This window comes from Peromyscus maniculatus, chromosome 10, assembly GCF_049852395.1.
Source record: "Peromyscus maniculatus bairdii isolate BWxNUB_F1_BW_parent chromosome 10, HU_Pman_BW_mat_3.1, whole genome shotgun sequence".
Lineage (NCBI taxonomy): Eukaryota > Metazoa > Chordata > Mammalia > Rodentia > Cricetidae > Peromyscus > Peromyscus maniculatus.
In genome coordinates, this window is record NC_134861.1 from 35,598,140 (window position 1) to 35,669,102 (window position 70,963).

At 43.5% G+C, this 70,963-nt stretch overlaps 2 pseudogenes; one reads left to right on the forward strand and one right to left on the reverse strand.

The window, feature by feature from the left end:
- Window positions 1-41,383: 41,383 nt before the first annotated feature.
- Window positions 41,384-42,188, reverse strand: LOC143267583 (serine/arginine repetitive matrix protein 2 pseudogene; annotated as a pseudogene).
- LOC102921319 (pre-mRNA-splicing factor CWC22 homolog pseudogene) lies at window positions 42,146-58,381 on the forward strand (annotated as a pseudogene).
- Window positions 58,382-70,963: the final 12,582 nt, after the last annotated feature.

The window sequence follows — 70,963 nt, forward strand, 5'->3', positions numbered from 1 at the left end:
GCCATGACCATCTTTCCCTGTGTAGTATGCAGTGGCATGACTTCTTGCCGTGGTCACAGCTGCATTGTCACTGGTGTGGATGGGAAGGGATGTGACTAAGGCTTATGAGTGTGGAGTGTTTGGAATCCCCAGGTGACCATTCTATTCTGCATGGTTTGGAGTGAAAGGTATCCTAGTTGAATGGGGTCTACCACAAACTTAAAGGAGGACACTCCCCCAACTGGCATGACTAGAGAATATTAAAGTCTCCCAAAGTATCACAGATGCACTCATAGACTGGCTTTGGGTATCAGCTGTGTGATGGATGGGCAATAAGACAGCAAAGACTGAATGTCACTCAAACAACCTCTTCACATGACATATTGTCAGAAAGGCTTTAGCAGGAAATCTTCTGCACTGGCCTCTGAATTGGTAGGAAAAATGGGGGGAGGGAGAAGATAAAAGTGTCGGCATACAATTTTTATGGCTGTGTCTGTAAGGAATGAGTACAGACTAGAGCTGTTCTAATATCGCTCCTTCCAGTATCCCATGCCATGGAATCCATGGGCAGTATTGCATAGTGAGATGGGAACCTAGAAGTGTCAACACTTCTACCTTCAATACAGAGGTGGGGAGGGATCCATGATACAGCATGCAGATGAGTCCTCAAAGAAAGTGTAGTAACCATGGAACATTCTGCCCTTGAACTGCTTGCATTTGAAAAGACCTTTAAATATGATTGAGTCTCTACATTGTGGCTGGTGAGTGGAAGGGGAGCAGTGTGATGGAGGCAGATACCCTGAATCTGAATGCTGTGCAAACAGGAAAAGTTATAGCAAAGTCCATTTGAGAAAGTCTGCAGGATCTAAGGCAATACAGGAGAGACAGCACCTGATGAACAACTCCCATGAACCATTGGAGAATGGAGGGACAATGTCCTTAATAAGGCAAGGGTCACTCAGAACTTAGTATGAGCAGACCGTATTTGATGCCAAGTTCTCCAGGTACATGCCTGTGACTGCGTTCCCAGGAGAGTTAAGGACCTTGATGGTGGTGGAGGGATTTAGTGGTCTTGCTTGATCCCATGGTAGGAAGGAATTTTTAGTGAGGCAGGAGACGCTTTGGCAGAGCTGCAGATTTTAGAATGGCATGGAAATTGATCTTGTAGGAAACCAAAGCAATGGTGAGGGAAAGAGAAGAATGAGATGAAGGGACCTATCTGGGTTAATTTAAAAGATATATGCAGAGATTTGCATGAAGCCAGAGCTTCTAAGGAAAAGACAGTAAAATTAGGTCCTTTCACCATTAGAAGGCTTGACACCTGAGCAAGAGTTCACTGAGAGTATATGTCATAGAGCCAAGCAGGGCAAAGTCTGTTTGTCCTACAGTAGGCAGTCATCCTTAGAATAGGCTGCATGTTTCTTTCCTACAAGAAAGCATCTTGGGGCGGGAAATTGTTCACCCAGTCTAGAGCCCTGTTAGCAGCCAGGACATGACTGATGGAGAGGTAGAAGTTAGCCACCCCTCAGCCTAAAGAGACTGGCTGACTCAGGAAGCCTCTCCAGGCACAGCTGGTGAGAAAACTCAGCCATACTACCCTCTTCCTTAGAGCTGGACTAGTCAGTTCAGAGCAAGGTGAGCAGCCCTGATCCTGAGTCTGGAGGTTGGGGAGAAACATGACAGCCCTGTGGCAGCACTCCAAGGATAAGGAGATGAGAGAATGACTGGATTGTGTAGGGCCAATCAAGGTGGTGTCTTCCACCCACACATCAGTGCATACATTGATTTTTTTTTTTAAGGAAAAAACAGACAAACAATAGAATATATTTCATTCTGTGTTAGACTTTGATAATTTTCTTTCAGTATCCCATTAGGGGCTAATTCCTCAAAAGATCTGGCACTTGCTTAGCATAGTGTAAGGCCTTTCGAGATCCTGCCCATCATTTGCAATAAGGATTTGTTTTATTGTTTTATTGATCTAATGCTCACCTGAGTGTTTTAAAGACATAGAAGAGCATGTAGATGGCATACATGCAAGACCACCTAAGGGAGGATGGGATTAGAAAGGATCTTAACATAGGGTACAGGACTAGGCACAGTTGTATGACATGATAAACTAGGGAGTGAGAAAATCCTTCAGCAACCTGTGATTATTGAAAAAAAAAATGATTACAAACCTGAGCAAAGGTGTATTCTGTATGGGTAGACAATGATCCCAGATTCATAGGTTATTATTAAATGAAAATCACAGGGTGAGTAGGGGAGGCCTGAAGTCCAGTAAACACAAGGCCTATAGACACTGCCGTTGGCTGCTGACATGAACTAGGTGTTAAGACTCTCATGATGAAGACATAAACTTTAGTTCGAAGACGTGGCAAAAAGAATCATTCCCATGTTAGGGACTTGCATATATATATTTGAGACAAGGTCTCTCTATGTATTGTTAGTCTTGCAACTCTGGTAGACCAGGCTGACCCTGAACCAGGTCTGCCACCTCTGGCTTTCCTATCTGCTGATATTAAAGTGGTGAGCCACCACCACCTGGCTTACAACTTGCCTGCTTAAAAGCTGATCAGTCATTCTAGTGAATAAAGTACTTAAATATTAATATTTGACATAGTAAATAAGACCTGTGTGCCTTTATTTCTTGAACTCAAACAAACAAAAACAACAACAACTCCCCCCCCCCCCCCCGCCCCCAAAACCCAGAGACGTGTTTGCAGAGATGGTTTTCTGAAGATCAAGTCCAGGAACCTTAGAGGAGGAAAGAGGCTGTTGAAGGATAGGGTGAGAGGATAGTCTGGGCTTTGAGGTGGTCAGCTAAGCCTGTATATAGAGTGGCCTCATTGGATCCTCAGAGTACAGAAGATGTCTCAGGATGTGTCTCACAGGAAACAGTGTCATTAATTGCCAATACTCCAGCCCACTCCCACTGATGATGATATGCTTTCTGTAGGTTGGAGGTGCCCTTGTGCCTGAGGCTAGCTGCCTTTGAACACTTTGTAGAATCTCTAAGATAGTGGATTTGATATCAGAGGGAGGTATCTGGAGGAGATGGTCAGTGGATATTTGCTGTCTTCCACAACTGTGCCTATAGCAAGGGAGTCCAGGAGATGGCATGGAATCTCTCACCTTCCCCAATACCCTCCCTTTCCAGAAGATGCCATGCTCTGAGATTTCCTTCTACCCAGAAAGGGAAAGGATATGTCTCACTACAATAGTGTTGTTTGGTTTCCATAGCAGAAAACTGTAGGCATCATCTGGGGTGGTCATGACCTTCTCCTTTGAGGAGCAGATACTGTCTTTGCTCACAATAAATTGAGGAAGGTAGCTGCTTGAAAGTAGACATGCATTAATCCCCAAGTAGACCGACCTCTGGGTTCAGTGTGCTTCAGTTCCTGCCCTTACAGCTTCCTCTAGATGCCTGTTCCTCAGAGTTTGTTGCCAATTTTCTACCAGTGTATCATGTTTGTCAGTGGTACTACCTGAAAAGAAAATTTAAGGCAGGAAAGCTTTTTTGAGAGGCATCACGATGAGGAAGGCATGGTGGGATGGCTGAGTCTCTAGTATTGGGAACACATGGCACAGACTCTATTGACATGGTAGCAGACAGAAGGCAGAGTCCAAGTCAGTACCAGGGAAAAGGAAAGAGATATGGGAAAGGGAAAGGGAAAGGGATAGCCCTAAAAGAGGGCCCTCTAATCTGGTAGCAGTCCCTACCGTCTTTAAAGGCTCCAATTGCCTTCTAAATAGCATTATTAGCTGTGGTCCAAGCACTCAAAGCATGAGCCTGAGGAGGACATTAAACCACTGATCCAGTCTCTGCCCAGCCAACCTATGTCCTACACAAGTATGCACGAGTAAGTGTCTTTATCTTGAACCTCTTCTGCCTTCACATGAATGTGTTGACTGAACTTCTGCCCTCTTGGAATTTTCATGACTGGTTTTAAGGATCTCTCCAAAGACCATGATAGTGTAATCCTTTTCAGTGTAATCCTTTTCAGTGTAATTTTGTGTTGAGCCAGTTCATGTATGAGACAGGACGAGTGTTTGCTCCTTCTCAGGTTTCTGTTAGGGTTCCTATTGCTGTAATGAGACCTCATGGCCCAAGCAACTTGCGGAGGAAAGGGTTTGTTTGGCTCACACTTTAGCATTGCTGTGCATCTCTGAAGGAATTCAGGACAGTTGCTGAATATTGGACAGGATACTTTAGGCAGTGTGGTGGTATTGTGTTCCCCAAAATATTGTGCAACCTTATAAACTTGGGTCAGAGACAGAACAGCCACTAGATACAAAGGCTAGAAAGTGGTGGCACTCACACCTTTAATCCTAGCGTTCTTGAGGCAGAAATCCATCTGTTTAAGTATATAGCCAAGCATGGTGACTCATGCCTTTAATCCCAGGGAGTGATGGTAGAAAGCAGAAAGGTATATAAGGTGTGAGGACCAGAAATTAGAAGCATTTGGCTGGTTAAGCATTCAGGCTTTCAAGTAGCCATTCAGCTGAGACCCATTCTGGATGAAGACTCAGAGGCCTCCAGTCTGAGGAAACAAGACCAGCTGAGGATCTGGTGAGGTAGCTGTGGCTTGAAATTCTATTTCTTCAGCAGAACAGGGGTTACAATTTAGGATACTGTTATAGTGGAAACACCAAGGTTCCTCATGTACTTGGGCTGAACCATGCTTATGGCAACCACTAGGAGGGTGGTTAGTGCTGCTAGATTCCTGTGGGGTCAGCATCCCAACCTTCTCTCCATCTACAAGAACACCAGAGTTCACTTTTTCTAAAAAGGAATGTGAATTTCTGAATGTCGGTTCCTTTCTCTAGTCAAGGATTTGAGTCTCTACCATGTGATTCGTAGACACTTGTGGCATTTCAGGTAGGGTATGGGTTTTTCTCCTGTCTCATGCTTTAAAGAGAACCTTGAAAATGGTCCCTTGAGTTCTTTCTTTGCCTTTGGAGTGGCCTCCTGCCAAGTCTAGTTTTGCCCTCCTGGGATAGACTCTTTGCCATCTTTTCTGTATTTACCTTTCTGCTCTCTGGTGGTCCACACAAGCTCTGGCCCAACCTTTTGCAAGTCTAATTACTGAAGAACCATGAATAAACCTATTTTAGAGGAGACTGAATGTGATCATCTTGGCCAGAGAAGATGCAGGGCTTCACTGTTTTAAAAAGTGTACATTGGGAAATGTAGTCATCTGAGGAGACATGTGGAGCTAGCATCTAAGGAGATTCCATAGATGGTTCTTGGGAAAGGCTGGATATCTGGAACATTCCTAAGAAGGTGGGACTGCCCTGACTATCAAGGCTTCATGGGAAAAGGGCATAAGTGTCAGTTAGGGACAGTTTGCTGAATCCATGGTGATGACTGAGATTGTCCACAACCATCAGCAAAGCACAAGTTGTCTGCAAAACTCAAAGATTAAGTAGAAATGGGGTATCCCAAGTAGGCAGTATGCTTGTTTTCATGCTGTGCTTTTCTTGGTCTGCATTTCTGACATGTGATCAGAGAAACTAGATGGTATTAGCAGTGCACCTGGGCATCTTGCTCAAGTTTCAAGGCATTTGAGGACTCTGTGCGAAACTGCCAGCTTGATCAGGGCCAATGAGCCTCATTACCACTGTTGGGATACTCAGAATTATGGAGATCTGTCCTGTGTATTGTGAGACAAAACCAGCATCTCCCTCTCCAGATTCCTGTCTGTTGCTTTTGTCAGTGTTTGTCACAGCAACGTAGGGAAAGGAAAGTTTATTCCATTTACACTTCTAGGTGACAGTCCAGTCCATCACTGGAGTGGGGGCAGAAACTCAAGAAGGAGCTTGAAGCAGAAATCATGGGGGAATACTTGGTCAGCTCCCTCCTTTATTCTCAGAGGCCCTACCTCATGATGGTGCTACCCACAGTGGGCTGGGTACTCCTACATCAATTTAAAAAGACAATCCCCAAGGACACACCCATAGGCTATTCTGATGTGAACTGGCCAACACTCCCTGCTCAGGTGATTGCAGGTTGTCATCTGACAGTGACATCCAACCAGGGACATGTGACCACTCCTCAGTTGTGACCAATGAAAAAGCCTGTCCATTGCTATCAGTTCTGTTGGGTGCCAGTTCTCTGGCAGGAAAAGCAAACTAGTTCCTCCATAGATGGCATGCTGGATTTTTCCACATTTCATTTTGGAGAAAATGTAACTCTCTCTCAAATGTTAACTGTTTCCTTAGAGAAGCCACATCTCAGTTTAGTTACTAGGCATGGAGTTCCTGGCTAGTCCCTCCTTACCTTGACTCCCTCATAGCTGGAGAGTAGTCACTTTTAAAACCCTAAGCCCAAGTGCTCACTGAGAAATCATCACATGCAGACTCTTCCACTTAGAGGTCTGAATCTGTGAGGGAGACATAGGGTCTGCCTCTTTACCCTGTAAGTAATTTCCCCTTTCCTAGGTGCTGTCCTTTGTGAATAATTTCCTAGTGGAGGGACTTTGTGCTTCCTTCCCCTCTGCTGGGATCTTTGTCAGGCTTGAACTTGTGCAGAGGTTTGTGCATGCTCATCAGTCACTGAATGTGTATGAGCATCAGTCCTGTCAGTGTCTGGAGGATGCCGTTTCCTTGGAATCATCCATCTGTGGAACTTAGAATCTTTCTGCACCCTCTGCAACATAGGTCTCTGAACACAGGAGGGGTGTGGGTAGCGGGGCTGATGATAAAGACATCCTGAGTCCTCTGAAGTCTCTGTCTCTGCACATTGTCCACTTGTGGGTCCTCATTAATAAGCCTCTGAGGGTAGAAGGACCTACTACTCCATGGCTCTGGCAATATGTTATTAGAAGACATATTTCTATGTTCATTTTAGCAGAATAGTTTTCCTCCCAGGCCCATGACCTATATAATCTCAGGTTCTTGGCCTCAATTATCCCGGGTAAGGGTTCCGTCTCATGAGTGGCAACTGGAATATCGCTTGCAGTAGAGTGCACTGTGAAGGAGATGTACAAAGATTGCTCCATAGTAACACAATGGGGTCACTGCTACAGATGTTCTCCATAGTAGCACAGTGCAGTTTAACATACTTGAATAAAAAAACAACTCTGTCTTCTTGTGGCACACTCTTACATACCCTCTAATCTCCTCCTTCTCCAGAATTCTGAGTTGACAGTCTTCTGAATTGGTGGTTGAGGCAGGTAATGAGTAGAGTCCATGGTTATCGATGATTCTTATGCTTCTGCCACTTCAAAGTCACTGAATAGGATGTCTGGTCTGACCTTACATGGGATGATGCATTTGGGGTTTGAATGTTCCAAGGGCTTAGGGAGAAGAGAGTGGAAGCTTATGAACGTAGGATATTTACTAAAGATATGTGTGTCCTCTTACAATTTCATCCTGGCACTCCTTTGGTTGCAAGGAACTGAGGCAGCCAATTTGTGCACAAATGGCCAATACAGCCATGTTAGAGGAAGAGAGAACTCTTCTTTGAGCTTGGCACTGACTGTGCTGGAGTTAAATCATCTGAAGTGATAGTAAAAGTGCTCATGGCATATAGTTCCTTAATATGTGAAATTGGCCAGGATAGTTTCTCTCTCCCTCATTTTTAATGTAAAATCCCCTCTGCTAGCCTGTACTTCACCACCATGATGCCACTTTTGAAATGATATCCCCATCCTTGTGTCCTGTCTCTGCACTAGCCAATGTGTTCGTTTTGGCCATGGACACAGAATAAGCATCAGTAAACAGGCCACCTGTTTACTGTGGGCCCATGCAAGACATAGCCACTGCCCACTTCTGCATGTTCTCTTATGCAGAGAACATTGATGCATAAAGACATCTTTGGGGATGGCTGTCTCCCAACTTGTGCTTCTCCTATCTGAGTTAATTATTTGCAGTGCTTGAGTCTTGTTTGAGTCTGATCAAGTTTGGCAGTATTTTGTCCTTTGAATGAAAAAGGAACATTGTCCCAAGATTCTACCTCCTGAGATTCCCACCCTCATTTCATTCCAGGCCTTTCAACTAGCTGTAACTCAGTGACTTTCTATGGATTCGTGCTGCTAAAATGAGGAAATCTGCATCCCAACTCTGGTGGCATGTCCCTTGGGTTCACCAGAAGCACTAATATTTGCTGTTGTGGGTTCTAGAATGCTTAGAGAATCAGGAAGTGAATGTCATGGAGTTTTGAAACATTTCCTGCAATGCTGCTTTTTTGAGACTTCAGGGTTAACTGTGATGCTTGTCTAACCTTTAGAAAAGGTAAAAAAAAAAGTCTCATAAATTGAGTTTGTATTTGAATCATCAAGTGTTCCATCTTGTGGGGTGCCGTAGACAGCTCAGTTCCTCCTGTGACTCAGTAGTAATCCAGAACCAGGAAATCTTTCTTTTGGACAATAGGGAATGGAATTTCTCTGGTGCCCTGGGTGTCTAGAGTATGGTTTTCTTACTGTGACTGCATAAGTTTCCATGTAAATTAGGTTTATTAATAACAATCCTGGGAAATGAGCTCTTCTGTTGCATAAGGCCAAGTGGCAGGGCAGCTTGCACCAGCTGTCAAGTCCACTCTGGCTTGTTCTGCATCCCACTTTGACTTACATTTTATGGATCACTTAGTAAATGTGTCTGAGCACTCAAATACGAGTTCGTTACTGCTGGAAAAAGAGTTTGACATGGGCTACCTTTCTGTGCTATACAAGGAATAGTAACTCGCCACCCACTGCAGAGTGTGTGTTTTCTCATAGGCCAAGGCCACTGATACAGCAGGACTTGACTCTTAGGATATGGACATTTTCTAACTTGTCCTCAGGCCTCATTCAACCACCTAACATGTGTGCTGTTTATTGGTCAGTAGTCTAATGAAATCCCTCAGTGATGGAGCAGTGGCTGTGGAGTTATGGTAACACATAGAACATATGGAGGGTAGCGTCATCAACTTCATGAAAGTGTGTTGTTTTTACTGTTCTGGGAAGGAAGCTCCCAACTAGTTCTCCATCAACTGCTAATTCAGTGACATACACTGTCTTTTTCTTCATATCTTACCAGGTTTAATACACTATGATGGCAGGATTTTGTATCAGGTTTCAGAATATTTTGATTCTGCCCCACTCCAATATTCTTGCATTCTGTCTCCTAAAGTGTGGCTGCCTGAATATATCTTTGATAAGTGTCCTTTCTAGTGGACAAAGATGGCTATAATGATGTTTAGGCATAAATTGGTTACACGATTTGTATGGAAATCTACACTGTATTGGATCAAATAAGTATCTCCTAAATTTGGAAAAAACTGTAAGATATGAGTTCTCATACTAAATGTTGAAGTGCACAATTCAGTGTTAATTATGTAAATGTCCATATTCCTTGGGCTTACCTAGTGTGTGTATTGTACACAGGACTCCAACAACTTTGTATTGCTTCTTTGCACCTCATGGTAAAAAGTGACCTAAAATTAGCAACACCATTGTCTGTTACAGACTTGAATCTCATTGTCAAGTTCAGAATTGGTTGGGGTAGGGGAACCAGGAACCTCCACATTAAGATTAGGTTTATTACTGAAAGTAGATCACTCAGCATGGAGCCTATGTTCTAACTAAGATCCCGGTAAGCTGGGAAGCAGGGATGCTGATGGGAGCAATTGAGTCAGTGTCAAGGTTGAGAGCCCAGGGAATCTGGAATCATAACCCAATGAGGATGAAAATCTGAGTGCTAGAGGATCTGGGATGTAGCTCCCACTGTGAGGAAGAAGACCAGATAGTCAAAGGATCAGGGAATGTAATAGCCATTATGAAAGCCTCATAGTAGTGGATCAACTTGACATGTAACTATCACATGAAGATACAGCCTAACAGCCCATGTATTCTGTGACTCTAATTCCCCCATAAAGATAAAGCCCAAGAGCTAGAAGATCTAGCGCTGTAACTTTCCCATGAGGATAAAGCCTGTGAGCTCTGAGAGCCAGGCCATTCATACTTTCTTTCTGGTACTCTCAGTTAACATGTTTCTAAGCTTGGAGTTCCTGAGGAAGATATAATTCAATAATTCTATCTGCATCCATGCCCATGTGGGTAGACAGTTCTTCCACACTATGGCTGGATGCTCTCAAAAGCTGTGATGCCTCCGAGTGCTCTCCCTGAAACATTTTCTAAGAAAACTCGGTCTCAGGAGTTCTCATTAGTTTTCCTACCTTTGGTGGCATTCGAATGATTGTGCCAAACAGGTGGTATAATGGCCACCATCACTGATAATACCTTATCTGCTATGGGCAATCAGGTGGCATGATGAATTTTGGGCTCTTGTGGAACTATGGTAGGAGCATAAGAGACTGATCCTGACACAGTCTGTAAGAATAGTTTGTCTGGTCTGACCTTAGGGATGAGTCTGTCTTGTTTGGTGATTCTGGGGAAATGGTTCAGAGGTTCTTACCAGGCTGTAAGCAGTGAAATGCAAGTGCTCATGATTCAGATGTATCCAATCTTGTTACTGAAACAAGATGCTTTCTTCTAGCTGTTTGACTGTATAGCCTAAGACCAGGGTCTCAGGCCCAGCTCTGACTCTTGAGGGATTCCTGCAGTCATACGGAAGTAAACCAGGCAGGAGGAGCAAGTGTAAGGCTGTGGAGTGCTCAGTCCTCTCCTGAGCTGCTTTCTGCTTTCCTTGTAAAGTTCCTCTCACCTCACATGGATTGTCCACTTTCTCTCCCAATAGATACTGTCCTATGTTCACTTTAAAACTCACCAAAGGATGTATTTACTGCTTTTTTTAAATTTATTATTCCTTGACACTTCTGAGGGGGCGGCTGCCACCTGTCTCCCACATAAATACATGGAGGTTTATTCAATCTTATGGAAGCCCAGCTTAGCTTCACTAGATTCCTGCCACCTTTTAAGTTATGCTCTCTACCTTTTGCCTCCTGGCTTTTATCTTCTCTGTTCTATATTCCTTTCGTTACTTCTTCTGTGGCTTGCTGTGTATCTGGGTGCCTGGCCCCTGATGTCCATTTCAGTGACAATATTTTCACATTCTACCTCAGTGCCTGAAAGTGTCAGAGGACTGTTGCAATTCTGTTGGTTAATCCATTGAAAACTTCCAAGGGTCATGTGGGAAAGGGAGAGACTGGCCATCTGGAATTTGGTCCCCAGAAGACTGTGGTATATTAAACTGAACTCTATGCTGCCCTCTAGTAGAAGAAGCTTCATAGGGCTTTGCTGACTTGGAGTCCAAGAAGCTGAGTACTGTGTCCATCACAGTCAATATATTGACTCATGCACTTAGAATGTGCATCTGATATGTCTCTGCATGGGGCCCAAACACTAGTCACCATTATAGCTGTCACACAGAGGCTTAAACCATAATCTGGAGGTATGGATTTTAAAAAAAAATTAGAAAAATATTGAAATGCTGGGAATGAGAGGGCTGTGTGCTCTGAAGGAGACACACCAACAACCCAGAAACATAGCACTTTGAATATATACAGTGGACAGCAAGTTGCCTCTACTGATGGTAGGGGGTCTCAGTGGGGGACAGTCTCAAACTGCAATAATCCCAGGGAGGATTTTTCTCATCCTCTACAGTAAGCTTCCATATCTCCTTACCAAGCACAGCAACTTTCCACAATTTGTTGTTTGCAAGGAAATGTCTACTCTCCTTGTCATTAATACAGGAGTGAAAGAATTTATGGCAGATGATTGTAACAAAAGAGATTGTCTTGGGTTTTCTTTTTGACCTTATTATGTCCAAGAGTTTGGGACAGATTTGCAAGGTTTGTGAAATCTCTCTACAGTGCTTTGCCATAGTGTAGTTTAGCAGTTGTTTCAGGACAGGCAGAGAGCATGTTTCCATAGAAATTAAGCTGGAGGAGGAGCTTGGAGCATGGGCTGAGGGCAGTCATGAAGCACTGAACTCCGAATCCTCCAGCTACCACTGTTCCAGATCCAGGGTTGGCAAAGTAGCTGGCACTCAGGAATTCCAAGTGGCTTAAGACACGGGACACTTCAGTGTGCTTATGAGAATCCAGGGACAGCCTGGGGGAGCTGAGGCAGTCAGATGGAGTTCAAATGGAGAGTGACAGGCAGCGGGTCCTCCTGTCCTCTTCCATGGATGAGCTTTCTCAGTGTGGGCCTTTTTGGATCGTGGGGCAAACACTAGCAACCTCTGTTGGAAATGACTTACCCCCATCAGCAACCCTTTTTAAGGGCACATCTTACTGCCAGGCTGCATTGATATTTTTTCTCTCCTGTTTAATAGAACCACATGGGGCAGGGGAAGCAATCTGGAACTTTAGACATATTGAACACTTGAAAATGTGCTGGAGTCTGGGACAGGATGGCCTAAGATTCTGCTTTCAAGAATCTCAAACAGCACAACAGCATGCTTCATCACATCCACCTGTAGATATATAACATATACACATGTGTACTTAAAGGGCTTTAGTGGTGTCTCTTGATGCTGAGTTCCAGATTTAGTGAAACCTAAGAATATCCCAATATGTCCAAAAAGTGCATGTTGCAGAAGCTGTCTTAGCAATGGAAAGCTAGGGTGTCTGCAGTCCCTCCAAAGGTGACTCATGAGAAGAGGATGAATTAAGGTTTCCTGGATTCTGACAGGAGGGAGCAGTTGTGTATAACTTTGGTCAGAGGTCAGAGGAATTGCACAATTGATCAGACTCTAGAGTACCCTAGACTGACTGAACTTCTAAGTGTTCAGGTAATGGACTGGCCTGGCTGTGCTTGCCTGTCACTTTGGGAAATCCTCTGAACCTGTTGAACTGTGCCCACGATTGTGAAGAGTGGAGGTGGCAGGCTGCTTAAATGGCAACGAGAGCTCACACCTCAAAACTGCAGAAAGGAAAGAGTCTAGACTCAAAATGGTAGGAGACTTTGAGTTTAAAGACCACCTTGAGCAAGGCTGCATCCTGTAAATATACTGCAATTGTGTCAGTAACTGGACACATGCTTGTATTCAGATGCCCAAGATTATGGGAGCATTTCATTCAAACCATCACAAGAAGTTCAAGTCTCAGAGCCAGATCTGTCCATGGGAAGGTCTTCAGGAAGGAGTGTCCCTGCTCTACAGTTGAGGCTCCTCAACTGTGCACTGGCCCACAACCAATACTAGGAAAATTGATCAAAGTCAGTTGATGGCTGGGGCAATCTACAGGTTCAGCAGGTGTCTCTTAGATTTGTGTTTCCTGGAGTTTGAAAACTATCCTTGAGTAGACACTGCAATGGCTTTATCTCATTTTGGAAGCATTAGGGAAATTGGGGTCCTATTAGTTTTCTTATAGGGCAGCATCCTGAAGCCCTCAGTACCTTGAAGGTATCTTTTGATGTCCAGCACATGAGTTGGAAGTCATCCCAAAGGGAGAATTGTTTCTGTGTGCATAGAAATGGCTGATGTCTTTGCTTCCACTTTGGCCATGGAGTATCTAAAACAGGTTGGCTTCACTTGGGAAGAAGTGATTCTAGGAACAGCACCTTGTTCTTAAAAGCTGATCTAAGATTTAATTGGGTATGATGGTTTAAGCTAGCGATTTGGATTCCTTTGAGTGTGCTAAGTAGCCTTTTCTTAGTCATTGGGATGTAAGAATAAAATGCCTAAGGCTCATGTAACCAAGCAGCCATTTTTGTGGATAGATGACTTCAGACTGTCAGTCCAATTATTCTCTGGGTTTGTTTTTGGTGCCGATGGACTGTTATTTTCATTCTGTCTGGAAGTGTCCGTGTTTACACTGGTCAGAAGTGGTTTCTGGTTGGAGAAGTTGAGGGGAGGTACATGGGCTTTGTTGTCTGTGGATGTCAGAGGATGGTTAGGCCATTTGGTGTAAACCTGAGAAGGGATCCTGCAGCTAATGCCAATGGGGCACAATGCTGCTGAGGGTGTCTCAAAGGCCTAGTTCTTTGATTTTTATATTTCTCTTAGTCAACAAATATGTAGCATCTGTGTCCTGCTCAAAAGGTTCTTGAAAGATTTTCTCATAAAGGATTGAATCACATGACTCTGTGTCTACTTGTGATGGACAGTTCATCTCATTTGCTGTTGCTGGTCGGTAAAGGACCATAGCACTTTCATGGTTTTAGTGTAATCTGTTGCTGTAACAAAAACAGTACAGTCAAAAGAACCTTAAGCAAGGAAGTCTGGGTTATTTCACTTGTACTTAGATGTCACAATCCATCACTGAAGGAAGTCAGCGAAGGAGGCTGGGTCAGGAACACTGGGAAAAAACTGCTAGTAGCTTGATGCCTGGTCTGTATTCAGCTGGCTTTCTGATCTAGTTGAGGCTCATCTACTTAGGGATGCTGCCATCCATAGTGGGCTGGTCCCTCCACATCAGTCAAGACAATCTATAGATGTGTCCACTAGCTAATCTGATCTGAGAAATTCTTCAGGTGCCCATCTTCCCATGTGACTAGTTTGTATGACAATGACAAGAATAATCAGTACATTGGTTTCAATGGTGGAATAAGCAAGAATTTCATTCCTAAGAAGACAGAGATCCTTAACAACCTTGGGTCCTCATCAGTCTCATGGATTCTGTGAATTCTTACCAGCCTTTAACACCAATTATAGAGAAGATACACCCTTGGAAAGTCATGGGTCTTGTATTTCTTGCCTTTTCAGCACTAGGGACAGTGTGTTCAGATGACCTGTCTGTAGCCACAAAAAGAGCAATTAGACTGTCCTGAGTTTGTGCAGATGAAGAGCCCCAATCAACTGAATCATTCACTAAAGATAACAGGAAGAAGCAACTTCTTGCATTTGTCTTTATTTCTCATTGTATGATAAAATACTGAGAACAAAAGCAACTTGGGGAGAGGTAGCCGTTTTATCTCAATTCAGTAGTACAGTCCACCATGACGTGGAAGTGACAGAGGCAGGAGCCTGGTTTATGAAGCCAGTCATATACATGTATATCTATGTTTAAGCAGAGTAATGCCAAGTACCATGTGTACTTGCTTAGTGCTCTGCCATTTTCTATTTTGAAAAGTTCAAGACCCCAAACCTAGACTCTATTCCTAGGGTATGGTGCACCTTGCAGTTGAGATTGTCTTCCTATATTAATTAATCAAGAAAATACCTTAGACATTCTGAGGTCTGCCTTAATCTGTATAGTCTCCCACAAGTTACTAGAACATCCTTCTTGGATGATTTTAGATTGTGAGGTTGATAGTGTCCAGAATGTTTTTCCACCTATAGTTAGAATAGCTAGAATTCTATAATGATGGTTCAATTTGGTGATTCAACTTGAGTGCACTGCTTTTTGAATAAGGATTCTCTAGATGAGCAGAAACAATGGGATGAGTAGATATGCTATTCAAGGCTTAAGTCAGTTAGCACCAAAATAGCAGCAGTGGCTGAATCACATCTGAGAAGCCAGTAGTTGCTGGGTCTTGAAGGTTGTCAAGGACCTCAGCATTTGGAGTATTCTCACAGCAGCTGTCACTCAGATGGGAGTCTGTGAGGCTGGGTACCTCAGCAGTGTTAATCTGTCATAGAGAACCTGAAAGGTTCTTTGAGAGCTCTCCAGTCATGAGTCCACAATAGAAGACATTCAATGCTGGTTCTGACAGAGCAACAAGATAAATGAACTCAGAAGCAAGGGGGTAGGCTAGGCATGTTCTGCCACATCCTTGTTCTGACTTTGACCCTCTTTACTTATTTCATGAATTATAACCCACAGCCTGTCCTGATTGATTTGCATCTGTGTAGAATGTAGAGGCTCTAGGAACTGTTTTCCCCTTTACTATATGAGGGGAAATCCAATTAGTTCTTTTTATAGGCTGAAGTCTCTTTGTTTTGGGATATGAGGTTAATCTCTCCGAAGAACTTAATGCAAGCTCTCTGCCAATGTTCCTTTTCTGTTCATAATGAGGCAATTTCAGTATTAGCAAAAGGTACTACAATTTCTGCTGTCTGTTCTTGCAATTTGAAGTCTCATTATCCTTTCAGATTCAATTCAGAAAACTTTTCTACACAGGTCTTAAACTTTTTACCATGAGCTAAAAATACCCATTCTAAGATACTTTCTCTCAACCTGCAATGATCCTAGAGAGGATTTCATCCATCCCCAACACTAGGCTTCTATATCCATTGCCAAGGAACAACCGTCCACAATTTGTCAGCAAACACAATGTCTGCTCTCCAAATCATAGAAAGACCTGAAAACCTTTTTAGAAGATGCTTGTAGCCAAGAGACTTTCTTGGATTGCCTTTTGCTTGGGACAATTTTGGTCAAATGTGTCTTACAAGTACCTTGCCACTGATACCATAACATTGTAGTGGGACAGGGTACAGCTCCTGGGCCAGCTTTCTCAGCTTTTCTTGTCTGTGTGTTATAAGAATTGTTTCAGGACAGGCAGAGAGAGTTTATTTCCACAGAAATTGAGCTTGAGGAGGAGCTGGGAGCATTGGCTCAAGGCAGGCATGAAAGCACCGAACTCCGAATACTGCAGCCAACACTGCTCCAGTTGCAGGGTATGCAAGTTGGCTGTACTTTCTCAAGAAGAATTCCAAGTGTCCTATAGCATACCTTGGTTAAAAGTATGCTTATGAGATTCCAAGGTGGTGCCTGGGGAAGCTGAGGCAGTCAGATGAAGTTGAAATTGGAGAGACCAAGGCAGCGGGTGCTGTTGTCCTGTACCAAGGTGAGCTTTCTCACTAGAGGCATTTTGGACCATGGGACAAACCCTAGTAGGCTCTGTTGGAAATGGCTTATCCCCTGCACTCAACCCATTTTAAGGGCACACTTTTACTGACTGCCTAGAGTGGTATTTTCTCTCCCTTGTTTAATAGAACCACATGGGTCAGGGGAAGCACATCTGGAACTTTAGGGGTGTTGGACACTTAAATTTGCTGGAGTCTGGGAAAGGATGGGCCCAGAGTCTGCTTTCAAGAATCTCAAACCTACCATGATAGGATGCTTCATCACATCCAACTTGGGATATAACATATATAAATGTGAATTTAAAGGGTTTTAGTTTTGTCAATTGATGCCGAATTCCAGATTTAGTAAAACCTAAGAATGTTCCCCTAGTTTGGACCTGCCTCAACTGAATGTACCAGGCTCTGCTAATTCCCCAGGGGAGAGCTTGCCTTGGAGGAGGGGATTGGGGATGGATTGGGGGGAAGGCTGAGGGACAGGAGGAGGGAGGACAGGAGAATCCGAGGTTGATATGTAAAATAAATAGAAGATCTCTTAATAAAAAAAATTTTCAAAAAGTATGTCCCCCTATATCCAAAGATGGCATTTTAGAAAATCTAACTGTCCTTGAAGAGGTGAGCTGTGCTAGGGTGTATGCAGTTCCTTCAAAAATGGCTCATTGGAAGAGACTGAATGATTGAAACTAAGGTCTCCAAGATTCTCCCAGGAGAGAGAACTTGGCTATGACTTTGGTCAGAGGCAAGAGGACATGCCCAGTTGATCAGATGCTAAAAGATTACCCTTAAATAAATTCCAAGACTTCAGGTAGTGGGCTGTGCTTGCCTCTCCCTTTGGGAAATCCTCTTAACCTTTTGGACTGTGCTCAATAATATGAAGAGTAGATGGGGCAGGCTGCTTAAACCACAGCTAAGAGCTGGCACCTCAAAAATGCAGGAAACAGTCCACTCTTACAATGGTAGGAGTCTTTAAAGTCAGTGACAACCACCTTTTGAGCAAGGCTGCATCTCCTAAATATACCCAAGTGTCATTACCTGGGACGAACCCAAATAAGGTCACTAATTGGGGACATGAATGTGTTCAGATATCCAAGTCTATGTGGGTATTTCATTCAAACCAGCACAAGAAGATCAAGAGCCAGATCTATCCATGGGCAGTCTTCAGGAAGGAGTGTCCTTGATCTACAGTTGAGGCTCCTCAACTTTATGCAATGGCCCAGCACCAATACTATGATAATTTTTCAAAGTCAGTTGATGGCTGAGGCAATCTACAGTTTTGGCAGATCCTGCTTACATTAGAGTTGTCTGGAGTTTGAAAACTATCCTCGAGTAGACACTGTGATGACTTGCTCTTATTTTGGAAGCAGCAGGAAATTGAGTCCTGTCAGTTTTGTTATATGGCAGCATCCTGAAGCTGTCAGGATCTTTTGATTTCCAGCACGGGAGTAGGATGTCGCCCCAAAGGGAGAATTGTTTCTGTGTGCATAGAAATGGCTGTGGAGTATCTGGAACAGGGTGGCTTCACTTGGGAAGGAATGACCTGTGAAGAGCAGATGGTTTTAGAGAGCTAGTCCTTAAGATTAAAAGTACATGATGGTTTAAACTAGCAACATGGGTTCCCTACAACAGGCTAAGTAGCCTTCACTAAGGCATTGTGATACAGTAATAAAGTGCCTAGGCTCACCTAATCAAGAAGCCATTGGTGTGGACAGATGACTTTGCGGGGATTAACAAGTAACTCCACATAGTTAAAAAGGAGGTTCATTTTGGGGTAGCTTACAGCCAGTAAAGCGGTTGGTTATGAGAACCAGGAGAGGTGAGGTGTAGTATAGCCGGGTTCTCTGGAGAAATCTGCTCGGTCTGCCATCCAGCATCACAAAGAACCAAGAGAGCTTGCACATCCAAATCTTGTGTCTTAAGGGCCCCCAGCTTGGCCCCGCCCCAGGTGCATGTCATAGGAAGGTGTGTCAGGTACCAGAAACCTCACTAGGGTTAGTACTTCTGGTCAAAGCTGGAACATCTACCCATTAAGATGACCTTAGACTGTTGCTCCTACTATGCTCTGGGATAGTTTTTGGTTCTGATGAGTTGATAGTTTCTGTCAGGAAGCGTCTACCTTTGCACTCATTAATGTGGGTTTCTGGTTGGAGAAGTTGAGAGAAGGGCATGGACTTTGTTCTCTCTGAATGTAAAAGGCTAGGTAGGCCATTTGGTGTAAATCTGGGTAGGGGTCCTACAGCAAGTAACAGGAGGACACAATCTTGGTGAGGGTGACTCAGATAAAGACTTGATTCATTGATTCTTATGTCTTAGTCAACACACATGTCACATCTGTGTCCTGCTGACAAGGGTCCTGAAATCCTTCATCACAAAGGATTGAATTTAATGACTCTATGTCCACCTGTGGTGGGCAGTTTGTCTCATCTGTTGCTGCTCTCAGGACATGTTCTAGTTGGAGGAGACTGAATTCCTGACTTTGGAACAGGATTTCCACTACAAATCTCTGTACTTCATTTACTTTCTGTGGTCAAGGACTTGGCTGTTGGCAGTTGCTGGGCTCCTATTTCAGCTTCAGAACATTCAAAATTGTCCTAAGAACTTAGCTATGGGAAAGGTATTGCTGATTGTCTAGCTCATCTGACCTCAGAGTTTAGTGACTTTGGTCCATGTTGTCCCATGGCACATTGCATTGAAGGCTGTTCTGTTGAATGATGCCTTGCTATGGTGTTTTCAGGATAAAAGCTCTGGAGGTTATGAAGATGGCTTACATAAAAGGTCAGAACTAAGCAGCATCTTGACATTACCCCAAATGAAGAAACAAATTGTTTTGTTTGCATATTGTCACTGAAGGTGAAGCTACATCTGTAAGTTAAGTTTCTTTGGTTTGAAAAACTGCTGAGACTTTTGGAAGAAATGCAGGTAGTAAAAGCCAACCTTAAAGCCAGGTGGTGGTGGTGCAAGCCTTCAACTGAAGCACTCGAAAGGCAAACACAGGCAGATCTTTGTGAGTTCGAGGCCAGCCTGGTCTACAGAGCAAGATCCAGGAAAGGCGCAAAGCTATACAGAGAAACCCTTGTCTCCAAAAATCAAATAAACAAAAAAACCAACCTTAGCATAGAAACTGCACCTGGCAGAAGCAGAGATGTTTGTCATGGGAGATGGCTATGGAGCAACTGCGGAGAGAGTGCTGGAGGCTGTTTGCCCCATCATAGCTTGTGGATATCATTAATGTCCACTGTATTCAATGTCTGAAGGGAAATGGAACATCCATACTCAGTCGCTATCATGTCTAGTTTGACCATTGAAAGCAGCAAAGCACAAGGTGGTCAGAAAACTCGGAGATTAAGTAGAGGTGGCTTATCCCAAGCTCTGGGCAGTATGCTTGTTGCCATGCTAGTGCTTTCCTTGTATGCACACCTTGGACCATGGTTTGGAGGTGTGAAACCCAGGGGACAAATGGTTTGTAAAAAACTGCAGGGCTATAGAAGAATTCATACAATTGTGTGAGTGTATCCTACAGATGACATCCTATCTTCAGGGAGCTGGTGACCAGAGTCTTCTGTTTTAATGACAAGGGATGTGTGGATGTTTGGTGGCTGTGGACTTTGGAGTACTTCCTGGAGCATGTGGGGTCTCAGTAGCTGATTTCCCTTGAATGCTTCTTTCTATATTGAAGTCCTGGCAGGATTCATTTGAGGATCTTTTCCTTAATTTTTTACACCACCAGTACCTTGGAGAGTCCACACCATTTTCCACTTCAAAGTTTTATGCCTTGGATTTCATAGCTGTCTTGGTTTTAAAGGCAATCTTGACCACAAAGAATATAACACAAGATTTTCGGTGAAAATAAACAGCCCAGGCAGGGTCTTTAATCATGGCATTTTAATGGAATGTTAGGGGCTATTTTATAGTTAGTCGTCTGCCTCATCCTAATGAACTCAAGAATGCATCCTTGTCCTAAGCCACTGCATTGATCTCTAGGGTATAGATATTCAGGATGGCATTCATATGGCTAAGTTCCCCTGAACTTTGGTGATGAGAGGAGAGAGGACTAAATCTTGCACATGAATGAATTCAAGGGGAGGGAGACCTTTAATAGTTAAGCTTTTATGAAACAATGCCATCATAAATATTTTCCTCCATTCTCTAAACTCCAGCTGCCAAAATAGGCTACTTCTGTGCTTATGTGGCTCATAACTTACTTGAGTGCAGAGCAGCTATACGGCAGAGGATAGCATCTCTTCTGTGCTTAAGTCCCAGATGCATCTAGAGTTATTTTAGATGCATACCTTCTCCACCCACAGGGTCATATTACATATCTTAAGAGCCTAGAAGGAACTTTATTATGTGACAGTGTCTATCTGGACATAATATTCACTTGAAGATGTAGTATCACACTAAAGTCTGCTGGCTCTATAATACCTAATGATCCACCAGGGATTTCACCCGAGATCAGCATCACAATGAGTCACTATTTGATTGGCTGTGGGATGTGTTTTCCCAGGACTTAATTTAACTTTGATCCAAGCCTTGTCTCTTGGGAGGATGGTCTTCCTAAGGAGGATTCCTGTCTTTGTACTTCTGGTCCAAGGGTTTTGAATGACCTAGAGTATCACCCATCTAAGGAAAGTGTCCTAAAATAGGTACAGTGTTCCACAGAGAGGGTCAGTGCTATGGCAGGTAGATTTAGTTCACCATTGTCTTCCACTTCTGAGCTAGAAATGTCACCCAAGGGTTGATCATTATTACATCTCAAGGTTTGATTGTATGCCTCTTTTGTGTGTGTTGAAACTTAAAAAAATCATTTCTACCTGTCCCTCTCCATTCTACAACTGCTTTCAGTCCTCTTAGTATGAATTACTTTTGCTATGATGAAACAGTGTGATAAAAAAAAAAAACAAGCTGGAGAGGAAAGGGTTTATTTTCCTCATGCTTCCACATCCATAGTCCATCACTGAAGCTTGGACGGGAATTCAAACAGGGCATGTACACAGAGGCAGGAGCTGCCAGGGTGGGAGTGATCCTTTTACTGGCTTGCTCCCCTTGGCTTGATCAGCTTGCTTTTTTATAGAGCCTAGGGCCACCACCCCAAGGATGGCCCCACCCACAGTGGTCTGGGACCTTACCCAATTAATTGTTAATTAAATGTCCTAGAGGCTTGCCTATAGCCATGTCTTGTGAAAGCATTTTCAAAATTGAGGTTCCCACTCAGATGACTTTGACTTATGGCAAGTTGATATAAAACTATCCAGGACACCCTCCCTCTCAAAATCATGACCTCTATATTGTTACATACATATGCAATGTCCTGAGTACATTGATCTTCTTTAGCTTTTAACCTAGAGTGTCTCCTTGTGATGTTTCCACCATCCATGTTATCATGCCAACTGGTGTTTTCACTTTTCAGGTTTTGTCTAGGCCACCATACTGTTGAGACTTGGGGCTTTCCATACCTGACAGAGCTGTACCTACTACCTCACAACAGAGGTCATGACGCCTCTCGCTCTTCTATTCTCTTTAGTCCCTTGTTTTGCAATGATCTGTGACCTCAGCTATAGGGGTTGTATTATACAGACAGGATTTTGGTTTGGATTGCCCATGGTCAGTTACACTCTTCGTTTTGACAAATTATAAGTTTCTTGAATAGATTCTGTCCCTAAAAAAAAAAAAAAAAAAAAAACTTCTTTGAGAGCTTACACTTATGGATGATTATAAGGATCCACATCTAGAATATTGTTATAGATTTCAATGGTTTAGCAAAGTGGTAATAATTGGTGTTTGTCTCCCAGGACCATGATCTCTCCAGCCACAGAAAGTCGGCCAGCTTTCCAGTACCAGGCTTAAATTCCTTCTGTTGAGTGGAACTTCATCCAATTTGATAACTGTTGGTTACTTCCTGTATAAAAGTGCCACTACTGCACCATTGGGGATATCTTGTTGGGGTGGTCATTGCTGTGCTTCATGGGCAGCCAGAGTGCATTCTTCTGGAAGCCTTGGTTTGCTTAACCCTGGGCTGCTTTCATTACTAGAATGTGGTCAGATGAGGTCACTAGTTCTCTGCATGAGATGAAGTTACAATCCTGATCTTGTTCAGTTTCATAATACTTTGAAGTGTGGCACCCTTCATGAGCTCAGTTTGCAGAGCATGGGACTCTAGACTGGGTGAAATAATTTAAGAGTCTCTGAACTTGTATCGGGGAACATCTCTACCTGATTTTTGACATGTGTCTTGTCTGCCCTGAAAGGTCTGACTACAGTCCACGTTGATTCGAGAAACTCCATTGGGATATTGTAAGCTGTAAAATGAGACACCATTTAGGATGTAGGTTGCACATATGTCCCACTGTCTGAGCTTAGGACCTGCTATGAATGACTTCATTGCTTACAGTGAAGCAGAAGCTTTCAATATGCCTACATCTCCTGAAGTTAAGCTGATTTCATGAGTGCCTATCCAGACTAGGCAAAGATTTGTGTCCACTATTGTCTACACATATGACAGACATACTCGGAGAATATACTAAGCACTTGGGCATTCAGATTCTAAGCTTTGATAAATCAAGGAGCCCATGAAATGACTCAAACATGTTATGTTCTTGAAAATGGGCATGCATGGTTTACAGGTGACCACCCCCCTCCCCGCCGAAGAAAATGTTCAGGTATGAGAATGAATGTGGCTCAGTTCTCAGGCATGGAACTACAAGCTTCAACCTGGTGGTGGCTTCTTTCTCTGTGTGGTTCCTTATGATGGAAGACTTGATGTATGTTCAAGATACCTGTGCTTCTCTGTACCTGCCCAAGGGTCTAAAGTGTTGGTAACTGATGCCAAAATTACCAGTTTGTTTCAACTCAACCATATGATACTGAAACTCAGATGGGTGATTCTTGTAGTCAGGTATCCTGTGCATTACAAGAGGTTATCAACATTTTTTAACTGTTCATCCTAGTTACTCTTAGCACTTCCAGATGTGACAAGAGGAAAGTTTTTCCTACCTCACTGCTACAGTTTTACTGGGGTGCCATCTCTCCTTAGGTTGGGAAAGCCTGCTCACTGTTGCTTGAGTTCCTCGGAGATGTTTCCAAGTCATCTGTGGGCTTTCTTGGGTGGAATTCTGAACGGTTGTGCATTTTTTGTATTATCTTAGAATTAGGGGAAAGTGTATGTGTGGGAGCTCGTTTTCAGGTTCCTCGTGGCTTTACCCATCAGGTCTGCATAAAGAGGATGATGGGACCACCGGCCTGAGTGCAAGTGTCTGAGATGGTCTGCACTTGGCTGTTCTGGTGTGGGGGGAGGTCTTTTGCTCCACCCCTTGGCGTCTCTATAAATGCCTTAGGGCAGAGACAGTCAGGGCTGGTTGGAATAGGTTCCAGGCTCTCTGGATGCTATTCTTTATTTTCTATCTGTTTATCTCCACAATCTAAATCCTTCTATCTAATATTTCTCAAAACTCTGGGGAACTGGGGGGTTAGTGGATAAATGCCCCCCAAAATGGCACCATGAACAGGGACTAAGGGAAAAAAGGGGGGGACTAAAGACAAATGAACAGGGATTAAGACAAAGGAAAATAATAGTTTTCTTACAGAGTTTTTGGTGAAAGTTTTGAGTCAGTTCCTGCCAGTGGAAAGGGAAATAATCCGGTGTTGTACTGGAATAAAAACCCCTGCCCCTTATTGATATTCATATTCAAGAGAGAAAAGGAAAAAACAGAATGGATGTCCGATGCTGAAGAGCAAAATTCTCTATCAAAATTTTCTATCTTCTATCTCTTAATTTCTATGTGTGAAAATAAGTAAAAGGTATTGTGTAGTAATATAGTGTAGGAAAAACTTAGAAGTGTAAAATTGTGTAGAAAAAAATTAAGGCCACTAGAAAGATAAACTCTTCAGTTTTCTAACTTTGTGTGTTATGAATGCAAATTGGGAAGAAAAAGTTCTTTCTTTGAGCTTTATGGGGTAGTAAAAAAAAGCTCTTTGAGCTTTTTGGGAAGAAAAAAGTTTCCTATGGAAGCTTTTGTCCTAGGAACAGCTGAAATACTAAGTCCAAGCTGCAGGAGAAAGTGATTTCTCCCTGAGGCAAAAATGGTGGGAGGGATAAGAAACCAAAAAGTTTGAAGTTAAGAAGTTTTGGGGAAAATTGGCTTTTCTGTCTTGGGAAAAATCTTTCTCTTAAACTAAAAAGCTTTTCGTGGAAAATTTGGTGGAAACATCTCTCTAAAAAGCCTTTATCTTTCTCTCTCAAACTAAAAGCTCTTAAAGAAAAAAATCTTAAAAACTAAAGCCTTTAGTTTTCTCCCTCCCAGAAGGACAACAATTAGAATCTCCTGAAGATATTAGTACAGGAATCACCTGTGATTAGCTCTAAGGGAAAACAACAAACCTCTTAAGACAGCAAAACCTCTCCAAGTTCTGACTTTCAAGCTTTAAAAATCCTCCCTTGCAACACAGGGGGCAGAGATGGAGTTCCAAAAAAACTCTTCTAAGCTCTGTCTCTTCAAGTTAGTTAAAGACAGTGGGTCAGACTACCCTGAGAGAAACACTTGGGAGAGTGCCTGTGAAGAGCTATACAGAGCCCAACAGGTCAGGAAAATGTTTACCTGGGAAAAGCAAAAGGCCAAGCTTTTCAGTTAGAGCTGAGCTGAGACATCAAGGGTTTTGTTTCTGAGTGAGCTTTTCAGAAAGAAAAGGTGCTCCTAATTGCCCTAAGCCAAAGATCCCCTGAAGCATTGCAAACTCTGTTAATCATTGTATACTAGCTTCTAACCAACAATTGAGAAGCAACTAGCCAGTACCTCTGAGTTGGAGTGCACTGGGGGATACTAGAGTTCCTGCAGTTGTAAACTCTGGAACACAGAGCTGAGGCAGGAAGATACAGGACCCAGGGGGGAAACTGGTAACGGACAAAGCTAAAGCTGATGGGAACCGCACAGTTGTCCAATTCCTACAAGTCTCAGGTTGATAGGTCTACAGCTGCCAGAAGATCTGAGAAAAGCTTTCCTATCAGAGAAAAGACCTTTCTGGGAAAACAGTGTAAAGCCAAACTGCTTCTGTAGTTGGACGGCCAAGTCAGAAGGCTGTCTGGGGAAAGAGCCCAGCCAGGGCAGAGCAGAGAACTATCCAGGAGTAAAGTTCTTTTTCTATCATGGAAAGCATCTTTTTGAGAAAAGCTTTGTTTCAACTGACTCCTGGTGAGATGAGTGTAGCACTAAGGGATGATTGCCTCTGGCATAAGCTCTGTCCTTGACAGACAAATACAACCCACTGGGGAACTGGGCCAGGTGAAGGCCTGATGAGGCAAAATACCTGTTGTAATGTGAGCTTAGAGATGGCAAAACTCCCTTGTTAGAAAAGCAGAGACTCGATTTTCAATCTGTATGCAAACCATGCAAACCCTGCAAATAGAGATGGACTAAAGCCCCTACCTTCAGTAGCAGGAAAAGCTACCACTGTAGTGTCAAATTGTTTCTGAGGCAGAGGAGATAAACTGAGACTGAAGTGGGAACTGTCAGGGAGAAAGACACTCTGAAGAAATGGAGAAGGGACAGATTCCTTCCCCAGAAAATGCAAGATCTAAGAAAAGCTACTAGAATTTGAGGCAGATTTTTGGGGGGCGGGGAGCCCCTATCTCCACAGGCAGCTAGCAGAGGAACAGAGCAGCCTGAGATATATCTAAAGCCTTGCATCTGGGGGGAAAGGAACCAGCCACATGAGAATAAGATCAGAGGGAGAAAATCTCTTTGAAGGAGTTATGGAAAAGTTTTGTTGTAAATGCCTTTGTTTTTTACTGACTGGCTAAAGCAAACACAAGCCCTGAGGAAAGCTGGTAAATGGAAGGCCTGCCTCAATGCCCATTAAGGAGGCAGGTGCAGTTCTGATTCGGGGATTGGGGGAGGCAGTGTCTGGTAAAGCAGAGACATCTGTTGAAGCCAGCTGAGAGAACAGAAATCTCCCAATGTCCCATAATTGAAAACTTAAAACGCTTAGTTCAAATCTCCTGTTGCAAAAGCAAAACCACCTAAAGCAAGTTGGTAAAAGAACTAGAAGTTGACTCCCAGACCCAAAAAGAACTATGGGAAATGAAGTCCATAAACTAGCTAGTAACAGTGAGGCTGATGAAGAAAAATGTGTTCTGGGAAATGTAGTTTTTCAGCTAAAAATGGCGTTAGTGTCCAAAAACTTTTTTCAGCTCAGAATGAAGTTTCTTCTCAAAGCAATGCTACAAAGCTTAATCTTACCTCTTGACCTCAGATCAGTTAAAAAGCTACTTATAAGAGCATACAAGCCCCTTTACAATCCTTGAGAAAGCAGTTTATACACTGAATGTTGTTTGATATATGAAGAAACTTATGGGAAATTGAAGTTCTTTACCTCTTGAACAAAGAGCCTGCAATGAGTAATTCCTTTGCATATCTAATAAGGAGACAAGGAAACAGGCATTCAAAAAGAGATGACCGCTTTATAGATGCGAGACAAATTTCAAAATATCTCTTACAAAATAGTTGCTTCACCTCAAAGTTCCTTATTTAAAAATCAATGCTAAATATCACAGCTGCTAATAACATTAAAGCTATTGAAGTGAGTGTATTAAGTCTTGACAGTACTTTTCCTCAGAGGACGCTAATGAAAGATATGTTGATGATCTTGACTCCTTTGAATAGTAGCAGTTTGGGTGAAAATAGTGGGTTAATAAAAATCTATTAGAAACATCAGCATTGTTAAAGAACTCATGGCAAATACAGCCTTAAAAATGTTAAGAGGGGAAATTGTATCAGAGTTTTAGCATGAAAGCAGCTAAATCATTTTTTTGATATCGAGGTTCCATCCTGCCGTGTGGGGATTGTAGCAGAATAAACAGGCTTCCAGACTGCTGAGGAATTTGAGATTTTGATGCTAATGTTCTCAGACCTGTTGAAAGTTTCAGGTCTAGAACTCCATTCGAATTTAGACAACTATCTTCTCCTGTTGGGAAATGGACTGAGTTACCAGCCAGGTAATATAGAAACAGTATATTCTTTACAGGGTTTTCCTTTTCTTCTCTTTCTTTTGGGTTTTCTGTAAACTGAGGTAGCTCTTAATAGTTGTTCTAAATCATCTGAAATGGATAGCAACAGAAGTCACTAAGTCCCAGAGTTAAGAGTGAGCCATTAAAGAATTACTCTTGTTTAAATCTATCAGGAACTTTGAGAATATCGAAGCTATCGATAAGCTCTGAACTTTAGAAATTATTTGCATACTTTCTGTCTAGTTAAGACAATCTTTCTATTAGAGATAGTGATGATAATTAAGAGTAAGAAGTAGAAAATTATTCTGTCTTGTTAGAAAATGTTAAATCTCTTCTAAGTGTTAAATATTTAGGTGTTTACTAAGTTAGATATATGCTAAGGCTAGCCCTGTATAAGTTTGTGAAATAGATGTATAGCTTCTTTAAGAATATAAGCTTCCAAGAAGCATCTAAGGTAGTCTTAAGACATGTAATAAGCTTATAAGAAGTAAAGATACTAGTTGTAAATGTAAGTTTAAATAGGAAATAAGAAGATGGAATGAATATAAGGAGTATAAGATCAATATAATAAGTAATAAGAAATATATTTGTTGAAATAGTTCTATAGTTTGCTTAAGGAGTATAAATAAGTAGATGTTAATGTTATATGTGAGTTTGTAAAAAAAAAAAGTGTAAATGTTGAGTGTGAATCTATGCTTTAATGTACATGGTTTTAAAAAAAGAAAAAACCTGAGATACAGAAGTTGGTATCCTAGCATACTGCAAAGCAGGCAGTATGAGTGATTTTTCAAAAGCTCCAGAAGCTGCTAATAATGGTGGACACCAGAACCAGCACAAGGCATTGGCAACTTTGACCTATGGAAAATCAACACAACACAGAAAAGCCTGAGCTAACAGAAAAATGGTTCAGTTTAAACTACTACTGTCACTAAGAATGTCTCTCTGACTTGAGAATGAAAGTTGCAGAGATGCTTTTTGCAGTGAACAATTTTAGTTCCAACAAGTTTTGGTTGTAAAACGTCTTTTCATGTTTGGAAGTTGAAATCTGTAACCAGAATTTACTTTTTTGAACTTTTTGAACCTAAAAAAAGAGATAAAACTACAGAAAGGGTTTTGTTATGGAGTTCTTCATATTTGGAAGGCTTGTACCAGAATTTATTGTTTGAATTTTGGGACTTAAGAAATGAAATGAACAATAGTGATTTCATTGCAATGGAATAATTTTGAATTTACTTATAGTGGTGACCTAGGAACTGTTTTCTGGAAATTGTATTGAAAATGGAACTGTTTAAGTGACAAAATTTACTGTTTCTACCTCGACTCAAGATGCATTTTTGTGTAGGCATATATGCTGGTGATTCCTGAGGAGTTTTGTCTTAAAGAGTTCCATAAAAGAGTTCCATGTTTATGTAAAAATGAAATTATTTGTGGAATTGTTTTTGTGTTGCAAATGGAAGTGTTTAAACGGAAATGTTTGGGTTTTCTAACTAGGCTTGAGATTTTGCTTAAAACATTATAAAGAAAAGGGAGAGTTAATATTCCTTATTGTACTTAATTTAAAAAATTTCTTGAGTGGATTAATGTTATGTTTTGTCAGTAAGAAATGCAAATGGGTATACTAAGATTAAAGTGTAGAGAGTTTTATTATGAAACTGCTTTTAGATGTTTTGCTAAGTTTTCAAAGTGTTAATAGATTGAGAATATTGCTTTTCAATATGGGCTTGTAAGAATTGTGAAAGTTTGGGTTTTCTTCTAACTAGGTTTGAGATTTTGTTTAAAAAATTATAAAAAGGAGCAGTTATGAGTGAATTAAGGTTGAATGTATTTTTGCAGAAATTATGTTTAACCTATTGATATTAATGCACCCTGGTTTTGTGGAGTTAAGGAAATATTTAAGTTTGATGTGAATACATCAGAAGTTTTTCCTATGTTAGCAAGAAAATTAAAATGATTATACTAAGAGTTAAAGTTGTAAGACTGAGAAAATTCTTAACTATATATAGCACCATTTATATTAATTTAAAGGGTTCTGTTAAAGGTTTGCTTTGAGTTATAAGATTGGGAGAATAATGACTATGTATAGCAATACATAGTCTCCACAACAGACTGATTTCTCCTTTTTTGAGTAGGCATTGATCGTCTGTACCTCTTAATCTAGAGTGTGTCCTTGTGATGTTTCCACCATCTATGTTGGGATACCAACTGGTGTTTTCATTACTCAGGTTTTGTTTAGGCAACCTGTGGGAGCCCATTCTCAGGTTCCTCATGGCTTTACCCAGCAGGTTTAGACTTGGTGAAATAATTCAAGAGTCTCTGAACTTGTATCTGGGAACATTTCTACCTAATTTGTGACATGTGTCTTGTCTGCCCTGAAAATTCTGACTACAGTCCATGTTTATTCAAGAAACTCCACTGGGATTATGTAAGCTGTAAAATGAGACACCATTTAGGATGTAGGTGAACATATGTCCCACTGTCTGAGCTTAGGACCTGCTATGAATGACTTCATTGCTTACAGTGAAACAGAAGCTTTCAATATGCCTATATCTCCTGAAGTTAAGCTGATTTCACAATTGCCTGTTCAGACTTGGCAAAGATTTGTGTCCACTATCGTCTACACATATGACAGAGAGACTTGGGGAATAAACTAAGCACTTGGGGATTCAGATTCTAAGCTTTGATAAATCAAGGAGCCCATGAAATGACTCAAATTTGTTATGTTCTTGAAAGTGGGCATGCATGGTTTACAGGTGAACACCTCCCTCCCCCCATCCAAGAAAATGTTGAGGTATGAAAAGGAATGTGGCTCAATTCTCAGGTGTGGAACTACAAGCTTGAACCTGGTGGTGGGTTCTGTCTCTTTGTGGTTCCTTATGATGAAAGACTTGATACATGATCAAGATACCTGTGCTTCTCTGTACCTGGTATGGATTACTATATAGCATGCTTAGTGGCCTTCACTTGTGTAATGTAATGAGAATAAACTACTATAGCATGATTCCTAATCTCATTAATAAAAACCTGGAGTCAGATCTCGGGTAAAAGCTGAGAGATCAGGGAAGCAGAGCATCCAGCCACTAGTTCTTACCTCTACAAAATCCTCAGGCAAAAGGGATCTGAATCCTCTTATATTCCTCAGTCCAACCATATTACTTTCTGTCTCTACCTTCCTAGTGCTGGGATTAGAGGATTAAGATCCCAAGTCCTAGGATCAAACGTGTGTGCCATTACTGCATGGCCTCTAGGCTAACAAATGGATTAGCTCTGCACTCTGGTCTTCAGACAAGCTTTTTTTTTTGTTAGACCACAAGCAAAATATCACCACAGACTACATGACTCATCTCTAATAGCTTTGTGTAACACAGATGGCTTCAGACAGGGCCCTTACCATAGTTAAGCTGTGCTAGCTTGCATGTTGTGTATTCTGTGCCCTGATTAGACAGTGTCACTATGGCTAAACCAGGAGTCAGCAAAGCTGGCTGTGTACATATGTCAGCTGCAGCTATTTATGGATCCTGCAACACCTAGACTATTATATCTACTTATGTTTTTTCTTTGCTATCCCTTAGAATGCTTCATGACTTGCAAAAGAATATAGCCCAGGTCAACATGCATTTGGTGTGTTTTTGCCTTTCCATTTCCTCCCATTTAGGTAATAAATACTCAGACATCATCATGTACCAGGCTCTGCTACAGGCTTCTGTGCTGATCCATGAACCCACAGATGGTCTGTGTAGTCTATCACTGTGTGTTCCCTTCACTGTGCCTTCGCCTCTGTCTCTGGGCTCTTCAACAGAGGGTGAGCAAAGCTTTTTCCACATTAGATAATGCTTCTTTGGGAACACATCCTGGTCTTCATTGTCCACCCCTAACAACCTCATGCTGTGGATACCATTCTATATAAATAAAACACTGATGGCCAGTGACCAAACAGGAAGTATAGTCAGGACAAGGATATAGGAGAATTGGGGAAACAGGAAAAAGGAAGGAGGGACACTGCAGCCCCCGCCAGGACAACAGCATGTAAAGATACCGGTAAACCACCAGCCACGTGGCAAGGTATAGATTTATAGAAATGGGTTAATTTAAGATATAAAGATATAAGAACAGTTAGCAAGAAGCCTGCCACGGCCATACAGTTTATAAGTAATATAAGCGTCTGAGTGATTATTTTATACATGGACTGTGGGACTGTGGGGCTTGGTGGAACCTGGAGAGAAGCCCTCCAGCAACAACCTCATGTCTAGATTCCTAATTTCAGGACAATGTTTGGATGTTGGTTGTGTTTAGGAGTCTCCTTGGATTCCCACACAAGTCAGCTTTGGTTGTCTTAGGATTTCAGCTAGAGTTTTAATTTTCTAGGTAGAATTTAGCCTTCATTTTGAAGGCCATGACATAGACCCTTCCATTTTTTCCATTGTTTCCTTGATCTCTGGACCTTATGCCACTTGGGATATAAATTATTTTCACAGCTTTGTGTGGTTTCTGTGGCTTCAGGTGGAGTTTCAGAGCTAGAAGCTCTGAGCAGGCTATCTAAGCCTGGGCTGTGTAGAGGCTTCAGGAAGCTTCTTCTGAAGGTCCTTGTTGCCATCCCTTTGGGACTGTGTCAGGTGACCAGGAGCATAGTGTTCTTCAGGAGCGGGAAAAAGTGCTGGCTCTGGAAGTGCTTTCAAGCCTCACTAGATGTGGGAGTTCCGTTTGTGTCCTTCCTGTGTGGGCTGTTTGCCACAAGCAAGGATTTCAGAACCTAGTAGACACTGACAAGTAAAGTTCTATGTGCACTATGTCCAGCTGCACAATACAGCCTGAATGTAGAGTTTCACACTAGCACCTCTGTTGGAAGTATCAGTGTGTCCCCCTGTCACAGAGGTCTTAGGACCATTACTGCTCTTGGTAAGCCTGTGAGCAGTGGCTGCAGATTTATGGTAACACATAGAAAACATGGTGGGTGGTGTCATCAACTTCATGAAAGTGTGTTATTTTTACTGCCCAGGGAAGAAAGCTCCCAACTAGTGTGCCATCAACTGCTAGTTCAGTGACATACACTGTCTTTTGCCTCATATCTTATCATGTTGAATACAAAATACATTATGAAAGGCAGGATTTTGTATCAGGTTTCAGAGTATTTTGATTCTGCCCCACTCCTATATTCTTGCCTTCTGTCTCCTAAAGTGTGGCTGCCTGAATATATCTTTGATAAGTGTCCTTGCTATTGGGCAAGGATGGCTATAATGATGTTTAGTCATAAATTTGTCACACATCTCGTATGGAATTCTTCACTGTATTGGATCAGATAAGTTTCTCCTAAATTTGGAAAAATTGTAAGAAGATATGAGTTGTTCTCATACTAAATGTTGAAGTGCACAATTCAGTGCTAATCATATAATTGTCCATATTCCTCCGGCTTACCAAGTGTGTGTATTGTACACAGGACTCCAAAAACTTTGTATTGCTTCTTGACACCTCATGGTACAAAGTGACCTAAAATTAGCAACACCCTTGTCTGTTACAGAGTTAAATCTCATCGTCAAGTTCAGAATAGGTTGCGGTGGGGTACCAGGAACCTCCAGGTTAAGATTAGGTTTATTACTGAAAGTAGATCACACAGCATGGAGCCTATGTCCTAACTAAGATCCATATAAGCTGGGAAGCAGGGATGCTGATGGGAGCAATTGAGTCTGGGTCAGTGTTGAGAGCCCAGGGAATCTGGAATCATAACCCAATGAGGATGAAGATCTGAGGGCTAGAGGATCTGGGATGTAGCTCCCACGGTGAGGAAGAAGACCAGATAGTCAAAGGACCAGGGAATGTAATAGCCATTATGAAAGCCTCATAGTACTGTATCAACCGGGCATGTAACTATCACATGAAGATACAGCCTGACAGCCCATGTATGCTGTAACTGTAATGCCCCCATAAAGATAAAGCCCAAGAACTTGATATAGGGCTGTAACTTTCCCATGAGGATGAAGCCTGTGAGTTCTGAGAGCCAGGCCATTCATACTTTGCTTCTGGTACTCTCGGTTACCATGTTTCTAAGTTTGGAGTCCTGAGGAAGATATAATCCAATAATTCTATCTGCATCCATGCCCGGGTGGGTAAGCAGTTCTGCTACACTATGGCAGGATGCCCTCAAAAGCTGTGATGCCTCCAAGTGCTCTGCCTGAAATATTTTCTAAGAAAACTCGGTCTCAGGAGTCCTCATTAGTTTTCCTACCTTTGGTGGCATTAGAACGGTTGTGCCAAACAGGTGGTTTAATGGCCACCATCACTGATCATATCTTATCTGCTATGGGCAATCAGGTGGCATGATGAATTTTGGGTTCTTGTGGAGCTATGGTAGGAGCATAAGAGACTGAACCCAACACAATCTGTAAGAAGAATCTGTCTGGTCTGACCTTAGGGATGAGTCTGTCTTGTTTGGTGATTCTGGGGAAATGGTTCAGAGGTTCTTACCAGGCTGTAAGCAGTGAAACGCAAGTGCCCATGGTTCAGACGTACCCAATCCTGTTACTGAAACGAGATGCTTTCTTCTAGCTGTTTGACTGTGCACAACCTGAGACCAGTGTCTCAGGCCCAGCTCTGACTCTTGAGGGATTCCTACAGTCATACGGAAGTAAACCAGGCATGAGGAGCCAGTGCAAGGCTGTGGAGTGTTCAGTCCTCTCCTGAGCTGCCTTCTGCTGCTTACCTTGTAAAGTTCCTCTCACCTCATGTGGAATGTTTACTTTCTCTTCCAATAGATACTGTCCTCTTGTTCCCTTTAAAATTCACCAAAGGATGTATTTACTGCTTGTTTTTTAATTTATTATTCCTTGACACTTTTGGGCGGGCTGCCAACTGTCTCCCACATAAATACATGGAGGTTTATTCATTCTTATGGAAGCCCAGCTTAGCTTCACTAGATTCCTGCCACCTTTTAAGTTATGCCATCTACCTTTGCCTCCTGGCTTTTATCTTCTCTTTTTTATATTCCTTTCGTTACTACTTCTGTGGCTTGCTGTGTATCTGGGTGCCTGGCCCCTGATGTCCATTTCAGTGACAATATTTTCACATTCTACCTCAGTGCCTGAAAGTGTCAGAGGACTGTTGCAATTCTGTTGGTTGATCCATTGAAAACTTCCAAGGGTCATGTGGGAAAGGGAGAGACTGGCCATCTGGAATTTGGTCCCCAGAGGACTGTGGTATATTAAACTGAACTCTAGGCTGCCCTCTAGTAGAGGAAGCTTCATAGGGCTTTGCTGACTTGGAGTCCAAGAGGCTGAGTACTGTGTCCATCACAGTCAATATATTGACTCATGCACTTAGAATGTGCATCTGATAAGTCTCTGCTTGGGACCCAAACACTAGTCACCATTCTAGCTGTCACACAGAGGCTTAATCCATAATCTGGAGGTATGGATTTAAAAAAAATAAAATAGAAAATGATTTGAAATGCTGGGAATGGAGAGGGCTGTGTGCTCTGAAGGAGACACACCAACAACCCAGAAACATAGCACTTTGAATATATGCAGTGGACAGCAGGTTGCCTCTACTGATGGTAGGGGTCTCAGTGGGGGACAGTCTCAAACTGCAATAATCCCAGGGAGGATTTTTCCCATCCTCTAGTAGGCTTCCATATCTCCTTACCAAGCACAGCAACCTTCCACAATTTGTTGTTTGCAAGGAAATGTCTACTCTCCTTGTCATTAATATAGGAGTGAAAGCATTTATGGCAGATGATTGTAACAAAAGAGATTGTCTTGGGTTTTCTTTTTGACCTTATTATGTCCAAGAGTTTGGGACAGATTTGCAGTTTGTGAAATCTCTCTACAGTGCTTTGCCATAGATGTCATTTTACTTCAGAGGGGCCGGATACAGGTCCTGCGCCAGCTTGCTCAGCATTGGTGACTGGTTTAGCAGTTGTTTCAGGACAGGCAGAGAGAGTTTATTTCCATAGAAATTAAGCTGGAGGAGGAGCTGGGAGCATCGGCTGAGGGCAGGCATGAAGCCCTGAACTCAGAATCCTCCAGTCACCACTGTTCCAGATCCAGGGTTGGCAAAGTAGCTGGCACTCAGGAATTCCAAGTGGCTTAAGACACACTTCACTTAAGTGTGTTTATGAGAATCCAGGGACAGCCTGGGGGAGCTGAGGCAGTCAGATGGAGTTCAAATGGAGAGTGACAGGCAGCGGGTCCTCCTGTCCTCTTCCGTGGATGAGATTTCTCAGTGTGGGCATTTTTGGATCGTGGAGCAAACACTAGCAACCTCTGTTGGAAACGATTTACCCCCACCAGCAGCCCTTTTTAAGGGCACATCTTATTGCCAGGCTGCATTGACATTTTTTCTCTCCTGTTTAATAGAACCACATGTGGCATGGGAAGCAATCTGGAACTTTAGGGGTGTTGATCACTTGAAAATGTGCTGGAGTCTGGGACAGGATGGCCCAGGAGTCTGCTTTCAAGAATCTCAAACAGCACAACAGGATGCTTCATCACATCCACCTGTAGATATATAACATACACACATGTGTACTTAAAGGGCTTTAGTGGTGTCTCTTGATGCTGAATTCCAGATTTAGTGAAAACTAAGAATGTCCCTCTATGCCCAAAAAATGGCATGTTGCAGAAGCTGACTTAGCAGAGGAGAGCTGTGCTAGGGTGTCTGCAGTCCCTCCAAAGGTGGCTCATGAAAAGTGGATGAATTAAGGTATCCAGGGTTCTGAAAGGAGGGAGAAGTTGGCTATAACTTTGGTCAGAGGCCAGAGGACTTGCCCAATTGATCAGACTCTAGAGCAACCTAGACTGAAATCCAAAGCGTTCAGGTAGTTAAACTGGCCTGGCTGTGCTTGCCTGTCACTTTGGGAAATCCTCTGAACCTGTTGAACTGTGCCCACGAATGTGAAGAGTGGAGGCGGCAGGCTGCTAAAATGACAGCGAGAGCTCACACCTCAAAACTGTAGGAAAGAAAGAGTCTACACTCTAAATAGAAGGAGTCTTTGAGTGTAAAGACCACCACCTTGAGCAAGGCTGCATCTCCTATATATACCTGAATAGTGTCACTAACTGGGGACATGCTTGTATTCAGATGTCCAAGTGTATGGGAGCATTTCATTCAAACCAGCACAAGAAGTTGGAGGCTCAAAGCCAGATCTGCCCATGGGCAGTCTTCAAGAAGGGGTGTCCCTGCTCTACAGTGGAGGCTCCTCTACTTTGTGCACTGGCCCACCACCAATACTCATAATTGCTCCAAGTCAGTTGATGGCTGGGACAATCTACAGGTTCAGCAGGAATCACTTAGATTTGTGATTTCTGGAGTTTGAAAACTATCCTCGAGTAGACACTGCAATGGCTTTGTCTCATTTTGGAAGCATTAGGGAAACTGGGGTCCTGTTAGTTTTCTTATAGGGCAGAATCCTGAAGCTGTCAGTACCTTGCATGTATCTTTTGATGTCCAGCACATGAGTTGGAAGTCACCCCAAAGGGAGAATTGTTTCTGAGTGCTTAGAAACAGGCTGGTTTCACTTGGGAAGAAATGATTCTGGGGACAGCAGCCTGTTCTTGAAAGCTGATGTAAGATTCATGTAGGGCATGATGGTTTAAGCTAGCGATTTGGATTCCTTTGTGTGGGCTAAGTAGCCTTTTCTTAGGCATTGGGATGTAAGAATAAAATGCCTATGGCTCATCTAACGAAGCAGCCATTTGTGTGGAGAGATGACTTCATACTGTCTGTCCAATTATTCTCTGAGATTGTTTTTGGTACTGATGGGCTGTTAATTCCAGTCTGTCTGGTAGTGTTTACTTTTACACTCGTCAGGAGTGTCTTCTGGTTGGAGAAATTTTGAGGAGGTGCATGGGCTTTGCTGTCTGTGGATGTCAGAGGATGGGTAGGCCATTTGGTGTAAACCTGACAAGGGATCCTGCAGCGAATACCAGCGGGAAACAATGATGGTGACCATGTCTCAAAGACATAGTTCTTTTGATTTTTTATTTTTCTTATCAACAGATATGTAGTGTCTGTGTCCTGCTGATAAGGGTCTTGAAAGATTTTATGATAAAGGATTGAATCACATGACTGTGTCCACTTGTGATGAGCAGTTCGTCTCATCTGCTGTTGCTGGTCTGTGAAAGGACCATTATGGCTAGCACTTTCTTGGTTTTAGTGTTATCTATTGATTTAACCAAAACTGTGCTGTCAAAACAACCTTAAGCAAGGAAGTCTGGGTTATTTCACTTGTACTTGGATGTCACAGTCCATCACTGAACGAAGTCAGGGCAGGAGGCTGGGTCAGGAACACTGGGGAAAAACTGCTTGCTAGCTTGTTGTCTGGTCTGTATTTAGCTGGCTTTCTGATCTAGTTGAGACTCACCTACTTAGGGATGCTGCCATCCATAGTGGGCTGGGCCCTTCACATCAGTCAAGACAATCTCCTACAGATGTGTCCACTAGCTACTCTGATCTGAGAAGTTCTTCAGGTTCCCATCTTCCCAAGTGACTAGTTTGTATGTCAATGACAAGAATAATCAGTACATTGGTTTCAATGGTGGAATAAGCAAGAACTTCATTCCTAAGGAGACAGAGATTCGTCACAACCTTGGGCCCTTATCAGTTTCATGGATTCTATGAATTCTCACCAGCCTTGAACACCAATTCTAGAGAAGATACACCCTTGGAAAGTCATTGGTCTTGTATTTCTTGCCTTTCCTTCATTAGGAACAGTGTGTTCTAGGGAAGAGTTCAGATGACCTGTCTGTAGCCACAACAAGAACAATTAGACTATCCTAAGTGTATGCTGATGAATAGCCCTGATCAACTGATTGAATCACTGAAGATACCAGGAAGAAGCAACTTCTTCCATTCATCTTTATTTCCCATTGTACGATTAAATAGTGAGAACAAAAGCAACTTAAGAGGGAGGGGGAGGGAGAGGTCTTATCTCACAGTTCAGTGCTACAGTCCACCATAGCATGGAAGTAATAGAGGCAGGAGCTTGGATGCTGAAGTCAGTTATATATATATTATAAATATATAAATATTATATATATAATGTCTGTATTGTCTCCCACAAGTTTCTAGAAAATCCTTCCAAGATGATTCTATTGTGAAGTTGATAGTGTCCAAAATTTTTTTTATCTTATAGTTAGAATACCTAGAATTCTACAATGATGGTTCAACTTGGTGCTGCAATTTGAGTGCACTGCATTTTGTATAAGGATTCTCTAGACGAGCAGAAACAATGAGATGAGTAGATATGCTATTCAAGGATTAAGTCAGTTTGCATCAAAACAGCAACAGTGGCTGAATCACATCTGAGAAGCTGAGAAGCCAGTAGTTGCTGGGTCTTGGAGGTTGCAATGGATCTCAGCATTTGGAGTATTCTCACAGCAGCTATCACTCAGATAGAAGTCTGTGAAGATGGGTGTCTCAGCAGTACTAAACTGTCATAGAGAACCTGAAAGGTTCTTGGAGAGCTCTCCAGTCACGAGTCCACAATAGAAGACATTCAAAGCTGGTTCTGTCGGAGCAACAGGATACATCATCTCAGAAGCAAAGGGGAAGGCAAGGCAAGTTCTGCCACATCCTTGTTCTGACTTTGACCCTCTTTATTTATTCCATGAATTATAACCTGCCATTCCTGTATGATTTGCATCCCCATAGAATGAAGAGGCTCTAGGAATTGGTTTTCCTTTTACTATATGAAGGGGAATCAAAATATTTTTTTTTTGAATAAGGTGAAGTCTGTTTGGGGATATGTTGTTAATCTCTCCCAAGAAACTATTGCAATCTCTATGCTAATGTTCATTTTTTGGCTCATGATGAGGTCATTTCAGCATTAGAAAAAGGTACTACAATTTCTTCTCTCTGTTCTGCAATTTGATAAAGTCTCATTTTTCATTCAGAATCAATTCAGAATCCTTTTCTTCATTGTAGAAGGAACCTTAAAAGTTCTTATTAATAAAATCAAACCTGAGGCGAGTTATTGGGGTCCATGCTGGTAGATCAGAGAGACAGAACAAGCCACAGCTATCTCACCTGGGCCGGATCCTCAGCTGGACTTGTCTCCTCACACTGGAGGCCTCTGAGTCCTCATCCGGAATGGGTCTCAGCTCAATTACTGCTCAAAAGCCTGAATGCTTAACCAGCCAAAATCTCCTAGTTTCTCGTCCTCACGCCTTATATATCTGTCTGATTTCTACCACCACTCCCTGGGATTAAAGGCTGGCTTTCTGGGATTAAAGGCTGGCTTTCTGGGATTAAAGGCGTGTGTCACCATGCTTGGCTATTTCCAATGTGGCCTTGAACTCACAGAGATCCAGAGGGATTTCTATCTCTGGAATGCTAGGATTAAAGGTGTGAGTGCCACCATTTCCTAGCCTTTGTATCTAGTGGCTGTCTGTTCTCTGACCCCAGATAAATTTATTAGAGTACACAATATTTTGGGGAACACAATAACAATACCACCACATTTCCTCCCTTTTTGTCTAAAATCTAAAAAGCTTATAACTAATACAAGAAAAACTATCTTCAATAAGTATATGCCATATATAGTCAAGATTACATTAACAATGTCTAGTCCATTAACATTTGACAGATCCAGACAAAAAAACTCCATTATATATATTTTAACAATGTCCAGTCCAGTAACATCTGATAAACTCAGACCAAAAAAAATTTTCATTACTTATCTTATTTAAAACAAGTAGTTCCTTTTTAAAAGTAGATTCCATAATCTCCCTTTTTATCTTACCATATCCACATTTTCTCTTTTTTCTTTTCATAATAGATTCATTAGTCTACCTTTTGTCATTTTTATATCTTCCCCTTTTTCTTCAGTGTAGATTCAGTGATCTACCTATTTATCCTATTATTTCCTTATCTGTTTTCTCAGAGTAGATTCGATTATCTCATATCTATATTCTCTTTTTCTTTTTGCTTTCTAGGGGTGAAGATATCTTTAGGGAATCTTGAAAAGAAAATTTTGGGGTTAATCATCAAATTCTGTATCGTTTGTCCAGTCTCTGCATAATAGGAAAGTTCAGGGCTTGTTTCAAGTCTTTGTTCAAGTAGTCTGTCAGGCTGGATCATCTCAGCTAGCCATCTCAAAATTGTCCTAAGCAGTTTGTAGTCCAAAGCAGATCTTTCTGTGGTGTTAATCAGCTTAATGGCTTTATCATAGTCCATGTGGAATCATCGTTGTAGGATCCTGTCATCTTTTTGAAGATTCCAAAGTCACTGTTAGGCATGGTCATGGTTTCCTGCAGACCTTTTTTTTTTTTTTTTTTTTTTTTTTTTTTTTTTTTGCCTCCTCTGTGGTTTGGAGCAATCACAGTCTGATAAATGTCTTTCTCTCGGAACCATGAACATTCTTCCCTAGAACAGAAAATCTTGACAACAATTTCTCCCCACCATTTGTCTTGCCAAACTTTTCCAAACTGACCTTTGCCGATGCTTTCTTTTTTTTTTTTTTTTTTTTTTTTTTTTTTTTTTTTTTTTTTTTTTTTTTTTTTTTTTTTTGGTTTTTCGAGACAAGGTTTCTCTGTGTAGCTTTGCGCCTTTCCTGGAACTCGCTTTGGAGACCAGGCTGGCCTCGAACTCACAGAGATCCGCCTGCCTCTGCCTCCCGAGTGCTGGGATTAAAGGCGTGCGCCACCACCGCCCGGCCTTTGCCGATGCTTTCTTGTAACACGATGGTCCTGGCAATTCTTCTGAACCAGCAGCAGTAAACCCTTCGTCCCAGGTAGCAGCATCACCGTAGTCACCAACACGATGAGAAGGATCTGGCAAAGTGGAGCAGTAGCCACTGCTTCCATGGTCCCACCACTGTTTGTGGCTCAGTCCAGGCCAAAGCTGCTCCCAAGCCTCCTAGGCCGGCCTCAAACTCGGGATCCTACTGCCTCTGTCTCCTTCATCAAATCCTACCGGTGTGTGCCACCACAACCGCCTGAGTGTAGCTTGGGCCTGAGCTGGGGCTCACAAGGCCACAGGCAAACAGCTTTTTCATGAATTCGTAACACGAACGTTGGGCGCCAGATGTAGAAGGAACCTTAAAAGTTCTTATTAATGAAATCAAACCTGAGGCGAGTTATTGGGGTCCATGCTGGTAGATCAGAGAGACAGAACAAGCCACAGCTATCTCACCTCGCCGGATCCTCAGCTGGTCTTGTCTCCTCAGACTGGAGGCCTCTGAGTCCTCATCCGGAATGGGTCTCAGCTACCATTGGCCTCTGCCCTGGGGTTTCTTCCTTGCCCGCAGGGTTCACATCCTTCTCCAGCAACATGAGTCTAAAGGTGGCCACTTTTTCCTGAATCTGCTGTTCTTCGTACCCCTGCTCTTCCATCATCTCCTCCAGCTCGAGGCATCGCAGCTCCACGCGCCGCTTGTGCTCGTGGTCCAGGATGTCAGGATTAGGACGCTTCACCAGGGCAGCCTCCAGGCGCCTCAGTTCCTCCTCTCCCTTGTAGTCAGGCCGCTCACCACGGCGGCCCCGCACCAGGGACAGGTTGCGCTGGACATAGCCATTGGTGCCGCTGCCCCGGGGCGTCGGCAGCCCGATCCCGTTGTACATGGCCCTGTGCCCAGGGGGGCACCACCGCTCCTGCCGCCGCCACCGCCGCCGCCCCCGCCGCCCCCGCCCAGAGGTCCTGCTGCAGCCAATGCTGGAGTGGAGGAATCCCTCAGGGCCTGAAGCTGCCGCCTTGCAGGTCTGCCTGCCTCTGCAGCCGCAGCCCCCCGACTTTTGGGTGCCAGATGTAGAAGGAACCTTAAAAGTTCTTATTAATAAAATCAAACCTGAGGCGAGTTATTGGGGACCATGCTGGTAGATCAGAGAGACAGAACAAGCCACAGCTATCTCACCTGGGCTGGATCCTCAGCTGGTCTTGTCTCCTCACACTGGAGGCCTCTGAGTCCTCATCCGGAATGGGTCTCAGCTCAATTACTGCTCAAAAGCCTGAATGCTTAACCAGCCAAAATGCTGCTAGTTTCTCGTCCTCATGCCTTATATATCTGTCTGCTTTCTACCACCACTCCCTCGGATTAAAGGCTGGCTTTCTGGGGTTAAAGGCTGGCTTTCTGGGATTAAAGGCATGTGTCACCATGCTTGGCTATTTCCTATGTGGCCTTGAACTCAGAGATCCCGAGGGATCAGCTCCTGGTCTTCAGGGTCCACCCCTAACATCCTCATGTCTAGATTCCTAATTTCAGGCCAATGTTGGAATGTTGGACATGTTTAGGATTCTCCTTGGAGTCACACACAAGTCAGCTTTGGTTGTCTTAGGATTTCAGCCAGAGTCTTATCTTTCTAGGTAGAATTTAGCCTTCACTTTTAAGGCCATGACATAGACCCTTCCACTGTTTCTTTGGATCTCTGGACCTTATGCCATTTGGAATATAAATTATTTTCACAGCTTTGTGTGGTGCTGGTGGCTACAGGTTGAGTTTCAGAGCTAGAAGCTCTGGGCAGGTTATCTAATCCTGGGCTGTGTAGAGACATCAGGAAGCTTCTTCTGAAGGTCCCGGTTTCCATCCCTTTGGGACTGTGTCAGGTGACCATGAACATAGTGTTCTTCAGGAGCAGGAGAAAGTGCTGGCTCTGGAAGTGCTTTCAAGCCTCACTAGATGTGGGAGTTCCGTTTGTGACCTTCCTGTGTGGGCTGTTTGCCACAAGCGAGGATTTCAGAACCTAGTAGACACTGACAAGTGAAGTTCTATGAGCACTATGTCCAGCTGCCCAATAGAGCCTGAATGTAGAGTTTCACAATAGCTCCTATGTTGGAAGTATCAGTGTGTCCCCCTGTCACAGAGGTTTTAGGACCATTGCTGCTCTTGGTAATCCTGTGAAAGAAAAGGGCATTAGCTTTCCAATCTTGAGTGCCATGCCCTGGTCTCTCCTAAAGCCCAGCTTGCAACAGACTCTAGGAAGGGCCTAGGTCAGTGCTGGCCTGGATTTTAGGAATGCAGAGTCCATCCTGAGGTTTTCAAAAGTGGAGCACTCATTTTGGACCATGGAGTTTGAGGTCCTAGAAACAGAGTCTAGTATTCCATTCTCTCCACAGCCTTTTTGTGGGAAGTTCTCTCGAGATTAGTTTCCTTGTCACACTTTATCAATGTATTAAAGTTGTCTGCAATGGATCTTTATAGATGTTCTAAGTTTATATCCAAACAGTATTCCATAATTGGACTGCTACAGAAGCTTTGGTAATGCATGGCCCTATCTGGAAGCCTTGTCTGACTTGCTCTTCTAGAGGCTGCCAGGATACTGTGCAGGTATCTCCCACCCATTCTTTTCTAGAACTGAGAGTATTATGACAGGACACATATGGAAACTCACAAAATGACATTTAGGAAGGCTCCATTGTCATCATTTTATTCTTGACATTGAAATCTGACAGCTTCTTGGTTCTGCAACTGTTTGTCATTATTGGAATCATCTTACAGACTAAAACCTCAAGGAAATAAAACTTTTCATGGTGGGAGTTGGTGTCAGTTCCTTTACAATGCTTACTTCACTGATGCATATCACACAGTTAGTACCACAATGAGGACGTCTTAGTCTACGGAACCCATGGTGTCTTTCTGATAGGGTGTGAGGCTGTCTGTGACTTTGGCCGCCCAAGGGGCCACTTTAGAAATAATTATGAAATTTATGCAGATAACTTTTAATTTCATTAATTAGTAATAGTTTCCATAATCATGTGACTCTCCTGGGAGTGTCACAGGAGTGAGTGAAAACACTTCAGCTGTCTTAGTGCTAATGTCTCATCCGAGGTGATGAACTGAAACCTGTGGTGACTTGTTCCTTCATTGGCTCTGGATTTTTAGTATCTACTGAAATGACCTCATGAGATGCTAGAAGTAGTGAGGGAATGAACAATATTACTCTTTTCTGACTCTAGATGAGCAGTGTCAGAAAGATTATGCAGGTCCTCCTGCCCCTCAGGAGCTCTTTCAGGGTTTATTTTTTTCACTTTGTATGTGTCTGAGAACATTTCATTTTGTCATACTGAATAGTCCCCAAATGCTAGTCTGCTCAGAAGTGACTGGCTTCTTGTGAATTACTGGTAGTCAGTGTAGATGGGGCTGTTGCTGTCTAGATCTCTCAAGTTCTGTATGCACTCCAAAATGGCAGCTTATTATTCCAAGGGAACAGAATACTTATTGGATGGGGAAATACTATGCATAGTGGAGTATATTTTACCTTCATAGTAGTTGGTGAAGCCAGCTGTCACCAGAGTAACCAGAAGAGCTAGATGCTATATTGATAGGCAGTATTTCATTGAAGCCTTCTAGATAAAGAGCTCTCAATATTGGCATTAGAGAGTAGAGTGCTGTCACTAATGCTGGTACAGAAAAATGAATCTGCTCCTGTTTGTCAGGCAACAGTGTATGGCCTTTGGTATGAGCTTTTTGAGTATGTAAGGCACCCTCACAGCCACAGTGCAGGCTGTAGCATATGGGATTCCCTTTACCTCCATGTGAGTACTCATTTCTTCAATATGGCATCTTGAGTCAGGTGACAGATCTAATTTTTATCATAATTCCTCATGATAATTAACCGTTTGTTTGCCATCGTGGCACACTGACATTTGAGGATGACATTGGTGCTGGTGAGTTTCTAGGAGTATTCTGTGGACAATGGGCATTTGTGTCCTATCGTGGACTGGGTTGGTATGTGAGCTTATTTCATTTGTAGCTCACCAAGTTCTGGCTATGTTGTAAGTTTAGATCTTTCATAAGATGAGCTACTTCATTAGATGGTAGATCTGGCAGCATCTTTTACCTAGGTAAACATTCTCCCTGTGAGTTGAATTTAAATGTGTCCTTGAGGTGAACTTTCCATTTGTGAGTCTATTTGCCTTGAGATCAATCAAGTCTAAACCTTCCATTTCCTTGTGATACCTGATGTGCATGAAGAATGTGAAGAGGATAAAAGATGCCATCTTCAGTGGGACCTGGTCCTGTGCTCAGTGCATGAGTTGGCTCTTTCAAACCTGGGGCTTATGCAGGGATGTTTGGCTCAGCCTGGCAGGAAGGGACTGGACATGCCTGGACTGAGTCTACCAGGTTGATCTCAATTCTCAGGGGAGTCTTTGCTCTGGAGGAGATGGGAATGGAGGGTGGGCTGGGGGGAAGGGGAGGGTGCGGGAGGGGGGAGAACAAGGGAATCCATGGCTGATATGTAGAATTAAATTATATTGTAAAATAAAATAAAATAACAAGGGAAAAAAGATGCCATCTTGTGGAGGAAATGAGGAGGTGGCATTTGCTTCAGTAACTTTATTATAAAAAGCTTGGAAATAAAATATGCCATATAGCTAACAAGACCCAAAGTTTATAAACCCCAGTGAACTTCTGTACAGTTAGAACAGCCATTCTGAAGGTATGGAACTTCACATGGATTTTATATTTTTACCATTGAATATATTTTTATGGACTTAACCACGACCACCTCACCCCCCAAAATGACCATTAGAACTATGAGAGCAATTTTTATATCTTCTTCCAGGAGTTAATGGTCCATTTCTGTGACTCAGTCCTTCATAGCAAGTAGTATTTCTAAAGGGATCTCTCATTTTGACCAAGTTTATTTCAGTGTTTGGAAATAAGATTTCTGTGGAAACTTCTGGATGCTTACTTGGGGTTTCTGTGACACTCGGGTACCACATATGGGATGGTAGGGATAACAATTTCCTTCTTTCCTCTACTCTCACCCCCCCCAAAAAAAAAAACATGTCCAGCTAGGTGACATTCTTTTATCTTCAGAATTACAAAAGCATTTGTACCCCAGTGATGAGTTCCTGATGTTTGTCCCCAACTTTTCCAGGTCAGGTATAGCTGAGAAAGATTGACTTTTTCCATCCCAATTGAGACTATTTAGTGCATGACTCTTTTGTCTTTTTAAAGCAAGATGATAGTCTCTTTCTGTCACCAGGCATGGGTGCTCATGGGGAGGCTTGACCCACGGGAGGTGGTATTGTCCAGCTTAGACCATCCCTACCTGCTGACAGCATTCCCATAGTTGAAAGAACAAATTTCTTGAAGGGAGGAATCTGATGCATTTTCTGTGGTCTGCAAGCCTGTTATACGTGTCAAGTTAAACTTTTCAGGCAATATTTCAAGTGATAATGAATCACAATAAGCTAGTATACAATGATTATGCAAATCAGATTAACCAAGGAGGAAGGCTCTTGTACCAGAGTTCTAGATGTTACTGTGGTCACCAAAGTTACTGCAAAGCGCCGGGCGGTGGTGGCGCTTGCCTTTAATCCCAGCACTCGAGAGGCAGAGGCAGGCGGATCTCTGTGAGTTCGAGGCCAGCCTGGTCTCCAAAGCGAGTTCCAGGAAAGGTACAAAGCTACACAGAGAAACCCTGTCTCGAAAAACCAAAAAAAAAAAAAAAAAAAAAAAAAAAAAAAAAAAAAAGTTAATGCAAAGTACAATGATGGTATATTTTATACACGCAAAAAGGAGGTAGAAAAGTTTTGGGATAGTTCTGGGTTTACTTAGGTTATTAACAGTTAAGTTGGACCCTCCCAAGCTGTATTAGTCAGGGTTCTCTAGAATCACAGAACTCCACTCCCATCCCCAGGATGGGCTCTGAATTTTCTGTTTTCTGTCTTTATAATTGGAGAACTTCATTCTTGGGTACAGTGGATTCTGATAATCTCTTGATTTCCCCTGCTTCCAGCTGCAGGCTTTCCTCACCATGTCCCTCCCAATTTTCTCTCTCACAGCCCCTCCACCCAGCCCAATTCAACTAGTGCTGCTCTTACATAGATGAGCATGGACCCATTTACTGAAGTGTGGGCAACCTGACCAGGTGGCCATACTTCCAAAGAGAAATGACTCTCCATCTTCCTATACTATCTACCTCCAGTAACTCCTAAGGTAGGACCAGAGCCTCCTGAGCTCCTCCCCTGTCCAAGCTGGAAGGTGGACTGGTGGATCTTGTGTAAGCTTCTAGCCACATGTGCCATGCAACAGCCAAGTCTGGAAGACAGAGTGCCACAGGCCTCTTCCATCCTCCATCTCTCAGTTTTCTGCCACTTCCTCAGGGTTTCTGAGTCTTGTTGGGATAAGGGCTGGTGATAAAAATGTCCTAGTTAGGGCTGAATTCTTGCGCCACTTATCTTGGCCCTTTTGACTGGTTATGAAGTCCTCGTGTGTTTTGGAACAGTGGTTGATGGTGTTACATTTGTTTATGCTGTGGATATTTGTTAATGGTGCAAAGACATGTTGCTTTGTGTTGCATTTGTTTAACTCTGAAGATGTGTGACTTTGAATGTCTAAAACACTTGATTGGTCTAATAAAGAGCTGTACAGCTAATAGTGAGAGGAATAGTAATAGGCAGGAGAAAGGATAGGTGGGGCTTGCAAGCAAAGTGAAGAAACAGGAGGACAAATCTGGGAAGAGAGATTGAGGCACAAAAGAGAGTGAGGTCACTAAGTGCCATCAGCCACTCAGCTATAAGTATAGTTCAGAATAAGAAGTAAAGAAAGGAATATAGAACAAAGATAAAAGACCACAGCAAAAGAGTAGACATGATAACTCTAGGAGAGCTGGCTAGAAATAAGCCAAGCTAAGGCACCCATTCATAAGTAAGATAAGTCTTCATGTGATTTTTGAGCTAGGTAATGTGCCCCCAAAGAGCCAAAGAGTAACTATACCCATGTTAAGAGAAAGCTTTTCTGACCAAGAGTGAGAGAAGCCCAAATCTTCATCTATACAATACTTGAAGGCAGTTTATGACATGACCATTGAACAAATAGTGTTTTGTTTTTCCTTTGACTGTTGTGAAAGACAAGGTAGGTGTGAAGTTAATAATGAGTTGAATGTGAGATCAGGCCTCAGTGCTTTGCTTTACTCTTGCTATTGGCTTAGTCTCAGTCCTTGGACCATTTGTTTCCAGGTGGTTATGCCGTAGAAAGTAGATTAAAGATGGAGAGTGGGTGGCCCCTTTGCACATTGACTTGAAGGTGTCAGCAGCATCCCAGAACTTGGGGGGAAGATGTCATGCTTCCCTTGTAATAGCATGGTTGTGTTTTTGGGAGAGATGTTGTATTTCTTTATTCTGGTCACTTCTGAAGGTGGAGCTCTGCAGTTCTCGGGTTTATTCACAAAAGTTCAGCGTCTGAGCACATGTGGTTGCTGTGTAAACCTGGGGTAGAGGTGGCCATAAAGGATGAAGGATAATAAACAGATGGCTGCCAAGGGACAGATGGCTCTGGACCCTTATTGTCTGTTTTTCTGAGGGTTAGCTCATGAGAATCCTGATCCTACCACGTTGGAATAGGCTTTCCTGGCAGTTTGAATATAAAATTCAAATGAGGGAAAAATAACAAAAACAAACCCATAAAACAAAACAAAATAAAACAAAACCCGAGTTCAAAAGAACCAGCAGAAACAAATCTTCCCCCGAAAGGAAAACGTTGTTTCTCCCCCAGCCTGTCAGAATCTAGTTTCCTTACCCCAGCCTTCAGCTTTTCCCAAACACACTCAGGACTTTAAGCAGCTTTATTTTTACTTGCATGTGAGTGAGTGTATTGACAAGTGTGTATGCGTTCACATGTATGCACCTGCATGGAAGCCTGGAGCCAACATCAGGTATGTTGTGAGGTAGGATCTCATGCTGAACTGGAGTTCAGCCAGGGCTAGTCTGACCTTATCTCTTTTGTTCCAGGGATTCCCTGTTCCCACCTCCCAGGTCATCACATCAGCTGGCATTTTCATGAATTCTGAGAATTCAAATCCTGATCCTCACATGTGTGGGGCAACCTGCTGAACCATGTCTACAGCTTCTGTTTGAATCTGTTTATTGGTGGTCTTAGTGCCAGTGGCAAAGGAGTGTGTCCCAGGTGTGTCTGAAGCTGAAGGGAGTTAGCCACACATAGAAAGCATGTGGGTGATGTCTTGAACTTCATGGAAGTGTGCTATTTTTACAGCCCAGGGAAGGCAGCTCCAACCAGTGGACCATTGGCAGCTGGTTTAGTGATGTACACTGTCTTTTGCCTCATATCTTGTCATCAAGACTTTATACAAAATACATTAAGAATGGCAGGATTTTGTATCAGAATTCAGAATTTTTAAATTCTGCCCCACTCTAATATTCTTGCCTTCTGTCTCCTAAAGTGTGGCTACCTAAATATATCTCTGATAAGTGTCCTTGCTTGTGGGCAAAGATGGCTATAATGGTGTCTAGGCATAAATTTGGTGTACTCATTGTATGGAATTCCACATTGTATTGGATCCAAGAACTAAGCTTCTCTAACTAAATTTGGAAAATTTCTAAGAAGACTTGAGTTGTACTCATAGTAAATTAAATGTTGACGTACACAACGCAGTGATAATTATAAAAATGTCTAGATTCCTAGAGCTTACCAAGTGTATGTATTATACACAGCAAGCTTCTTGGTTTGTTGGGGTAAAAATTGATCTGGGATTAGCAGCACTGTTATCTGCTACAGACTTAAAGCTCATTGAAAGATCAAAATTAGTTCAGTAGGGAAAGCAGGCATTTCGAAAGAAAGATAAGTTTTATTACTGAAATTAGATCCCACAGCATGGAACCCAGGTCCTAACTAAGGTCCCTGTAAGCTGGAAAGCAGGGATGCTGATGGGAACAATTGAGCCAGAGTCACAGTTGAGAGCCCAGGGGATCTGGAGACATAACCCAATGAGGATGAAGATCTGGTTGCTAGAGAGAAACTGGGATATATCTCCCACTTTGAGGGATGAAGTCCAGATAGCCAGAAAATAGCTATTACCTTCACTATTATGAACAATGTTGCTTTGAACACTTTTGAGCAAGTGTCCTTGTTGTATGATGGACATATTCCCAAAGGATGCTCAGACAGTAACAGTTACAGGTAGGAAAGTGATTGATTTGAGCTGCTTTATGACATTGAGTGCAATCATGAGTTCAATGTAAATGTGGTCCCATCTCTATAAAAGTAACATATATGTTATTGGGACTCTCCTGAAGGGCAAGGTAGAGTTTCTCTTTCAACTAGGTCAGATTTGTCAAGTGGTGGTGAAGTGACTCAAGGACAGCCATTGAGAAGTCATTGTTGAAGTTGATTTTGGTGACTTAGCAATGTTGACACATGACAGCCAGAAGGGTACTTGATTGGAAATGCCCCAACCTACAATCTTCCCTTTCCAAGGTTTTAAGGTCTTGGTGAGTCCCATACATACATGGGACAGTACCACACCACTGAGGTGCAAGGGTGTGAGCTGATGCAGGTCCCGGCTCAGGGTAGATGATTAACTTCTCCCTGTGAGAGTTGGCAGTGTGTGATGGACTGGGTCTCCAAGGGGGTCTTCAGTCACCTATCGGGGAAGAAGAGATGAGTTCTGGCAAAGCATGTTGAGAGTCGTTGGTGGGGTGTTGATGTCTCATTCAGGGCCCCAATTGGCACTAAGTCAGATGTCCTAGACATTGACCTCTTGTGTGGGCAGTTTCTACTGGAGTTTTCTCACTCAAATCACACCACTCTTTACCACAGGCTGTCAGCATCACTGTTGGACTGGCCCAAGCCTGAGAAGAGTGATGGACACCTAATACTTCCCCAAATGTTGGTGACATTCCATCTCCCCTGTGATGTGACCCGTCCAGCAGGCCAGGTTATTCGAGGGTCTCGAGGAGGGACCACCTGTGAATCAATGGGGGGCGAGAGGGAAAGGAGACCAAGCGCGTGAAGAAAGACAAAGCAGTCTGAGTTGCGTCAAGGCCTCGGTTTATTGACTGGTGTTAGAGCTTATAAACAGGGCTTCAGGTAGGGAGGGGGAGCAGGAGTGAGGAGAGGACAAAGAAAATTCCTAAGGAGGGTCAGCAGGAGGTCGCTTTGGTCCCAGGCCCCTGCAGCTAGCTGATTTAAAGAGGTTTATTTAATCCTACATTCCTAGGTTAGACTAAAAGCCTCTTATTTACACGAGGCTTGATAAATCGTGGCAGGTAACACAAGGTTCAAGACACAGCTGTCCAGAGTCGGTCTCCAACAGTGATGGTTCTCTTCATATAGAGCATTTTCAGATTTTTTCTTCTTTCTTCCTCTTCCAAAAAAAAAACACCATGCAGAATAGATGGTTCAGACCTTGAGACTGTAATTCTGTATCCCCTCTCTGGAGGCATGTCCCTTGGGTTCACCAGAAGCACTAATAATAGCTGTGGTGGGTTCTAGAATGCTTAGAGAATCAGGAAGTGAATGTTATGGAATTTTGAAACATTTCATGCAATGTTGCTTTTTTCAGACTTCAGGTTTAACTGTGATGTTTGTCTAACCTTGTGAAAAGGTAAAAAAAAATCTCATAAGTTGAGTTGTATCTGAACCATCAAGTGTTCCATCATGTGGGGTGCCATGGACAGCTCAGTTCCTCCTGTGACCCAGTAGTAATCCAGAACCAGAAAATCTTTTTTTTTGGACAATAGGGAATGGAATTTCTCTGGTGCCCTGGTTGTCTAGAGTGTGGTTTTCTTGCTGTGACTGCATAAGGTTCCATGTAACTTAGGTTTATTAATAACAGTCCCGGTAAATGAGCTCTACTGTTGCATAAGGCCAAGTGGCAGGGCAGCTTGCACCAGCTGTCAAGTCCACTCTGGCTTGTTCTGTACTCCACTTTGACCTATAGATTATGGATCACTTGGTAAAAGGAATAGCAACTCACCACCCAGTGCAGAGTATGTGTGTTCTCATGGGCCAAGGCCACTGATACAGCAGGATTGACTCTTAGGAGATGGACATTTTCTAACTTGTCCTCAGGCCACATTCAACCATCTAATGTGTGTGCAGCTTATTGGTCAGTAGTCTAATGAAATCCCTCAGTGATGGAGCAGTTGCTGTGGATTTATGGTAACACATAGAAAACATGGTGGGTGGTGTCATCAACTTCATGAAAGTATGTTATTTTTACTGCCCAGGGAAGGCAGCTCCAACCAGTGCACCATCAACTGGTAGTTTAGTGACACACACTGTATTTTGTCTCATGTCTTGTCATCAAGATTTAATACAAAATACATTATGAATGGCCGGATTTTGTGTCAGGATTCAGAATATTTTGATTCTGACCCACTCTATTATTGGTGCCTTCTGTCTCCTAAAGTGTGGCCACCTGAATATATTTTTGATAAGTATCCTTGCTCATGGGTAAAGATGGCTATAATGATGTTTAGGCATAAATTTGGTTCACTCGTGTCTACACTGTATTGGATCAAATAAGTTTCTCCTAAATTTGGAACATTTGTAAGAAGACATGAGCTCTTCTCATACTAAATGCTAAAGTACACAATTCAGTGTTAATCATATAAATGTCCAGATTCCTAGAGCTTACCAAGTGTGTGTACTGTACACAGCAAGTGAATCCAACTACTTTGTATTGCTTTTTGGTACCTCATGGTAAAAAGTGATCTCGTATTAGCAGCACCATTGTCTGTTAAAGATTTGAAGCTCATTGTCAAGATCATAATTGGTTCAGGAGGGGAACCAGGCATCTTCAAAGTAAGATACAATTTATATTGAAATTAGATCACACAGCATGGAACCAAGTCCTAACTAAGGTCCCTGTAAGCTGGGAAGCAGGGATGCTGATGGGAGCAATTGAGTCAGGGTCAATGTTAATAGCTCAAGGGATCTGGAGGCATAACCCAATGAGGATGAAGACCTGAAGGCTAGAAACTGGGATGTAGCTCCCACCATGAATAAAAAGAATAGAAAGTCAAGGGACCAAGGGTATAATAACCATTCCAAAGGCTGTAGAGTAGTGAATCATATGGACATGTAAATACCACATGAAGATATAGCCTGACAGCCCATGTATTCTGTGACTGTAACTCCCCCATAAAGATAAAGCCCAAGAGTTAGAGGATGAAACCTGTGAGCTCTGAGGGCCAGGGCATTCATACTTTGCTTCTGGTACTCTTGGTTACCATGCTTCTAACCTTGGAGTTCCCAAGGTAGATAGATATAATCCAATAATTCTACTATCTACATCCATGATGTGGATAGACAGTTCTGCCACACTGTGGTTGGGTGCCCTCAAACGTTGCAGTGCCCCAGAGTGCTCTGCCTGAAATGTTTACCAAGGAAACTAGATCTCAGATGTCCTCAATTGCAGCAGGAATCTTAAAAGTTCTTATTAATAAAATCAAACCCGAGGTGAGTTATTGGGGTCCATGCTGGTAGATCAGAGAGACAGAACAAGCCACAGCTATCTCACCTGGGCCGGATCCTCAGCTGGTCTTGTCTCCTCAGACTGGAGGCCTCTGAGTCCTCATCCGGAATGGGTCTCAGCTGAATTACTGCTCAAAAGCCTGAATGCTTAACCAGCCAAATGCTTAACCAGCCAAAAGCCTAACCAGCCAAAATGCCTAACCAGCCAAAATGCCTCTAGTTTCTGGTCCTCACGCCTTATATATCTTTTTGCTTTCTACCACCACTCCCTGGGATTAAAGGCGTGTCACCGTGCTTGGTTGTTTCCAATGTGGCCTTGAACTCACAGAGATCCAGAGGGATTTCTATCTCTGGAATGCTAGGATTGAAGGTGTGAGTGCCACCATTTTCTAGCCTTTGTATCTAGTGGCTGTCTGTTCTCTGACCCCAGATAAATTTATTAAGGTACACAATATTTTGGGGAACACAATACCACCACACTCAATAGTTTTTCTGTCTTGGTGGCATTAGAATGATTGTGCCAAACTGGTGGTATAATGGTCACCATCAGTGACAATACTGTATCTACTATGGGCAATCAGGTCTTACCTATGTGACATGAGGAATTTTGGGCACTTCTGGAGCTATAGTATGGCGCATAAGTGACTGATCCTAACACACTTATCTGTAGGACTCTGTCTGCTCTGCCTTTAGGGATGAATCTGTCTTGTTTGTTGTGTCTTGGGAAATGGCTCAGAGGTTCCTATCAGAGGGTATATGAAGTAGAACATAGATGCTCATGGGTCTGACATATACTTCTGTCACCTTAACAAGATGCTTTCTTGTAGCAGGTTGTGTTGAAGCTGAGACCAGGAAACCAGGGTCTCATGACCAGCCATGACCCCCCTTTTTTTTCTTTTCTTTTCTTTTTTTTAGGAAACTGGTAGTTTATTGCAGAGAGAAGTCATCTGTGTGTGTGTAAGGGGAGCTGTTGCCTCCAAGAGTGACTGTGGACTGTGATGAGCATCCTGGCCTCCAGTCAAGGAGGGTTGACATTATTTGAACCAAAGTCTCTGGAAAAGTCCTCCTGTGGAGGGGGCAGTGACACTGCCACACTCGAAAGAAAGACAGAATCCACAGTTCTGGGAAAGTCTCAAAGGCATTGCCCCAGCTCTTTGACTTCTTTAGTTCTGATTCCGACTAACATGCTCACCAGGAGAAAGCCCAGGACTGTGGTCTGCTCCCTAACACCCAGTGTAGTCACAAGCAAGAAGGCTAATGAAAACATTCTATGAGCTTGAGCCCGTGACCAATGTGTCTTCTCTGCTGGAACCCTCACAATGGTCTTCAGACTCAGTCTTCCAGCTGGGCCAGTGGAGAGAAATGCAATGATTTCCTTTGGATGAGGAGGCTACATGAAGACTTTGGAAGGGGGAGAGACTTGGAGAGCGAGGACATTATGATGGAGAATCTTTGGGCCAGCAGAGCCTGGACACTGGTTGAAGAGACTTGGTATGATCTGGTGTATTTCTGGGGCTCTGAGGAAGTGATCAGCTTTCAAAGAGGAGGCAGTGGCAGTGGTGGCGGAGGTGGCAGCAGCAGCAGCAGGCGGCCCTGGCTGTAGGCATGCAGTGGTTAGAGGAGTCGGGTTGGGGCTCTACTTCTTGGATCATGGAAGGGGACAGAGCCTGGAGTTCTGGGCTGAGAAGGGGTGGGTTGCCCCATCCAGGTGGAATGTCTACTAGTAGACCCTCACTGAGGCCTCAGCTGGGTTGGCAGGATCTTCCCCCTCTTGAGGACTGTGGCTGAAATGTCAAGGTCCAGAGTGGGAGAGAGAGAGAAATCAGGGTACCAGGATCCCATGAAACAAGGAAATGCATCAACTTTCGATTTGATGAAAAAAGCTGGTGAAATTCCATGTCTAAATGTAGGGCACAGGAAAAGGCTGCCACATCCAGGAGCAATCACCCCTGGGCACATACATGGATATTTTGGGGCCTGGGAAGGCTTCTGGCAAGCTATCCCTGCTGGCCCAGGAGACATGGGGAGCCTTCTTGATGGGTCACAAGGTGCTACTGGTCTCAGGCTGGATGATGCTAAAGCCATAGGCAGAAGGAGTCTGGCGACCCAGGGGTCTGGTGCACCCATGGGCATGGGACCTTCCTCCCAGAACTCCCCTGCATTGCGGGTGTCTTTGTGCTCCACTGGCTCCCGAGATGCACCTTCATTCTTCTCTGTTGAGAACCCTGTCTCTGATCTTTCTCCACTGAAAGTGAGAAAACAGAACAAGCCTTTGGATGAAACATAGAGGCCAGGCCAGGGCCACACACACCTACACTCCTAGCACTCTCAAGGCAGTGATCCATCTCAATCTCTGTGAGTCCCAAGACTCCCTGCATTACAAGAGAGGGACTGATTCATTTGACAAGAGAAAGAGAGCCAGGCTGTAGAGCCCCCCCTCTTAATCCCAGTACCTGGGAGTCACATGCTTGTGGTGAATATATTGTGCACCTCAATAAACTGATCTGGGGGTCAGAGACACAACAGCCACTCTATTATACATAGAAGTTAGGCAGTGGTGGCCCATGCCTTTAATCCTAGCATTCCAGAGGCAGAGATGCATCCAGATCTGAGTTCAAGTCCACACTGGAAACAGCCAATCATGGTGACACACACCTTTAATCCAAGGAAGTGATGGCAGGAAGCAAAAGGGTATATAAGGTATGAGGACCAGGGACTAGTGGTTCTTAGACTTTTAAGCCTTTAGGAGTTTAACAGCAGTTCAGCTGAGATCCAACATATGAGGACACAGAGGCTTCCAGTTTGAGGAAACAGAATCGGTCAAGAAATTGGGAAGGCGAGGATGGTTGTGGCTTGTTCTGTTTCTCTGATCTTTCAGATTTACCCCTGTAGCTGGCCCTGAGGTTTTTTTGAATAAGACGTGTTAGAGATGTGTGTTACACACGTCTTTAATCCCAGCACTAGGAAGGAAGTGAAACAGCGGGGCGGAGAAAGATACATAAGGCTCGAGGAGACAGGACCTAGAGGCCTGTTGGCTATGTCCTTCTTTTTTTCCCCTTAGTGCCTCTCAGCTGAGGACTCAGAGACATTCAGTCAGAGGATTTGTGGAAACAGGATCTCCCCTTTGGGGCCTGAGAAGCCGCAGTGGTGACCTGTGGAGACAGAAAAAGAAAACTGTCAAGGAACTCAGACCCCTGAGGTACTTGTTTCTTGAACCAACTTGAGGAGTCTAGACCGGGTCTAGATCAAGGGATGACAGCGTCGAGATAGCTATGGCCTTCCTCAAGGAGTGTGGCCTCACATTAACCCAGGTGTCCCCAAGAGGGATCGATGACATCTTTGAATGCCTGTGAAACATTCTCCATGAGTCTGAGGTGGACAAAAGAGTTCAGTACATGATTGAAGTGATGTTTGCTGTCCGGAAGGACAGATTCAAGGACCACCCTGTTATTCTGAAAGGACTCGATTTAGTGGAAGGAGATGATCTGTTTACCCACAACTCCTCTAAGAGGATGACTATGATCTAGATGATGATCTCAAGGTTTTCAACATAGATCCTAGTTTATGGTAAATAAAGAGAAATATAAAGCAATTAAAATGAAATTCTTGATGGACACAATGATTCAAACACAGACCCAGAGGCTGGAAGCAGTGAGGAGGAGAAGGAGAAGGCAGAGGAGGAAGAAGAAGATGGAGAAGAGGAGGGAGGACAAAAAGTATCCATCCCTGACAAAACAGAAACAGATCTAGTCTCATTTCACCATACAGTATATCGTGCTCATCAGTGCAGTTTAGATGCTGAGGAATGTGCACACAAGGTGCTGAAAATGGAGTTGGCTGAGAGCCAAACACAAGAGCTGTGCAGAGTGATTGTTGATTGCTGTGCCCAGCAGAGGGCGCACCAACTATCTTTTGGCTTGTTAGGTGAGCAGTTGTGCATGCTGAGAAAAGAATACTCAGAATTCTTTATGAGGCTATGGAGAGAAGAGTATGACAGGATCCACTGCTTAGAGACTAACAAACTGAGAAACACTGCTCAGTTCTCTGCTCACCTTTTGTGCACGGATTCATTTCTGTGGAGTGTTCTTGACTGCATGAAACTTAGTGAAGAAACAACTACATCATCTAGTGGAATTTTTCTCAAAGTCTTTTTCTAGGATCTATGTGAATCCATGGGTCTTCCTAAACTGAAGGCAAGGTTCAAAGATGAAACTCGACAGCCATTTTTAGAAGGACTATTACCTCGGGACAATCCCCAGAACACCTGGTTTGCCATCAACTTCTACCATTACGTAGGTCTCAGTGGTTTAACTGCTGAGCTGAGAGCAAGGTCTAAGAGACACAGAGCTCCAAACTCACGAAATGCTCAGGAGAGAGGAGGCATAGAGAGCTGGCAGACGAGCATGCTGAGCCAAAGGGGAAGCCATGAGACAGAAGAGTGTCTTTTTCTCACATGGAGAAGCAAAGGACCTGAAATCAGGACAGTGACAGCCTCAGATGAAGATGGCTCCAAGGCAAGGGAAGGAGTCGAGGACAGTGAGGCTCTGAACGTGAGGACCACAGGAATCAGAATGGAGCTGAGAGATGATGGGAAACTCAACCAGATACTCTGAACATTCGAGAGAATCGAGACATCAGGAGATGAAAGGAGAGGAGAGGAAAGTCTCCAGTGAGATGAAAATAATTCCAGTGCCAACTGAATGGACATGACACTCACTCACTTCTAAGGCCTTTTCTACATGGATGGGCTGTATAGAGAACTCTTGTATAAAGTAGCTGTTTGTGTCTGTACGTTTTAAATATCTTTATTATTGGACATGTTTTACGATTGATACTTCTCTAGGTCTTCTGTAAATCATAAAATGGTCTCTCTCAACAGAACGGTGATTGTTATGTTTTGTGAATAAAAGGAACAAATGCTCATTGAAAAAAGTGATATATAGTGTACCCTAATAAAATCTGCCTAGAGGACCACCAAGCCCACGGTTCTCCAGAGATTTCTTGAGTGCGAACAGCAGGAAATAGTAGGACTTAGGTTGTGGAGATAAACCAAAAAAGAATAGCCTGCAGAGGACCTGGAAACTATTCGAATGAGCCCAGATGTCTCTCCCCCAGGGTATTTATAGAGATGACAAGGGGTGGAGCAAAAGACCTCCTCCCCCACACGGCCAAGTGCAGACCATCTCACACACCTGCATTCAGGCCCATGGTCTAATCATCCTCTATGCGGACCTGTTGGGTAACGCCACGAGGAACCTGAAAAATGGGCTCTCACACCCTCCCTGCACCTTCCCATAGCACACATCACAAATGGCTGGACTTGGAGGAAAGGATGAGGTAGAAGCTGAGGTAGAAGACTCTATTTCTTGGCAATGAGGTTTTGGATGTGTAGTTCCTAAAAGCAGATCCCTGTTCATTCATTGCCAACCCCCTCTCTCACAAGTATACAATCCAAGCAGTGCCCCAGCCCGGCCATAGATGTGTCTCAGTCTCTCCACAGCTAAGCTTGCTTTCTGGAAGGAATAAAGATGAGGCTGTCTGTCCTGATTCCTACTGCCGGCTTTCTCCTGACCAGTACACTCTGGAAAAGGAAGCAGCTTCCCAGACTCAAGGCTGAGATCACAGGATTTTCCTGAAGGGCCTGCCTGTTTTCTCAAGACCCTAGAGGTTGGTTTATTCCTGTTCAAGGGATCCCATACCGCACTCACTCTACAGACTGAGACCACCCACCTTCAGCGAGTCAATGCTGCCACCTCTTGGGATTGAGCAACCTCACATCTCTGTGCATGTTGGCCCCTTGTCCAGTGATCATGTCTGCCTGCCTGCGACCACCACTCACTTATCTTAAGCGGCATCTCCCCTAGATTCTCTACAAAACCTGCCAAGCTGCTTCACAGTTCTTCTGTAGTAATTACTGTAGTGTAGTAATTACACTACTGAATGACTTACTGTACTGTGTGATTCTGTAGTGTAGCAATTACCACATCCCTAAGGGGGCTGCATGGAAAGCTGAGAATCCCACCCCTCCACATAGCATACCTGCAAGGCCTTAATGTGCCTGCCCTTCTCCTCCAACATTTCTGTGACCTGCTTCATATGACATCCCATGAACCACCATGGCACTTAGCAAATAATGTGTTCCATACATGGTGGGAGGTGGGAGAAAACCATTGACAGCTTTTCTCTCTCACCTACAACTTGACCCATAAAATAAGCATGTTCTAATAAAAGAAAAAGACGTATCACCCAGGGAGGACATTGAATGTTCAATCAGTGTATAAGCAAGTGTTCAACAGCATTCACCATTTGAGAAATGAAAATCAAAACCACCCATATCTTCAAGAACCAGTGAGAGCCAAGACACCAGCTGCTAATGAGGATGGAGGGAAGGGGCACCAGCTTGTCCACACAGTACTGGGGAAACGTGACACAGTTGGAAAATAGGTAATTACTTCTGAAATTAAATGCATATGGGATGGCAAGATGGCTCAGTGAATAGAGCAACCTGAGTTTAAACCTGGAACTCACATAAAGGTGGAGGAGAGAAGTGACTGAAAGGGAAAAATCAGTAGCCATCTTGAGAGATGCTTCCCCCTCCCCTCCTCCAAAGGTATTTGTTGAGCAGCAGTTTTAGAAGTGATCAGAAATTGAACATATAAGGCTGGGATAATAAATCTATGTATCCTGGACTTGGCAAAACAAGATATGGAGAGTAATGGGCTCGACTGACCAGAAGGTGACCTTAGAGGAGTGTAGGACTACAACAATAAATCTGAATGTGTCAACAAAAGCAGGACATAGGGAATAAAAATTTATATCTCTATAGGTACCCTGAATCCTGTAAGTAATTAGTACCCTTATGCTTACCTCACCCTTAGCCCCCCTGTCAAATCCCAAGCTGCATGTAAACAAGAGACACTGGAGATTGAATATCCAGCCAAAGGCCACAGGTCCTAAAAGGGATGTGAAGGGGATGTGTGGCATGTGAGGAGTGAGGAGACAGTGAGCCTGGAGCTGACAGAGAAGGGAAGGTCAGAGGAAGAGCACTGGGCAACGCTGCTGGCTGGGTGTGAGTCATGGGTGACTGATCACAACTGCTCCAGCAGGCACAGGAAGAACAGACCTCAGGGCAGCAAGGATGGCGCTTGGATACAGCAGGGAGCAAAACAAAGCAGATCTGCAGATTCTACAGCACTCTAATGAAATGTGACATGGCAGCCATGGGGCTCAGAGTAGTCTTGGCTCTTGTACCTTAACACCAGAGTGCTAGGGTTGAATCTGGGGGAAGAGGCATCCAAGAACCCCAAATGTGTTAGGGATATGTAGGTGTAAGAACTCTACAAAGCCTTCAGACCACCCACAATGTGGTGCTAGCCTTCCATCTATCCTGGACTTGGATTCCAACCAGATGGCCTTCCTTCCTGCAGGCCTGAAAGTTTCTGAAAACTCACACATTTTCTTTACTAACACTCTCTCCTAATGAAAATCTAACGCATCTGTGAGAACCAGTAGCCCAATGTACAGGAGGGAGAGGAAAGGGGCGGTGGGGGTGGAGTCAAAGCAGGGTTTGGAGGTTGTGGCCCCGCCCCGGAAGTGACCTGTAGACACAACCAGTTAAAAGGCCTACCAGGTTTTAGTCTAGGGGAGTGGGTGGGGGACATGAAGCTCCTGTAGTCTTCTCACAGAGCAGATAGTCTCTAACCTTCAGCCAGCTTGCAAAAGACTTGAAAGCCTGCAATTAGGGCTTAAACAAAAAAGTCTTGCTTTTCCCTGGGTACACTTAGGAACACCCCTTCCTTGAGGCAGAAACTTTATGAAGTACTTTCTAGACCTGAATTCTCACTCTCTCCCCTCCTGTTCTTAAAACTTCCTAGTAACAAAGAAGATGGCAAGGGTAATTTTTTAAAAGTGTGGTTGGCATGGGGGGGCATGAGGTTTGGAACTGGGTTGGGCAGGGGTAATTTTCCTAAAAGCGGGGGTGGTGTTGTGGGTGAGGGTTGGAACTCTTAGTTGGGCAGGGGTAATTTTCCTAAAAGCAGGGGTGGGGTTTCGGGGAGTGGCCTGAGGGTTGGAACTCTGTTGGTAGAGGGGAAAGAAAGCAAAGCATGATGCTTGTTCTCAGCCTCATGATGGTTCCCTAGGACAAAGTGAAGATTCCTGGCTACATGTTTGAAAAGCTCTGAAACCCTAGTTGAGAAACCAGAGAATTGATCTTTCAAAGGGGAATGCTTAGAATTTGCCTTAGATGAAAGTCAAATTCTGCTTTAGAAGTTGGAGCCAGGTTTGTCCTGCTAATTATCTGCAGGTCAGACCGACCCCTTCTCTTGGTTCACCTGGGTACCCACCCGTTTCCTATCTGGGCTGATCTTAGCTCAGCCTGTTAAGTTGATAACTAGTTAGTGGTTAGATGAATTTACAGCCTACAGGACCAAGTTTCATAGGAGAATGTTTTTAAACGTCCTTAAGTCCTATGTGGGAGCCTCAGTGTTACTTGAAACTGTGTCATTTTCCTTAGTACCTGGTCTGTTGTGCTCTGACACATCAACATTGAGGTTCTGGGAATGCTACCTCCTGCTCTGTGACATCTGTTGTCCACTAGGATTGCGGGTCTAGGGGTCCTACTTGGTTAACTCCTCTCAAAACTATTGACTTAGTCACAACTTTTCTTAATGAGTCTCACCTGCTGCAACCTTGAAACTATAACCAATGAGTCCCACCTGCCCTAACTTTGAATCTGTAACCAATGAGTCTCACCTGCCCCAACTTTGAAACTGTAACCAGTGAGTCTCACCTGTTGCAAACTTGACTCTATAACCTGTATGTTACCTGCCCCAGCCTTGAAACTGCAACCTTCTAGGGCCCTAGCCTGCTTGTCCCCCACTTGCTCTGTTGCCCACTTGATAGCTGACATTAGTCTCAAGGCTTGGACAGAGAACCTCCAAACTAATGTAGCTCCTTAACTACAGTTATTACTTAAAACAGCCCCTTTGTTACTCTAGCTACCTTAATCCACAGTGTAGATGAAAAAAATGTGGCTGGCTCTGGTCTAAGTCTGTGCTAGAGATGTTTTCTCTAACAGCAAGATGTCTCTCCTCGGATTCTGGGACAGAAGATCATGTAGGCTGTGAGTTTCTGATCTACTAGAATCAGAAAAGTTGTTAAAGATGACCTTTGTAGGGCTGGAGAGATGGCTTAGCAGTTAAGAACACTGAGTGTTCTCCCATAGGACCCAATGTCAATTCTTAGCACCCACATGGCACCTCACAACTGTTTGTAGCTCCAATTCCAAGGAATCTGGCAGCTTCCCAGACATAAATACAGGCAAAACCACAAATTCAAAGAGGGAAAATGTTATAAAAATACATTCTGAAGCCTACAGTGAGGGAGGGGAAAGAGGACATTCATCTCAGTTGGCCTGGACTTCTGCTTGAACAGCTACCTTCAATTTAAAGACACCTGTAGACAGCAGTGGGGGCATCTGGGTCCAGAGAAAAAGTAGGTGCAAGTGGTCAGGCTAATTTCTAGAGATTAAAGTCTTTGTACTGACATCCTCATCGTCCACATTCAGGCCTTCATCAAATCGGTCTTCAAGAAAGCACCAAGCTTGAATCTGTGGATCTCTATCTTAATAGTGCTACCCTGCTCTCTAAGCCTGTCTCATGTCACCTGTGCCTGTCTTAGCCAGTTGATTCTGCTCTACATAGAGTCCACCCTTTACAGCCAGTGTGATCTTTTTTTTTTTTTTTTTTTTTGGTTTTTTCGAGACAGGGTTTCTCTGTGTAGCTTTGCGCCTTTCCTGGAACTCACTTGGTAGCCCAGGCTGGCCTTGAACTCACAGAGATCCGCCTGCCTCTGCCTCCCGAGTGCTGGGATTAAAGGCGTGCGCCACCAACGCCCGGCTCAGCCAGTGTGATCTTACTTGGCTCCTTACCCCTCTACTCAGCTTTTGGCCTCAAATCCTGGAGTTACCTGTTCTGCTTGGCTTTCAGAGATAATAAAGGGTGTGGTTCTGCTCTGCCTAGAACCTACCACAACCTCCTGTACCTGCTCTTCTAGGCCATTCCAGAACCTCCATTTGAGGTCAGGCCCCTTTACAAGCTACAGACTGTGGTGTTCAGCACTGGTTATGGCATTTCTCCCTTCCCCCATTAGCACAGAACATTCCAGACAATTCAATGTAGCTGCTGGTTGTCATTGCCATGAGGAAATTGGCAGCATAAAATGTCACAAGTGTTCATTCAATAGCAATGTTGATGCTGACTCTAAAAATGGAATTACCTCTGGGAGAAATGAGCTTCAAGTACTTGTTAGATTCTGGGACAGGGCCTGGTGATCCCTTGCACCATGAAATGGCTTGCAGCTGGGGTAGATCTTCATGTACCTTATGAGGCATGGGACGAGTAACTGAAATAATCTGAGGGTCTAAAGGCAGATGATCCTGAGGTGGGAGGGGTCATTTGGTTGCCACCAGGAGGAAGGCTTCAGCTAATTCCTGCTTTCAGTGTGGTTTACCCTTTAAGGTACAGGGACTGGCAAGTCTCCTGCAACCACAGCAGAGCTGGCTGCCTATCAGGGAATGTCTGCCTGCATCAATTTTATTTACTATTTGAAGAGAAATTTATCAGTTTACTACCAGAAAAATGTAAATGAAAACCTGTGCTTGAAAGGCAGAGAGGCCTTGACCTGTGTCTTATCACAGAAATAGGAACCCTAAAATACCATGACCAAGGCAACTTGGAGAGGAAAGGGTTCATTTCAGCTTACACTTCCACATGGCAGTCCATCACGGAAGACAGGGCAGGCACCTGGAGGCAGGAACTGAAGCAGAAACCACTGAGAAAGTTCTTACTGTTTTCAGCACCCCATAGCTGGCTTAGCCTGCTTTCTCAAGTGCCATGGGCCTGAGGTGGCAAAACCCGCCGAGAGCTGGGCCCCCTAATATCAAGAACATGACCACAGGCTTGCCCACAGGCTCATCAGATAGGGACATTTTTCTCAATTGAAGTTCTTTCAAAATAATTCTAGCTTGTGTATGTTAATGTAAAACTAACCAGCACAGCCTGTCACATGACATTTTACATCCTCTCGTCATAGGATCTCACCACTAAGCTCTTCAACATGTGATTCCTATGTCTGTATGGAAGTTTATTACTTAGGGGGAGTCCCCAGTTGGGCAGCTCCATTGTTTGCCATCTAACAGACTTTAAAGGCTGAAATGTGGAGAAATGCCTAAGCTATGTCTGTTTAGCATGGTTTGGAAAATGCTCTTAGTTTTGAATGAGTTCATTCTGCAGAAACGGCAGAGAACAAAAACATGCAATTGGGTGCTCATGGCATCCAGCAGAGATGGCTGGGGGAGACCTGCTAGAGCACCAAAAGGTGACCTTAAACTGGGGGTCACATCCAGCCAAAATCAACTTGGGGAGGCAGCTTGACTTGGTAGTGGAGAGTCCCAGGCAGAGCAGAGTGTGTCCCCCTGGGGTGAGGTTTTCAGGGGAAGAGTGAACAGGAAAAGGACACCAGTAAAATGGGCCAGATTTTGTTTCCACAGACATAGACCTGGAGGAGCTGGGAGCATTGGCTGAGGGCAGGCATGAAGCACTGAACTCGGACTCCTCCAGCCAACACTGCTCCAGTTCCAGCATTGGCAAGATGGGTGGAACTCAAGAATTCCAAGTGGCTTAAGCCACACCTCACTTAAGTGTGTTTATGAGAATCCAGGGACAGCCTGGGGAAGCTGAGGCAGTCAGATGGAGTCAAAATTGGAAGTCACAGGCAGTGGGTCCCATTGTCCTCTTCCAAGGATGAGGTTTCTCACTGAAGCCTTTTTGGATCCAGGGACAAACACTAGCAACCTCTGTTGGAAATGGCTGATCCCCACCTGCAGCCCTTTTTAAGGACACATCTTTACAGCTGGGTACTCTGGTTTTCTTCTCTGTCCCATTTAATAGAACCACATGGGGGAGAGGAAGCACATCTGGAACTTTAGGGTCTTGGATATTTGAAAATATGCTGAAGTCTGGGAAAGGATGGCCCTTGTCTCCAGAGTCTGCTTTCAAGCATCTTAAACTGCACATGACAAGGTTTCCATCACATCTTCCTTTAGATATATATCATATATATCCTATATACATGTTGGTAGCAAGGGCCCTGCTTACATAACTGAGCATTAAAAAAATGTTCGCTATAACTCCAGTCATTACAGGAGGCAACAAAATAGCTGGGCTTTATGTTCACTGTGATATTACAGTGGGAGAGAAAAGCAGATTTGTGATTAGTAGGTGCAGAGAATAGTCGATATGGACAAGTGGGAGCGGGGCATAAGACAGTTTTGACAAAAGGAAAATGTTAAAAAATGCAATCAGATAATCTAAGTTTCAGGTCTCAGGAGTCTGAGACAAAGACCCTGCAGGCCATGTTGGCTTATGTAATTTGGGAGAGCCCAACAAGAGGGACATGACCATAAGGATGGGACAGGGCAGGACAGGTGGCCTGCTGCACTGACATTGACCATTTGGAAGGAGGGACTATGTGTGGAGTCCTGAAGGGGACATAGGAGCCTGAATCCACCCAATGGCTGCTGCAGCCCTCAGCTCCTCTGATGTGCTTGTCTCTGCATTCCCAGACACTACCCCGCTGGCACCCCCCATGCCAGTTCACAGATACTGAGCCCTTCAGTGGGCAGGCTTTCATGGGTGGATCACAGCTGCTAGTCATACATCCATCTGCCTGGTCCTTCCAGGAGTCTAGAATCTGATCCAGGGTTGTCCTTGGTGAGGTTGGGTCACAGATCTTGCCCCTGTCCTCATGGGGTTGGTTTTGTGTGTGTGGGTTTTCTTCTGGGAGTCACTTTCCCAGTGTCCCACAGGCTACTTGAACTGAAAGCATTTTCCTCAATCCTGACTCTGACAAGTGCACTGAGTACTGTAATGTGCTGGTGTGTAATTCTCAGTCCACAGGTATTCTGCTTAGGTTTCTTGCTTCTCTAGTTTCCTGACAGGTGTGGAGCAGCAAGCCTCTGCCCAAGAAGGCATCTGACTTCTGCTCTGGAGCCCTGAGAGTTAACTGTTTCCAAGCCCATGCTGCTCTCTAGAGAGGTGAAGAGTGGGCCTGAAAAAAATAAGGCCGACTGAAGTCTCCTGCCATAGGCAACTGTATTCAGAGCATCAGAAAACTTCCCCCTTAGGTGACTCTCTTTAACCATCACTGAGTAAAATGAACAACCACAAGGACAAGCCACACATGGTAAAAATTTGTTTTTCCATAGAGGCATACAAACAATATCAAGTTGTAATGAATAATCTGAAGTGAATTTCTCTCTGCTCCACTGGGAGGGAGGGGCAGGTAGTCACATTCCAAGAATAACCCATGTCATGGAGGAACAGATTAGACTCTTGTCTTGTTTACTTGGAGTTTTCCTTACAAGGTCTCAAATCTCACACAGCTTTATTCATGGACCGTGTTCCAAAACTGAATACCTCCTTAGCTACCATCCACAGTGTCTGTCAAAAATGAAAACAAAACAAAAAAAATTGAGTAGTGAGCACTACCTTAAGAGTGACTTGCAGCAGGGAGATCACTAGACTGTCCTAATCATACACTCCACTCCCATCCCCAGGATGGGCTCTGAATTTTCTGTTTTCTGTCTTTATAATTGGAGAATTTCATTCGTGGGTACAGTGGATTCTGATAATCTCTTGATTTCCCCTGCTTCCAGCTCCAGGCTTTCCTCATCATGTCCCTCCCAAATTTCTCTCCCACAGCCCCTCCACCCAGCCCAATTCAATTAGTGCTGCTCTTACATAGATGGGCGTGGGCACACTTACTGGAGTGTGGGCAACCTGACTAGGTGGCCACACTTCCAAAGAGAAATGACTCTCCATCTTCCTGTACTGTCTACCTCCAGTAACTCCTAAGGTAGGACCAGAGCCTCCTGAGCTCCTCCCCTGTCCAAGCTGGAATGTGGACTGGTGGATCTTGTGCAAGCTTGTAGAGCCACATGTGCCATGCAACAGCCAGGTGTGGAAGACAGAGTGTCACATTCCTCTTCCCATCCTCCATCTCTCAGAGTTTTCTGCCACTTCCTCAGGGTTTCTAAGCCTTGTTGGAAGAAGGGCTGGTGATAAAATTGTCCTAGTTAGAGCTTGAATGCTTAAAGCCATTTATCTCGGCACTTTGACTGATTATGAAGTCCTTGTGTGTTGTGGAATATTAGTTGATGGTGTTCCATTTGTTTATGCTGTGGATATTTGTTAATGGTACAAAGACATGTTGTTTTATGTTGCATTTGTTTAACTCTGTGGAGCTGTGTGACTTTGAATGTCTAAAACACTTGATTGGTCTAATAAAGAGCTGTACAGCTAATAGTGAGGCAGGAGAAAGGATAGGTGGGGCTTGCAGGCAAAGAGAAGAAATAGGAGGATAAATCTGGGAAGAGAGATTGAGGCACAAGAAGAGAGTGAGGTCATCAGGGGTTAGCCAGCCACTCAGTTATAAGCATGGTTCAGAATAAGAAGTAAAGAAAGGAATATAGAATAAAGATAAAAGACCACAGCAAAAGAGTAGACGTGATAACTTTAGGAGAGCTGGCTAGAAATAAGCCAAGCTAAGGCAGGCATTCAAAGTAAGAAAAGTCTTCATGTGATTTGTGACCTGGGTAAAGTTCCCCCAAAGAGTCAAAGAGTAAGTATACCCCTGTTAACAGAAAGCTTTTCTGACCAAGAGTGAGAGAATCCCAAATCTTCATCTATACAATACTTTGAAGGCAATTTATGACATGACCATTGAACAAATAGTGTTTTGTTTTTCCTTTGACTGTTGTGAAAGACAATTTAAGTGTGAAGTTAATAATCAGTTGAATGTGAGATCAGGCCTCGGTGCTTTGCTTGACTCTTGCTATAGGCTTAGTCTTAGTGCTTGGACCACTTGCTTTCAGGTGGTTAAGCCATAGAATGTGGGTTAAAGATGGAGAGTGGGTAGCCCCTCTTCACATTGACTTGAAGGTGTCAACAGCATCCCAGAACTTGGGGGGAAGATGTCATGCTTCCTTTGTGATATAATGGTTGTGTTTTGGGGAGAGATGGTGTATTTCCTCGTTCTGGTCCCTTCTGAAGGTGGAGCTCTGCAGTTCTCAGGTTCATTGCAAAAGTACAGTGTCTGAGCACATGTGGTTGCTGTGTAAACCTGGGGTAGAGGTGGCCATAAAGGATGAAGGATAATAAACAGATGGCTGCCAAGGGACAGATGGCTCTGGACCCTTATTGTCTGTTTGAGGGTTAGCTCAAGGGAATCCTGGATCCTACCAGCTTGGAATAGGCTTTCCTGGCAGTATGAATATAAAATTCAAATGAGGGAAAAATAACAAAACAAACTCACAAAACAACAACAAAAAAACACCTGAGTTCAAGAGAACTAGCAAAAACAATTCTCCCCTGAAAAGGAAAAAGCTGATTGTTTCTCCCCCAGCCTGTCAGAATCTCGTTTCCTTACCCCGGCCTTCAGTGTTTCCCAAACACACTCAGGACTTTTTAGCTGCTTTATGTATTAATTGCATGTGAGTGTATTGACATGTGTGTATGTGTTCACATGAGTGCACCTGCATGGAAGCCTGGGGCCAACATAGGGTATGATGTGAGGCAGGGTCTCATGCTGAACTTGGTATTTAGCCAGGGCTAGTCTGACCTTATCTATTTTGCTCCAGGGATTCCCTGTTCACACCTCCCAGGTGCTGGTGGGCTATCACATCAGTTGAATTTTTCATGGGTTCTGAGAATCCAAATTCAGATCCTCACATGTGCGGAGCAACCTGCTGAGCCATGTCTAGAGTTTCTGTTTGAATCTGTTCTTTGCTGGTCTTAATGCCAGTGGCAAAGGAGTGTGTCCCATGTGTTTCTGAAGCTCAAGAGAGTTAGCCATACATAGAAAGCATGGTGGGTGGTATCATGAAATTCATGAATTTGTGCTATTTTTACTGCCCAGGGAAGGCAACTCCCAACAGTGGACCATGGGCAGCTGGTTTAGTGACGTACACTGTCTTTTGCCTCCTATCTTGTCATCAAGATTTAATACAAAATACATTAAGAATGGCAGGATTTTGTATCAGGATTCAGAATTTTTGGATTCTGCCCCACTCTACTATTCTTGCCTACTGTTTCCTAAAGTGTGGCTGTCTGAATATATCTCTATTAAGTGTCTTTGCTAGTGGGCAAAGATGGCTATAATGGTGTCTAGGCATAAATTTGGTGTACTAGTTGTATGGAATTCTACACTGTATTGGATCAAATAACTAAGTTTCTCTAACTAAATTTGGAAAATTTCTAAGAAGAAATGTCTTGTACTCATTTACTCATGTAAATTAAATGCTGAAGTACAAAATGCAGTGTTAATTATATAAACATCCAGATTCCTAGAGTTTACCAAGTGTGTTTATTGTACACAGCAAGTGAATCAAACATCTTTGCATTGCTTCTTGGTACCTTGTGGTGAAAATGATCTGGCATTAACAGCACTCTTATCTGCTACAGATTTAAGGCTCATTGTCAAGATCATAATTGGTTCACAAGAGGAACCACGCATTTCCAAGGAAAGATAAAATTACTGAAAGTCTATCTCACAGCATGGAGCCACAGTCCTAACTAAGGTCCCTGTAATCTGGGAAGCAGGGATGCTGATGGGAGCAATTGAGTCAGGGTCAATGAGAGCCAGGGCATCTGGAGACATACCCAAATGAGGATGAAGATCTGAGTACTATAGAGAACCTGGGTTGTAGCTCCCACTGTGAGGGATGAAGTCCAGATAGTGAAGGTAATAGCTATTTTCTGGCTATTATGAAAAATGTTGCTTTGAACACTGTTGAGCAAGTGTCCTTGTTGTATGATGGACATATACCCAAAGGGTGTTCAAACAGTAGCAGTTACAGGTAGGAAAGTGATTGACTTGAGCTGCCTTATGGCCTTGAGTGCAACCATGAGTTCAATGTAAATGTGGTCCCATCTCTATAAAAGTAACATATATGTTATTAGGACTCTCCTGAGGGACAAGGTAGAGTTTCTGGTTTAACTAAGTCAGATTTGTCAAGTGATGGAGAAGTTGCTCAAGGACAGCCATTGAAAAGTCATTGTCTAAGAGGTTGATTTTGGTGCCTTAGTTATGTTGACACATGTCAGCAAGAAGGGTACTTGGCTGGAAGTGCCCCAACCTACAACCTTCCCATTCCA